The following is a 72,089-nucleotide window of genomic DNA, read 5'->3' as shown; positions in this document are numbered from 1 at the left end:
AAAAATGGCCCCACTCAGGGACTATTTCTACAATGGCCCAGAGCAGAATTGCAAGTATTGTCCCCGACTTTTTAGATGAGGAGTGAGTTGTGTGGTCATTGTTGAAGTTAGAGAGGTCTCTTATGAGCCACCAAGCTCCCTTCATCTGTCAAACACCATGAAATATGAAGGATAGAGTTCTTAAAGTCAGGAGATGAAGGAGATAGGCAAGTTAGTCCCACCTCTGTCAATCCTCAGCTCTAGGACCTTAGCAAAGTCAATTCTCCTCTTATGCCTGATTTTGCTCTTAATTAAAAAAAAAAAGGATCTTGGCCTACATGATCTGTAACATCTATTCTGTGGTATTGGTGTTATTTTATCTTCTACTTGTATATTCTATTCTGATGAAAATCCAGATTTTCTTTTTTATTGTTTTTATTTAATTTATGAAGTAAAACAAGCATTTTCGTAACATAGTAGAAAAAAGATTGCACATGAAACTGAGACCCAGATTTCCATTCAGCTAATAACAATGGTCGCTCACATACAATGGAAATAATGTAAGATGAGAGTTTTAGGGTTAGAAGACAATTTGTTGGACATAAAGAGTTTTCATGATTAGCCCTTTTGGCCATGAGAGATTTTTAGTAAATTTAAGATTCAAGTCTTCAATGGGAAGTATGTCCGATGGAGGCACTGGATAAATCAATCAATGAATCAGAAAGTAGTAAGTGCCTATTGTTTGCCAAGAACTGTATGAATACATTATTTAAGAACTCCTTGGTTTCAGAGAAGCTTAAACTCAAAGATCTTATACATAGGTGATAAATCAAAAACCCACTTTATCAAAGGTTGAACCTTAAAGTCATAGTATCGATTTTGCACAGGATGGAAAAAGGACTGATCAGATGGTAAGTAAGGCAAAGAAGAAGAGAGAAGAGGAGGGGATGGGAAGGAAAGAAAGGGAAGAAAGGGAAGAAGGGCAGGAAGAAGAGATGACTGGTAAGTGCAAAAAGAGGGAGGCATTTAGGGAGAAGAATAAAAACTTCCTTCAAGGAAGATTTCAATAAGCAAAGGCATGTGCAAATGCCAGTGTTTAATGGCAAGGTGTCAGAAGGGAAATGGAATCATGAGTGAAGTGGTTATGCCTACGAATGTTTGAAGTTTTGTCTAATATTATATGGCATTTTCAGTGGAACCCAAAAAGTTGACTTGAGCTCAGAACACTTATCAATCCACATCCTCATTGGGCCAGGCACTGAAGGGTCAAAAAGACTATGCTATATATTAATGCCTCCAGTATCCAAATTATTCTGTAGCCTATGGTGTTTGTTAAGTAATAGGGGCCACTGGATTGGAAGAGACTCCTCAAAATTCAGCTATGACCACAGGAGGGAGCAAGGGGCAACAAAAGAATGAATCAGAACTAAGAAAGCACTTGTCCAATGTTACTTGTCTAATAACTTGCAGAGAAAGGATTCAAAACTCAGGTTCCTTTACTCCAGTCTCATTAAATTTGCTTGTCAATATTTCTAGGTATCTCACAACAGCATGGAACAGAGTCAGAGGACCTGTATTTGAATTTTGTCTCTGCTACTTAATTACCTGTGTGACTTTAGGCAAATCACTGAATTCCTCTGGGCATGGATTTCCTCATATCTAAAATGAGGGAATTAGATTATATGGCCTATAAGTCACTTTCAGTTCTAAATCTATGACCTCAAAGACATCTACAACCTCCCTGGTTCAGGTTTTTTACCTTGGTCTTTGTCTCATATTCCAAGTCCACGTCTTGGGAATCAGTTCTCTACATTCTCCATCAGTATGTGTGCCCCAGCCCTAACTGTACATTCCACCAATATTTGCCTGCCCTTCTTCCTCTTCTGAATAGCCCAAGCCTCTCTTTGGCCTAGGAAGTTCTGTAATTAGGCAATAATGACTCTCACATAGCTTTCTGTACAGATCCAGGAGGCAGCATCCTGTATCATCTTAGCCTGTGTCTAAAAAGTAGAATAAGAAAGCTACAGAAAAGTAGAATTAGAAAGTTAGGGTTGGAATAGAAATCATTTACTCCAACTTCCTCATTTGACAGGAAATGGCAAATGAAACCTCGAATAGGGAAAGGACTTTGACAAAGGTCAGTAGATACTTTGTGGCCCAGTTAATACTACAATCTAAGTTTCTTGTCCATCATGCTGGTGTTCTTCCCAATCCATACCAGTATTATCATTACATTAGATACTTTGGCCTCTATGGAAGGGAATTCAAGAAATTGGTTCTCAAGTCTTAGACTCTTCCTGAGTCAGCATCTCCTCTTCATTTCTCTGAGGCTAAACCTTGATTGTCAAGAAGAGAACAGCTATGAAAACCAAGAAGGTTTTCATGATGGGTGTTCCTGGAGCTTCAGAATCACTATTGGAATAGTAGCAGCCTGATTCTCTCTGGAGAGCAAAGAAAGACTGATCTCTTATTTACTATACCAGAGTACCGGGTGCAGGATTAGATTTTGAAAACTACAATGAATGGAAAGCCCAAGAGTTCATAGGGATGGGTGGATCTGCTATTATCCCCCAACCCCCAATTCATTTTGATGTTCCTTTGTTCTGGCCAATTTTTGCATACAAATACACGTTTCCTATTATTTTAATTAATTTACCATGATGACACTTGATCTTGATAATTCTATTTTCCACCTGCTGGACTTTTTACCCATCATAGTGTACATTTGAGAATTCTACTCTTTCCTTCAGATTAGACAGAAAGACAAATGTCTCTTTTAAAAAAGCCTCATGTAACTCCCATTTATTTGCCTTCTAGGAGCCTTTTAGAAAAGAATCAGTAGCATCAGATGCTTAATTTTCAGACAAAGAAATCAAAGCTATCTATAATCATATAAAATGCTCTAGATCACTATTGTTCAGAGAAATAAAAATTAAAATAACTCTGAAGTATCACCTCACAACTATCAGAGTGGCAAATGTAACAAAAAAGGAAAATATTAGATGTTGGAGGGGATATAGGAAAGCTGGAATGTTAATCCACTGTTGGTGGAGTTGTAAAAAGATCCAACCAGTATGGAGAACAATTTGGAACTATACCCAAAGGGCTTTATAACTGTGCATGACCTTTGACCCAGCAATACCATTGCTAGTTTTATATCCCAAAGACATCCCCCAAAAGAGAAAAAGACCTATTTCTACAAAAATATTTATAGCAACTCTTTTTGTGGTGGCTAAGAGTTGGAAATCAAAGGAATGTCCATCAACTGGGGAATGGCTAAACAATCTGTGGTATATAATGGTGATGGAATATTATTGTGCTATAAGAAATGACAAGCAGGATGATTTCAGAAAGGCCTGGGAAGACTTGTATGAATTGATGTGTAGTGAAGTGAGCAGAACCAAGAGAACATTGTGCACAAAGACAACAATATTGTTTGATGAAGAACTGTGAATGACTTAACTATTCTTAACAATACAATGATCTGAGAAACTCCCAAGGGACTATTGATGAAATATACTATCCACCTCCAAACAAAGAACTGATATTTTTTGTTTTTCTTGTTTTGTTTTGTTTTTGGTGGGGCAATGAGGGTTAAGTGACTTGCCCAGGGTCACAGAGCTAGTACGTGTCAAGTGTCTGACACCGGATTTGAACTCAGGTCCTCCTGAATCCAGGGCCAGTGCCTTATCCACTGCGCCACCTAGCTGCCCAAGAACTGATATTGATGCAGCCTATACTGAAGCATGCTATTTTTCACTTTCTTTTATTTTTTCCTTTATTCATGTTTTTGCATACAAAATGACTAATATGGTAATGTTTTACACTCATACATGTATAACCTATATTTGATTGCTTACCCCCTCAGGGAGGGGAAATGGGAGGGAAGGAAGGATAAAAATTGGAACCCCAAACTATAAATAAAAATTTTTATTACTTAAAAATAAAATAAATAGAACCTCATCTTCATATAGCTTAAATATTGACCTCATCTGGAATATTAGATTTAATTCAAGGTGCCACATTTCATAATGGACATTGACAAATTTCAGTGTACACAGAAGAGAGTGCTCAGGAGGGTGTGGGAACTTGAGAAAATGCTATATGGGAACAGTTCGAGGAACTAGGGTTTTTCAGTCTGGAGAAGGTATAAGAAGGCACATGAATATCATCATGTATAGGTTGTTTCATGAGGAAGTACTGCTCCTTGTCCCCACAAGGGAGGATAACCTTCAGGGAGGCAGATTGCTTTCATGGAAGGAAAAGTCTTCCAAGTTGCTGTCCAGAAGTGCCATTTCCCACTCATTGGAGGTTCAAGTCACTAGAAGGCTTTTCTAGGGAGGCATTAAAGTAGGTTCTCCATCAGATACAGGATGTACCATTTGGCCTCCATGATCCCTTCTGACCCTGAGAGGTCATGTCCTAAGATTTCGTGTTTACCATAATAGAATCATAGAATGTAAGACCTGAAAGGGACTTTAGAGATCAATTATTCCAACTCTCTCAATTTTATAAATAAGGTAATTGAGGTCCAGAGGAAAACAAATCAGTGGCAGAGCAGGAACTAAATAGAATCCAAGTCTCCTAATTCCAAGTCCAATGCTCTGTTATGTCCAGAGAGATGTACTACCAGCCCATTTATCTGTACATACAAGTGAAGATTTGATGAACATTGTGGGACTTAGTGCCAGTCTTCTAGGTTCATTACCTCAGAGTTATCCTTAACTACTCATTTTCTCTTACCCCACATATCCAATTAGTTGTTAAATCTTATTTTTTCTATCTCCACAACATCTTCTGCCCTCTGACCCCCTCCTCTCCATTCATATAATTACCACATTAGTTTAGGCTCTCATAACCTCTCATCTCATTATTACAAAAGCTTCCTAATGATTCTCTCTGCCTGAAGTCTCGCCATCTAGTTTATCTGACACACTAATGCCAAAGTAATCTTCCTTAAGAGCAGATATGACTATATGATTCTGCTACTCAATCACTATTTCTACTGCCTCTGAGATAATACATAAACATCTCTGTTTATTCTTTAATGCCCTAAAAATGGACCCAATCTATCTTTCTACTTTCATTGAATATTATCCCCTTTCCACACTCTATAATCCAGGAAAACTGGCCTTCTTTTGTTTCCTTGAACTCAATACTCCAAATCTCTATGCCTTTGTAGTAGCTGTCCCATGTGACAAGTAAAACATTAGGCATTTATTAAAGAGCAAAGAGAGAACACATGGAGTTCAGAAATATAGGAAAGCCTATCTACCCTAGAGGAGAGATAAGAGTTCAGCCTGGCCCCCTTCTTCTCCCAAGTCTTCTGTCACCACAAGCTTGTTCGAGCAACAAACTGTAAGAGAGAGAACACTTCCTTACACACTGCTTCAAGCCAATTGGCCAGGTCACCCAAATTCATTGGTCCACTGGACTTGAAGGTGGTCTCATGTTGATGTCATAGTCTACAGTCTCTGAGAACACTTCCTCTTGGGAATCAGGCAGATGTGGTTATAATCAAGTCAAATTTAAGTGAGTTAATTAGTAGAGTCAGTGAGTCTCACTTAATTCAATCAATCCAAATCAATTTCCTCTGGTTGGGGCCTTTGGGTGTTAGCAAAAAACCCATTATTTCTTACATCCACATGCTTGGAATGCATTCCCTTCTTACTTGCACCTCATATAGTTCCTATCTTCCTTTAAAATGCTGCTCCAAATATCATCTTCTGCTTGAAGTCTTTATTGATGCCCTAAGTTAATGCCTTCCCTCCCAAATTACATCACATTTAATAATTCTCTTATTTTTGCCTTTATTCACTTAATATTGATTCCATACACATATGGTATGCTTGTACATACATACTTATTGCCTCCCTTATTAGAATTTAAGTTCGGTGAGTAAGGAGTGTTTTATTCTTTGTACTTATACCCTTAGGACCTAGCACAGTGTTCTGCACATAGTAAGTGCTCAATCAATATTTATGGGTTGGTTGATAACAGACACCCAGCAAAATGGAGATGAGGTTTAGGTGTAGAATGTTAAATCAGATGAAGAGGAATTTAAACAAAGACCAAACCAGGCAAGTTTTTTGTTTGTTTTTTTGTTTTTTGCGGGGCAATGAGGGTTAAGTGACTTGCACAGGGTCACACAGCTAGTAAGTGTCAAGTCAGACAAGTTGCTTTTAAAAGTACTTTATAAGGGGAAGCTAGGTGGTGCAGTGGATAGAGCACCGGCCCTGGAGTCAGGAGTACCTGAGTTCAAATCCGGCCTCAGACACTTAATACTTACTAGCTGTGTGACCCTGGACAAGTCACTTAACCCCATTTGCAAGTACTTTATAATTTGAGGCCTTCATACACTGCTTTCCTTCCTCAGTTCCTTCCAACTTCTAAGGATGAAACAGCTCAGGCTTGACAGGATTAATTCAGTAAAAGAATATAAGGTCTATAGTCAAACAATTCCTTTCAGACTACAGAGGAATGGGGATTCACTTGCAGCAGGTAATGAGTGTGGTACTTGATAAGACTCCATTTTTCCCACTAATCAGGAAATTAGGAGACATTAAAGGATAGGAGAAGGTGTCTGGATATTTCAGAACTGATGCTATTAACAGACAGCACCTTCACTGAGGAGAAAGGATGATTCAATTCAATTCAATTCAACAAACATTTATTATGTGTGTGCTATTGGTAAGGCACTAGGGATATAAAAAACAAAACATGAAGCTTCCTTTGCCCTCAAGAACCTTACATTCTCCAAGGGGATATAACATGCACAGAAATGATGAAATAAAAAAGATTGCTTGAGAGGGCAACTAGGTGGCGCAGTGGATAAAGCACCAGCCCTGGATTCAGGAGGACCTGAGTTAAAATCTGGCCTCAGACCCTTGACACTTACTAGCTGTGTAAGTCACTTAACCCTCATTGCCTGGCCAAAAAAAAAAAAAAAAAAAGATTGCTTGAGGAGGGGGAGAATATTAACAAGTGAATAAATCAGGGAAAGCTTCATAGAAGAAATAGCACCTTATGTTGTCTTGAAGGAAGGCAAGGTTCTGAAAAGGAGGACTGCTCCAATCATGGTCAATAGACTGTGGACGTGCATAGAGGTGGGAGATGGAATATGGAGTTTGGAGAATAGTTAGAATTTTAGTTTTGTTGAAACATAGAGATAATTAAAGAAAATATCGTATAATAACGAAAGACAGTTTGAATTGGAGCCAGGTTGTGAAGGATTTTAATCCCAGGCTGAGAAGACTGTAGTTCATCCTCGTGATAACAGGAAGCCATTGAAGGGATTTGCATCCGGGTATTAACTTGCTCAGAAACTTGTCAAAGGAAGATTATTTTTCTAGTGGTATTGAAAATATATCGGAGATGGGGAGTGACTAAAAGCAGGGGAACAGAGGAGGTATGGGTTGCATTCTTCCTGGTGAGAAGCCATGAGAGTCAGAACTAGGATCTGAACTCACCATGTGAGTGAAAAAGGAAATAAATTCTAGGGATATTGTGTAAGTAGAATCAACAACACTTGGCAAATAATTGGATATAAGTTGAAAGACAGAGGGAGCAGTCAAGCGTGACTCTGAAGTTCCCAACCTGGATGACTAAGTAGAAGGGACTTCAGTAGAATGAATGAAGTTTGGAGAAGTCAAATTTAGGGGACAACTTGATGGGTTGCAAACAGGACATGCTGAGTTTGACAGGCTAATTAGAAATACAAATGAATATATCTATTAGAGAGTTGGTGAAGCAGTCATATGGCTCTGGAATTGGGGATTGAGATTAGGGCTGGAACTACGATTTGGTAATTATCTACATAGAGATGATAGAACCTACGGAAGATGGTGGCATCACCAGGAGACAGGTTTGGAGCTTTCCTTCTCTCTGATCTAGTGCTTCCCCCAAAAACCTTGTACAAACTCAAATAGACTGCTACTAGAAAAGTATGGCAGTGAATGAACAAACACTTAGAAAGTGTTTATTGTACCAGATGAGTTTCCCACTGGAAAGTTATAAACTAGACATTCTAGCATACCAACTGAAAGAGATTTTATAGGTAACCCTAGTAGATCCCCTTATTTTACATAACAATACTTAGCATAACCCATAGGACATTGTTGTTGTTTGGTTGTGTCTGATTCTGTGACCCCATTTGGGGTTTTCTTGGCAGAGATACTGGAGTTGTTTGCCATTTCTTTCTCCTGCTCATTTTATAGTTGAGGAAACTGAGGAAAACAGTGACTTGTCCAGGAGTCACACAGCTAGATGGGTCTTCCTGACTCCATCCCCAGTACTCTATCTACTGAACCACTTAGCTGCCCCTTCTCCCACCCCACTCCACCCCATACATAGTAGGTGCTTACTAAATACTTGTTGACTTACAGTTAGATGACTCACATATAGGAAACTAAGGAACAGAGAGGGGAAGTGACTTCTTTATTTATTTTTATTCACTTTTGCAGAATCATCATCCATCTTGGACACCCTCCCTTCTATCTATGGGTGTTCCTCGTGCATGTACTTCTATTCTTTTTTCATAGTCTCTTTTTTAGTGATCTCGTCAACTTTCCAAGGGTTCAATGATCATCTCTGCAGCTGATTCTAGTTACCCAGTCACATACTCTCTCCTGAACTTTACAGCCACCTTACTAACTGCCTTCTGGAAACATAAACCCAGGGTTCCATAGGAATCTCAAATTCAAAATGTTTAAAATAGGTCTCATTGTATTTTCCCTTAAATCTATTTTTATTCCAAACTTGCTTACTTCTTTTGAGAGTCTAATCATCCTTGTAGGCACTCAAGGTCACAATCTGGAAAATATTCTTAATATTCGTCCCTGTCCCTAATCCTCTCCCCTCCTCCCAATTCAAACATAACTGTCATGCTTCCTCATCTGTTCATTCCCACTGGCCCATACTAAACTTATCACTTTTTCTTTGAATGATCACAATAGCCTCCTAATTGGTGTCCCTGTTTATAGTCTCTTCTTTCTCTAATCTATCTTCTATATATCTGCCAAATAATCTTTCTAAAGCATAAATGACCATGTCACTCCTCTGTTTGAGTAGCTTCAGTACCTGTAGCATAAAATGCAAATGTTTCACTTTGGTATTTAAACCCTTTCCTTTTCTGTCTCTGACAACTTTTAAATCTTTAGTTAATTGTCTTATCTTTGCTGTAATAAGTTTTGCAGAAGCTTTTGTTCTTACATGCCACAGCCATTTCCAAAATATACTCATCACCACCAAGTCGGCCCTCCATTGAAATAAAGAAAAGCAGTTAATCAAAATCAAACAACCCAGTGACCATGTCTTCCCATGTATCCAAGAATTTGCCCCCTCTGCCAAAAGGAGAGAGCTATTTCATTGTCTGTTCTCTGAGCCCAATATTGGTCATTAAAATGACAGATCATTTGACTTCTTATATTACATTAATTAATGTTACTGTAATCATTGTGCCTATTATTCCCCTAATCCTGCTCACTTTATTCTGCATCAGTTCATACTTGTGATTCTCTAGGTTTCTCATATTCATTGATTCCTATGGAACAATGATATTCTAATTTAATTTTTGGGGGGTGGGGCAATGAGGGTTAAGTGACTTGCCCAAGGTCACACAGCTAGTAAGTATCAAGTATCTGAGGCCAGATTTGAACTCAGATCCTTCTGAATCGAGGGTTAGTGCTTTATCCACTGCACCATCTAGCTGTACACACAGTGATATTCTATTCAATTCAAATGCCACAATTTATTCACTCATTCCCCAGTTAATGACTACATAATCTCCAGTCTTTTACTTCCCAAAAAGCACTGCTGTGATGATTTTGGTATCTGTGAGGCCATTCTGTCTTTGACATAGATGGTCTATGTGCACAGGAGTAGGACCTTAGGGTCAAATGTTATGAACAATTTAATGATTTTTGCAAGGTAGGATGTTGGAATGGAATTTAGTTTCATGGGCTCAGATCTCCAATGATGAGATATTTGTTATTATATACTCAGCAATAAAATCCTTACTATGGTTAATTTTGAAGTTTTAATTAAAGTGTGAATGCTATTTCAATGCTTTAAGAAACTAACCAATACGTGACAGAGGCAAGTGGGGAAGTAAATATTTAATTAGGTTTGTGCTCACATGATCAAAACAAACTCAGAGACAGAGTTTTTTCATCCTTTAAACTCAAATTATACAAAGTATACATTTTTTAAAAGTTATACATTTATCTCTAATTCCATTTCATTTTTTATAATTTGCCATTTTGTGGTTGTTCAACAAACTTCTCTGAATAAGAGTTGAAGACTGCAATATGAAATTTTCTTGAGTTTATTTTCCTGCTCTTAGCAATTTCATGATTTGTACCATGTGGATTTGAATTTTATCCTTCATAATAGGATAATACCAATTCTTCTTTCACATCACTAATCTTAAAGCACTCTATATTCCATCCAAACTGGCTAACTGCTTTTCCCCAAATTTGTTATTCCATCTACCAATTCCATGTCTTCACCTTTTCCTACGTGTGGTAATAAGAAATTAGTAAAACTGTTAGGAGAGGGTACATTTTTTTCACCCATTGGACTTAGAATGCAATTCAATACTTTGCATTTTATCTGGAATACCCTCCCTTATCATTGCCTCTGGGAATGCTTAGCATCCTTCCAGGTACAGCTAAGGTGACGCTTCCTACTTATAGCCTTTCTTGCTGTAAGGGCCAAATTTAGTATGGGGAGAATTAATCGGGTGGCTCGCTGTAATATTGGGGTAAGAAAGAAGATTAACAGCCTCTTTTAAAAAAAACACAACAAAACAGGTTTTATTAATAGGAACAAATTTAAAGCACAAGTAAGGTTAATAGAAGTAGGGACAATGAGAAAGGGAATAGGGGAAGGAAAAAATATGACCAGCTTCCCAGATTATTAGAATCTGAATCTCTGAGGTAAAAATGCCCCAGGCACCCCAAACCTTCCTCCAGCTCAGCTAGCTCCTCAGCTCAACAACACAAATTCACCACCACCTAAAATCTGGAGTTCTAAAGAGAACCAGCTGCGCAGCATCCCTCTCCCTCTCTCTTGAGCACCAAAGTGAGTTCTCTCCTCCCTGGCCTTCTCCCAAAAAACCTCTGTGCAACTGGAAAACCAGCCATCCACACACCCAGCCCCAAGCTAATTGACTGCCAATTTTGATTGACAGAACTAACAGGCTGCTTTACAACTGCAAGCCAGCCAGCTTCTGGATGCTGAAGACCACCAGACTTGTCCTCACTAGGATGCTCATCATGGTGGGGCTTCCCTACAGTATCTCTCTAGCAGGGGTAGTATTCCAATTCTCACATTGCTTACTCTAGTTATTATTTCCATCTCCTTCAACAGATCATTCCCTCTATCATCCCCACTCTGTTACTTATCTTCAATCTTTCCCCATCTTCCCTAATGCCTAAAAACATGCTTATATCTTTTCTATCATCAAAAAAATCTTCACTTGATCCTTTCATTCTTACTAATCATCCCATATCTCTTCTCCTCCTTGTGGCTTAACTCCTTGAGATGGCCCTCTACAACAGGTTCCTGCATTTCCTCTCCTCTCACTCTCTTCTTAATTTTATGATCTAGCTTTAGCCTTATCACTCAATCAAACCTGCTCTCTCCCAATTATCCATTATCTCTTTTTTAAAAAAATTTAATTAAAATTTTTTATTATAAATGTATTTTACCATTTTCCAGTTACATGTAAAGATAGTTTTCAACATTTTCATAAGATTTTTAGTTCCAAATTTTTCTCCCTCTGTCCCCACCAAGACAGAAAGCAATCTGATATAGGCTATATATGTACAATCACATTAAACATATTTATGCATTAGGCATATTGTGAAAGAAGAATCAGAACACAAGGAAAAAAACTTAAAAAAAAAACCCAACAACCAAAAAGTAGAAACAGTATGGTTCAATCTGCATTTAGAATCCACAGTTCTTTTTTCTGGATGTGGAGAACATTTTCTATCATGAGTTCTTTGGAATTGTCTTGGATCATTGCACTGCTGAGAAGAGCCAAGTCTATCACAGTTGATCATCACACAATGTTGCTGTTACTGGGTACAATGTTCCCCTCCATTATCTCTTAATTGCCAAATCCAAAGACCTTTTCTTTAACCTCATCCTTCTTGACTTCTCCACAGCCTTTGAAGCTGTTGATCCATCTTTTCTCCTCAATATTTTCTTCTCCCTAGATTTTTGGGACATCACTTTTTCCTGATTCTCTTACTACCTGTCTTACAGCTCGTTATCAATCTACTTCACTGGCTCTTCATCCAGACCCACTACATATGTGTGTCCTACAAGGTTCTATTTTTGTCTCTCTTCTCTTCTCCCTCTATACTATATTAGTTTGTAATCTCATCAGCTCCCATGGATTTAGTTGTAGTCTCTGTATTGATGATTGTAAAATCTACTTAATTTAAATCTACCTACCTACCTGTCCTTTTTTGTATCCCCAGGGTTTAACACAGTATAATAGATGCTTAATAAATTCTTATTGACTGACTGACTAACTGTTTCCTCCTCAAATTATTTCTGTACATAATTATCCACTTACCTATCACATTCCATAGTAGAATATGTTCTTTTAGAATATGGACTGTTTTTCATTTGTTTTTTGGCTATGACCCCCCTCCCCATCGCTTGTATTGTACCCCAATATTATGGTGAGCCACTCAATTAACTCTTTCTATATTAAATTTGGCCCTCACACATATAAATAAATTTATCGAGGACCCACAGCTTCCCTAGTATAGATGCCCCTCCATAAATGTAGATCACAAACTATCTCTAATTTAAAATCTTTAAAATTTGTTAGGGACCCAGAGATGTCAAGTCACTACTATAGTCACATAGCTTGTAAATGTCAAAGATACAACTTGAATCTAGGTTGTCTTCATTCCAAATATAAGACTATTTTAATTACATTACAGTTCCTCTCTCTAGGCACTTAATAGGGAATAAAAATTGCTTGTGGTTATAGAGTATAATTAAGTTCACCAGAGCTTAATAATTCCCAGGTCAACCAATAAAATCAAATTTCTGAGCCAACAAGCTAAAGATTGGGTTCTACTGCTGAATCTTAGAATGTTAGTACTAGCAGGGATCTTAGAAATCACCTATTCTAATCTCCTCCTTTTGCAGAGATAGAAAGGACCTCATCAGCTCAGTAGTCTGAAACACAGTAGGATTTGAAACAGATTGATAGAGATGGTTCCAAATTCAATCTGCATAATAATTTACACTTGTCAAAAGTTTTTACAACCATTATCTTATTTGATCCCCACAACGCATTTTCTACTACCTCCTTATATCAGGCCGACTGACAGGTAAAACTATATTCACTTTATAGTTTAGGAATTTGACATAGGAGAGATTCAATGACTTAAGGAAGATCACTAGACTCTTACAGAGGCCTAGATATCTGGTTCCTACATAGTGTGGGATTCAGGTTCAGGAAGACCTGAGTTCAAATTCTGACACAGAAATTTAGTAACTATGTGACTTTAGGCAATTCATTTAAACTTTTCTCAGCTTCTTTCTCATCTATAATTTGGGAATAATGACAGCTATGCCACAGGGTTGTTGTTGTAATCAAATGAAATATATGCAAAGAACTCTGAAACCTTGAATTGCTAAATAAATGCTAGCTAGCTAGCATTTTCTTTCTCCTTCCCCAATGATCCCGTCCAGGACATGCTACAAGCCTTCTCACTAGTAAACATGGCATTAGACCAAAAGTTTGACCTAATGCACTATAAATTTCATGAAAAGAGGATGCACCTGTGTCTAACTTAGAAAGAACAAAGAGCCCACAGATGTGCCTCCATATTGAGATAAGGAATCAGAATTAGACAAATGGGAAGTGAGAGGTATGATCACAAATACATCCTGAATGAAGCCCAGATAGACCAGGAAGGGCAGTGGGAACAGATCAAAGGAACTTCAAAGGGCCAGGACTCCCTCCTCTTTGAGAACATGAGCTTGAGGATCCTCTATAAATATAGCCAAAGACCCTGTCCATCTGCAGTGTTCAGAGAATTTCAGTACCTGCTGAACTTCAGTGACAACAAAGTCCCAGGCAAGCTGCAACCATGAGGTTCCTCTGTCTCCTCTTTGCCCTTTTCTTCTTGGCTGCCCAGGCCACAGCTGAGAAGCCAGTGGAAGATACAGAACTCAATTCTCAGGCTGAAGATGCAAAAAAGACTCAAGTGAAAGTGAATTCTGAAGGCCCAGAAAAATTCTTCCTGCCAAGTCACACTTTTGGTAAGAGGACATCGAATTTAGGGCAAGATGGGGGATTTTAGGTATAGGGATTATCAGGTCTCAGAAAGTGAAGAAAGAATAGATCTGTAAGGTATTCATACACAGGATCATTGATTTAGAGCTAGAAAGTATTTTGGATCAAATATAACCCCCTCCTTTTATAGACTTGGTAATTTAGGCCCCACCCAGGGATTGTGACTTCCCCAGAGATAGTAAGGTTCAGAGGTGGTGTTTAAACCCAGGACCTCAGACTCCAGAATCAGGATTCTTTCCACTGTATCATGCTGCCTATCTTTCATCTAGGCCAAGGGGCAGAGCACTACCGTGGAATGATGATTTACAACTCTACCTCTTTTGCTCTGCTTTGTTCACAACTACAGTTTTCTTTGCTGGAATACCTCCTGCCTGTTCCTTTGTGGTTTTTAAGGAAAAGCAAGGAAAAGGAGAAGTGAGATGCTATTTAAGAGCTGGGGAAAGGAGAAATCTCCTTATGGACCTTTCTGAGCTCCCTATCAGGAAGTAAGCTAATGATCCTACTTCTTCAGGGTCAGACAGTAGGCAATAAGTCCTAAGCTTAGTACTATAGATACCAGACCCTACCAGCTTCCAACAACCTCTACATTCAATAGTAAAGAGAGCCTGGTACTTTGGGAGCAGAGTTTGTAAGAGGTTCTCAAGTGGAATAATGGTGCTGGGTAATTAGTTTTCATCTCCACTCACCCAGATGATGCCCACTTACGAGGGGATCATGTCTACATGGTCATCTGCTTTGTGGCAAAGTCTGGGTGTGTGCTGAGTAAGGTCTCCCTCTCCCAGCTATTCTTTAACCCAAATCCAGAGTACTTCAAAGTTTCTTGACCACCTGAGCCCCAACCCTTCACTTGTACCCCAGGGAGTCTTGAGCTGCTTGTCCAATAGCTTCCTTTCTTTAGGATAATAGCTCCAGCTATTCTCAGATCCAAAACTTTCTGGGAAGAGTAATGGCATGTACTGCTGCATCCCAGGGCTCCTAGCCTTTTCCTCCAATAGCTGAGTGCAGTGTTCCTTCCCTGGTTCTCTGTTAGTCATTTCCAGTGGTATCAAACATAAGGCAACCCTTCATTAGGAGTGGCAAAGTATAGTGGAGGAAGATCTGAACTAAGTCAGGAAACCCATGTTCTGGTGCAGTTGATGTTAGACTTGGTCATTCAGTTTCCAAAGTCTTCTGCACTACACACAGAGGAGTCCTTCCTGAAAACCAGGCAATTTGCCAGGTCTGTTGTAGTCTAACCATAACCTTGGTCTTCGGGAGCACTAGGATTATCCCATTTTTCCTGAGAGAGGACTAAGAAAGGGAGAAAGTCAAGAGAGGCAGTTTCTCCCTAGGTTCCTCTAGGGGCATTGGAAGTACAGTGTATATCCCGTAGGGCCCTATAGGGATGTGAATGTCAGTCCTTGTCTTCATCAGCATCATCCTCATTCCCATTGCCATCGTCTGGATCCATCCCATTCAGTCTGGTGACTGTGCTGTTGAGATGACATGCCTTTGGCAATGGGGGGGGGGGAGAACAACTGTGTGAATCAGATTTTAGTATCCCATGATAATGGAAAGTAACATGAAAATCTCTCCCCATAGGTCGGACCAGGGGACTAACTGCCTGCAGTTGTTTCTGCCAAAATCGTTGTGGTTATGCTGAAAGTCGATGGGGCTCCTGTGGCAACAAACTCCTTTGCTGCAGATGTAGATGATCACCCACCAGCTGCCACCAGGTGTCTGCGCATTAACAGCCAAGTCTTTCCTACAGCTTTCTATCATTAAACACTGTCCTTGTTAGCATTAAGATCAGTGTCTGTGATGTAATTGTGCAGGCGGGTTCTTAAGTTAAACATAGTCTGATGAAGGAGAGGAAAGGGAAGGGGAAGGGAGGGGAGGGAAAGGAAGGCTGGCCTGCTTCATGTTTGACCCTCTTGGAGGCATTGTTTTGTTGTTTGGGGTACGTGTGTGTGTGTGTGTGTGTGTGTGTGTGTGTGTGTGTGTGTGTGTGTGTGTGTGTGTGTCTTTTCTGAGTACATATCAATCCCTTCTCTATGCTTTAAAAAAAGAAAAGAAAATATCTGACATTTTATGTTTCCCTTCATATACTCATACAGGGTCATATTTCTTTGGTGCCTGAAGGTTTACAGAGCACTTCACAACATATCTGTGAGAGGGGCAAATGTAGAGAGGGCTGGGAGCTGGGAGGGAATTCAGAGGTCGTTTGATGCAAACTTCAATATGATTCAAACAGAAACCGAGGCTCAAAGAAATAGTCACAGAACTAACATTTAGGAAATACCCAATATGTGTCAGGCACTGTACTAGGTGCTGGAGATAGAAAGACAAAAGTGAGACAGTCTCTGCCTGCTTCCATTCCATCATGGCACCATAGTGTATCCACAAATGAACTCAGGCGATATACAAAACAAATATGTAGCGATGAGAATGGCAAAGGGCACTAACAATGAAGGGGATCAAGAAAGGGGTTTTGAAGGAAGATATTCTTGAGCTGAACCTTGAAGGGAGCTCTGTGTTCCAGGAGATAGAAGAAAAGGGACAATGGTCCAGAGATGGGGGGGTGACCAACCAGTTCAAAGACATGGGGGCTGGAGTTGGAAATAACAAATAGGCCACCCAACCTGCCTGGAGGGTAGAAAACATGAGGATGAGTTTGGGGTGAGGGTCGGGGAGCAGTCTAGAAACAGGCTGGGCTGTGAAGGGCTTTCAGGGCCAAACAGAAGAGTTGGTACTTTGTCTAAAAGGTAATGGGTAGCAGCCACTGAAACTTCTTGAGCAGAGAAGTCATATACCCAGGCTTCCATTGTAGATATCAGAGGAAGGCTTCAATAAACAAGAGACTGGATGCCTGGAGACCACTTTGAAGGCTATTGCCATAGTGCAGGTAAAAGATCATTAGGAGGGGAGGCTAGGTGGCACAGTGGATAGAGCACCGGCCCTGGATTCAGGAGGACCTGGGTTCAAATCCGGCCTCAGACACTTGACACTTAACCCTAATTGCCTCACTAAAAAAAAAAAAAAAGATCAAAAGATAATTAGGGTCTAGCTAAGGGTTGAGGTGGTTAGACTAGAGAGGAGGGAGGGGCTGCAGACAAGGGATATTGAAAAGATAGAACTGAAAGATTTAGAAAATATTTAGTTATGGTGGGCTAGGGAATGGGAAGATGAGATTATTCCTAGTTTGGAAACCATGGTAACTAAAAAGATTGTGGTGACTTTGACAAAAACGAAATGAATACAGGGGGTAAGATAATGAATTCTGTGTTGGACATATTAAACTTAAATATACCTTGAGGAGTATGTCCAAGAAAACAGTAAAAAACAAAAAAAGGTAGCTAGAGTACCAGAGAGAGATGAGGGCTGGAGAGATAGATTTGGGAGTCACCTGAATAGACATGGCAGTGGAATCCATAGGAACTACCATCATCAAGAGATAGAGTATGAACAGAAAAGAGGACGGGACCCTGGGACAGAGGCCCAGAGTACCTCTAGGTATAGGAGAGGGACTGGTAAAGGAGACCATCTATTCTCTTTGGTAGATAGGAAGAGAAACAGTCCAGAGTGGTGTTATGAAAAAGGAGAGAGTATCCAGAAGGAGGAGGCTCATCAACAATATTAACAAGCAAAGGAAAGTCAAGATTAATGAAAACTAAAAAAAACCAAACCCAAATAGGTCAATGGACTGAACAATAAAAAGATCACTGGTAATCTTAGAGAGAGTAATTTCAGTCTGCAAGGTTCTTTCTCTATAAACAGAATGAAGAAGGCTTCCAAAACATAGGTGGCAGAGTAGATAAAGTACTGGGCCTGGAGTCAGACACAAACTGAAATCCGGCCTACGGCACTTACTACTACTAATTTGCTACTAGGCAAGTCATTAACTTCTATTTGCCTCAGTTTACTCATTAGAAAATAGGTATAGTAATAGCTCGGGGTGGTTGTGAAGAACTAATGGGTTAAGGTCCTCTCCAGGTCTAAATCTATAATCCTATGATTCTATGATCCTATGAGAGGCAGCTGGTGGCAAAGTGGATCAAGCTCTGGGCCTAGAATCAGGAAGACCTTAGTTCAAATCCAGCTTCAGACATCAGCTGTGTGAATTTAATCTCTGTTGGCCTTAGTTTCCTAAACCATAAAATAGAGACAATAATATCACCTCATTCTCAGGGTTGTTGTGATGATTAAATGAGCTAATACTTGTGAAACCTCTCAGCACAGTGCCTGGCACATGGTATGCACTATAAAAATGCACATGCCCATCCAAGAATTCTCCTATCATCTGCCCATGACACAATTACATGAACTAATAGGTACATGTACTTTTATGAAATGGAGGCCATGGAATGTATCCAAATTATTGATGGTTTGGAGGGCAGGGCATTCTGGAAAATTTAGTCCATGCTCTTTAGACAGGACTTTGTTGTATGGGTCTTGTACGGTTCTTATTATAACATACTGCTCCAGTGTTTTGCCTTTGCTCATACTTTTTTCCTCTGCCCATAATGTCCTTTCCTACAGTCCTAAGTGTCCATTTCCTTCTCGTTCTTTAAGAACCAGTTCACATGTCATCTTCTTCATGAAGCTTCCTTCCATGATCCCACATCCAGAAATGATCTCTCCTCCCCTTGGACCAACATAGCCCTTAGTCTCTGGTCCCTCTTCCTGTTCTTTCATAGTTTATCTTTTCTAATAGTTCTTTGAGGGGCAGCATCAGAAACCCAAACCAGGATAAGGTGGTTAGAGTTTTGCCTTGGGGGAATATCTAGTGAGGGGCAAAAAATTAGCCAGAGGAGGGAAAATTTAATAGATGACAAGATATCAAGTACAACAGTTAGATATCTCTAAGGAAGAAGGTGGAGTACAGCTGTGTTGGGATATGGATAGAGTGACAGGATGTTGAAAATAGGGTTGGAAGTTTACGACTCTAACAGAGAAAGGAGGCGGCATAGGTGTTAGGCAACTGAGAAGAAAAGGATCTCCCTGTGGGGAAATCTGTGGGATAGTCTCTGTCACTCCAATCCTCTAGTCCCTTCCCTACTTCACAATGGGGGTGGAGGATGGGAGAATTGGCCTTTCAGAAGAAGTGAAAAATAGTGAGTGGTTGATGGGCAGGTGACCCTGGGGTGATGATTTGAGGAGTAGGAGTGGGGGGAGTGGTCCATAGGAAGACTAGTTTGTTAAGAGGGTAGCTACACTATGAGGCAAGGAGGGGGTCTTCAGGGCTTCTGGGACAGGGACTAAGCTGCTCTAGGACCAGGGAAAATGCTTCTCCAGGACTCTTGTCAACATGATCCAGCTTGGAAGAGGGATAGTAGAGGTACCACTTTAGGGAAGAGGGGGAAGCAGGCCTTTAGTCATGGGACGTTTACTGTCCCTCTAAATTGTACATTACTTGTATTTCAAATGTCCATGCCTAAAGGAGAGGAGGCAAAGCTAGCTTGGAGCCAGTGTATGTTTGGAATATCTCAGCACTGCCTGCCTAACATCTCCCTCCACCAGATCCTTGCCCCCTGCTCTGCTCTGCTATTTATCCTGACTCATAAGATCAGAGACTGCTGCTCTAGATACATATCCCCATGGGAAGTGAAATTCTAACATACTGCCTATAAGATCACTGACTTGGGAATGAGGCAGCCACATCTCTAGTTCCCACTCTGATACTTACTATATAAAATTTTCAAAGGGTGGTGTGGTTTCTATATGGCAGTCTCTAAGGGCCTTCAATCTCAAACAGTCTCAGTGTAAGAAGTTTGGGACCTGCTGGGCACCATGTCAGCTAAGAGATGAATGAGTCTTCCTCTATAGCTTTGAATATGTTGCTTCCAGCCTTCCTGGGTCCTTACCAAAGTTACCAATTATCTCTGAATTTCCAAATCTAATGACTTTTTTCTTGTTCTTCTTCCTTGTTCTTTCTCAGCCTTTGACACTGTTGACCATCTTCCCTTCCTGTATATTCTCTCTACTTGGGATATTCATGATATTAGCCTTTCCTGCTTCTCCTGCTACCTGTCTGACCATTCTTTAGAGTGATTCCCCTTTCTGTGCACTCACACAGAGATCACTTTAGTTCAGACCCTTGTCTTCTTAACTAGACTATGCAATAGCCTCTTAATTGGCCTCTCTGCCTCAGATTTCTACCCACTTTCACCCATCCTCTATTCAGTGACCAAAATGACTTCCCTAAATTATAGATATGTGTGCATGATTCTCCAGTTTCAACTCCAGAGTGTCCCAGTTACCAGCAGGATCCAATTGAAAGTCCATTGTTTGACATTTATTGCCTTTCACAACCTGGTCACTTGCTATGTTTCCAATCCTTTAACTCACCTCCATACTTTACAATCTAGCAACCCCTGACTTCTTATTGTTCCTTACATACAGCATTGATCTCTCTGGGCCTTTCTAGTAGTCATTTCCTATACTTATATTGCTCTTCCTTCTAACCTCCAACTCTTTGAATCCATGGCTTCTTGAAGACTCAGCTCACCTCCAGTAGGCTTTTTCTGATCCCCAGTCCCAACTCACAGGTACTAGGGCCATCAACTTTGTCTCTATTCACCTTTTATATTCTGATTTACATATGTTGTCTCCCCCATTGGAGAGTAAGTTCTTGGAGAGCAGGCATTGTTTTTTTTTCTTTTTCTTTGAATCTCCAATGCTTAGCATACTGTCTAGCTTATAGTAGGTGCTTAAATGTTGTTGATGAATTGTTTGCTGTATTAATCCAACCTCATTGTAAACTCCATGAGAACAAAAGTTCATTTCTTACTTAAATTTATAATCAAACTAATATCTTCCAAATAGGGGCTGCTAGATGTCACAGTGTAGAGTCTGTTGGACCAAAAATCAGGAAGAATTGAGTTCAAATCTAGCCTCAGACATGAATTAGCTTTGTAAAGCTGGCCAGGTAACTCAATCTGTTCATATCTTTGTAATAATGTGGATAATAAAGGATCTGTTCTCCCCCCTGCCTCAATGTGGTTGTGAGAATCAAGAGATATTTGTAAAGCAACATATTCATACTAGTTACCACTAGCATTCCATGTGATTAATAAATATTTTTTGTTTCATTTTATTTTTTAATGAATAAAAGAACATCAAAGAATTTCCAGTGGAGAATCTAACCAGTGTTTTGTGTGGTTGGGCATGGGCCTTGGAGACATGGTCATTGGTTGAAATGACCAGTAAGAAGCATGGACCAGCATGGTCCATGCTAGTGTCCTTTCAGAATGTTGCTTATCTAGCTGTGGTCAGTGCTCCCTTTATTAAGCATATGTGTGGTAACCAGAGGTGGTGCATGCATGGCCTAGTCATATTCTTCCTTTTTCTATTCCATTCTCAGTATGCTTTATGTGGGGAGCATAGGAATGAGCAGGAATCCAGTGAATGAATAGTAAAGTAAAAAGACATGCCATCTGTAGGGTGAAAGCATAGAGTGACCTAAATTGGAGTAGGAGAGATTGGGGAGATGTTCATACCTTCCTTGCAAATTCCAGGGCCCTACTTGAAATGGAAAGCAGGTAAGCTTGGGTACAACAGGTGCCTTATGTCATGGACTACTTGACTCTTCTCCACTGTTCTTCATGAAGAAAAGTGGGTGTGGGTGCAGTAATACAGTGACTAAATAGTAAACTAGGAGGATAGGCAATATGTAGGCTAGGATAACTTAGGAACAGGTGTGTATGTACGGGGAGGGGAGCATCCTTTATTTAAAAATTCAAGCACCCTACATGAAATAAGAAACAACTCTAGAGTATCATTCACTATACCAGCTACTGTTCACCCTCTTAATCAGCACAACTTCATAGATAATTATGGAGAGATAAACAAATGTAGGACATACACACATAGAGATGCAACAGCCAGGCTCATACCATGAACTTGATGCTAGAGTTGTATTTGGGATATAGAAAGGGGATTACAAGGATTAATAGTGATGACACTCAAAGTGGTTCATGAAGTTCTTTGAATTATTGACAGCACAGTAGGTAAGTTATTCCACTGATCCGGCAGGACCCAGAAAGCCTTTGGAAGAGACCACATCTTGATTTACAATAGCAGGTCACGACCTTTCTTTGCTGAGGATCTGAAGAAAAGGAAGAGAATGAGAATGTCACTGGGAAGGTAAAGGAGGAACCTCTTGAAAACTAACACACCCTTTGCTTGACATACAATTGTGTGTGCGCGCGCGCGTGTGTGTGTGTGGGGGGTGACAATCAAGAGGCTAAGGTTCTTTTTCCAGCCCTGACAGTGCTTAATTGTTTGACCTGGAGCAAAAAGTTTCCTGTCTTTGGGCACCAATTTACTCATGATAAGAATTCAGGAGTTGGACTAAATGGAAGAATTAAAGACTTTACTCATAACAACATTCCAAATTCTCTTAAACAGAAACCCAAAGTCTTATCAACTCATTTAGGTTCAGGTAACATTTCTATGGAAATGACTCCCAAATGGTTTTGTTCAGGTCTAAGCTCTTTCCTGAGCTCTGGTCTTGCATCACAACCTGCCTATATTAAGCTGGATGTCCTATAGACTTGACATGTCAAAAGCAGAACTTACCTTTTCTCCCAAATCCAACTCTCTTCTGATCCTCCCTATTTTGTTCTGAGGGCCTTACCATTTTCCTAGTCACTCAATTCAAATCTGTATCATCCTTTACACTTTGCTCTATCTTTCCTTATGTATCCAGTTAATTCCCAAATTTTGTCATTTCTATCTCCATAATATACCCATGTCTCCTCTCCATTGTCATAACCACTATACCCAGGCCAGGCTCTCATTAGTTGGGCTATTACAATAGCCTTTTAATTGGACTCCCTGGCTCAATTCTTCCCCTACTTCAATTTACCCTCTACTCAGAAGTTGCTGGTTTTTTAACTTCAGATTTGACCATGCTACCCTTTAGATCCCACTTCATAACTCCAGGAATTCCTGATCATGGCACTCCTATGTCTAGGATGGAATATAAACTCTGTCTGGCACTTAAAACCTCTCAATAACGTTCTAGCCCCTTCCTCTATATGACTCTTCAACTTTTTCATGCAGATGTACTCTTCAGTGTGCTAGGCCCCCAAATTTAAGCACAGATGAACTTTACAATATGATTTATCCACATTATTCTGTGATGTTTCATCCATTTTAACTGTACCTTCAGGCCTGACAACAGGAGGGAAAAAGAACTAACAAAGCATATGCCCAAGGTCACTTGGCCTATAAGTATCAGAGAAGAGTGTGAACCTAGGTCTCCTCACTCTAGACCAATGACTTTGCTTACAGTATTGCTATTGTATTACACCATTGCCATTGCCCTTTATGGCCATTGACTGTGATATCTGACTTTTCGTCCTTACAACCATCCCGCATTCTTGATGATTTCAGTCAGAACCCAACTGCCCTAGCCTTGCCTACACCTCCCACCCATAATCACTTGCGTTTCATCTTCTCTTGAATATCCCAACTCTAACTCTAGAGCCTAAGAGTTTCCTTAATGATGTGGGGGTGTTTCTCTTTTCCTTTGGCTTTTGGCATGGCCTAGGAAGAAGCCTTCCATAGACATCAGGCTGACCTTAGTGTAGATCTGGCAAGTTTCACAACACAAAACATAGAGAATGGCCAAGCTGGAAAAAGGACCTTAGAAATAATTCACTCCATCCCCTCATTTGATGGGAAAAAGAAGACAAAGCCCAGAAAGAGGAGAGCAAATGGACAGAGTCGATTAGACACTTGTTGGATCAATTAGGACTAGAACCTAGGTTTTCCTGTCCAGCAGGCTGATGCTTTCCCCATTCTATGCCAGTCTCCTTTTCTTACCTGAGGCCATTGTATCTGAGTTCTCAGCTTCCATGGAAGGGAGTTCAGGAAACTGGTTCTCAGTCATAGCCTCTTCCTGAGTCAGCATCTCTTCTTCATTAAACTGAGCCTGGACTTGGATGGTCAAGAAGACAACAGCTATGAGAATAAAGAAGTTCTTCATGGCCTGAGGGTTCCTGTTGCTTCTCAGTCACTAATGAAATAGTATCAGCCTGCTTGTCTCTAGTGGAGAGAGAAAAACTGATCCCTTATTTATACCAGAGTTCTGGGAGCAAGATCTGAGCCTGTTGCCCATAAAGAAGGAAAAGCCTAAGAGTTCATGGGCGCAGGTGTGTCTGATGTCATGTATTTTCTCCTAAAACTTCTTTGATGTTCTTCTGATCTTGTAGATCCATCCATATATGTGCCAAAGTCTCATTTCCTTATCTTGTTCCTGTTTCCCATCTGCTTGCCTATTTGTCTCCTACATAGTCGGAGCAGATCTGAGGAATCCTTCAGCTTAAACAAAACAAAACAAAACACAACACACAAAATTCCAGGTAACTTCCTTTAGGTTATTTAGAGGCCAAGCCATCCATGGAAGACTTGACATGGCTAGATTGATCCAAACCTAGGTGAATCTCATTTTCATGCAAGTGAAATATTGCTCACACATGTAATGTTTTGTTCATCTCTGGTTGCTACCTTATAGGAAGGACATAGACAAAATTACGGTTGTACAAGGCAGGCCCATCAAGTCCTTGATAATACCCTATATGAGGATTATTTGAAGGAATCATAGTATTTGGGTCAGAAATGTGGAGAATTATTTGGTACATGAAAGCTGACTTTAAGTAGTTGAGGCATTATGTTCAAACCACCACTTTTTCTGCAACCCCAGTTATTGAAGACCTAGGGAGAAAAGTTCTCTTTATCAAAGGGCTTGGGGATGTCAAATGGTTGAGAAACAACTGATTTTATTAGTTTGAAAATTCAATGGACTCTGCATTACCATCCATTTTGCTATTTTAGCCTGAGTACCACTGGCCCTTTCTATATGTTTTGTAGCTATAGGTATTGTTCTCATTAGAATGTGAACTCCTTGAGAGCAGAAACCACATTTGCTTTTCCATTTGTAGCCCCAGCACTTAGCACAATGTGATTAATAAATGCCTTTTCATTAATTCCTGGAAGAAAAATAGCTCTTTATTTCTGGTTTGTCCGAGAGGAAAGAACTAAGAGAATTGTTTCCAAAGCTAACCCCTTTACTTGTGCTCTTGATCACATCTCCTCCTGCCCCTCCTTAAAACCTGTATATTCAATTAGTCCCATTTAGTCTTTCACATTTAATATTTCTCATTTTTTAAAATCATAAAAGAATTTTCATTTTCCAATTACATGTAAAGAGAGTTTTCAACAGTCTTATAAGATTTTGAGTTCCAAATTTTTCTCCTTTCCTTCCCTTCCTTTCCTTCCCCCATCCACAAGAAAGAAAGCAATCTGATACAGATTATATGTGTACAATCACATTAAGCATATTTCTGCATTAGTCATGTTGTAAAAGAAGGATCCAAACAAAAGTGAAAAACCTCAAAAAACAAAAAAGCAAAAAAAGTAGAAACAGGATGGTTCAATCTTCATTTAATCTGTCTTTATTCACTGTCTCTTTTCCTGTAATCTAAAAACACTCCTGTTTTCCCTGTCCAAAAAGGGGAGGTTTTTAAAAGTTTTTACCACCATTTATACCCTTCTGATTCTTCTCTCAGTCTTTCACAATCTGGCTTTCTACCACATCACTGAACTTAAACCATGCTGTACAATATTAACAATAACTGTTTAATGTCTAAATGAAGTGCCCTTTCTGAAGTGCTCATTCTAAATTAGTTGATGTTATTGGGCATTCTCTCCTCTTTACTTTTCTTTCACTTCTCCCTTGGTGTCTCTGAATCATAGTTTACCTCCTACATGTTTAGTCATCCAGGACTCCTCAGATTCTCCTTTTTATATCATACTTTTCTCATACTGAAATATGAGCATCTCTCAATGCTGTCATAGCCTCTCTTCTGATCATTTCTCTAAAGAAATGATAATGCATTACCCCCAAATCTATGTATGTAGTGCCTGAATCCCTCTCCTGAACTTTATCTGTATATTGCCAGTAGCATCCTACAAACTTTTCTCTGTATGTGCCACAGACATTTCAAACCAAATATGTCTAAAATGGAACTGATAATATTTCCTGCCAAACCCATACTTTCTCCAGATGTAACTATTTTGGTTGATGGCAATACAATCCTTTCATATACTTGGGTTCACCACCCTGAAATCACCCTTTTCCTCAGTTACTTAGCCAATCGCTGAGTCTTATCATTTTCCTTCCACAAAATGTTTCATAACTATCCCATTTTCTGATCTTAATAGCCTTAATCCTCATTCAGGATTTCATCGTCTCTCACCTGGACTATTGTATTAGCTTCCTTGTGAGTTTCTTAGATTCCCCTCTCTCCTCTCTTCAATCCATCCTCTTTTGGGTAGAAATTCCTAAATCTTCAGTGGCTCAGATATTGTTATCCTTCCCCTAAGCCTTCTCTTCTTCAGGCTAAATAGCCTCAATTTCTTAATTGTTCTGATCCCTTTTTTCCTTCAAAATGTGGAAACCAAAGCCAGGAGAGATAAAATGTGAAGAAACTCACCTAAGTGGTAAAAAGATTGAGTTGGAGCTCAAACCCAGGGCTCCTGATTCCTAAGTCTAATGATGCTTCCACTATAACTCAATGGGGTATAAATTGAGATTGCCCACTACTGATTAGAAAAATGCAAATTAAAGCTACTCTGTGCTACCACCTCACACCTATCCAATTGACTAATATGACAAAAAAAGGAAAATGATAAATGTTGGAGAAGACATGGGAAAATGGGAACACTAGTGCATTGTTGATAAACCTATGAACTGATCCAGTGATTCTGGAGAGCAATTTGGAACTATATCCAAAAGGCTTTAAAACTATACATACCATCTGGTACCAGCAATACCACTACTAGGTTTATATCCCAAAGATATCATAAGAAAGGGAAAAGGACCCACATGTACAAAAATATTTATAGCTGATCTTTTTGTGGTAGCAAAGAATTAGAAATTGAGGGGGTGCCCATTAATTGGGGAATGGCTAAACAAGTTGTGGTATATGAATGTAATGGAATACCATTGCACTGTAAGAAATGGTAAGCAGGTGGATTTAAAAAAAAAACCCTGGAAAGACTTACATTAATTGATGCTCAGTGAAATGAGTATCACAACATTTTGTGATAATAAATTGTGATAGATTTAACTGTTCTCAGCAATACAATGATCCAAGACAATGACAAAAGACTTATGGAGTAAATGCTCTCCGCATTCAGAAAAAGAACTATAGAGTCTGAATGCAGATTGAAAGATACTATTTTTACTTTTTTTGTTGCTTTTTTGTTATTGTTCTTGTTTATTTTTTTCTTGTATTTTATCCTTTTGTTCTGATTAATGTGGAAATATGTTTAACATGATTGTAATGTATAACCTATATCAAATTGCTTGCTAGCCTATGGAAGGGTGAGAGAAGGGAGGGTGAGAGAAAAATTTGGAACACAGAAAGTAACTTTATATGTAACTGAGAAAAATTAAAATAAAAAAAATTGAGATTACCCTCCCAGGAATCTTCTATAAAAACCTTTTGTCAAATGCGGGCAGCTAGGTGGCACAGTGGATAAAGCACCAGCCCTGGATTCAGGAGGACCTGAGTTCAAATCTGGCCTCAGACATTTGCCACTTGCTAGCTGTGTGACCCTGGGCAAGTCACTTAACCCTCATTGGTCCTCCCCCTCTCCCCCACCAAAAAAAAAAAAAGAAACCTTTTGGCAAATGGTGACTTAGAGGTAGACAATATATTTTTGTGGTATAGGTAACCTGTTTAAATTCAACAGGAAAAGACTTGAGAGACCATCTATAACTCCTAACTTCTATATTGTGGGCTAAGATCCCATAGGGGTTAGTCCCAGACAAAGATACTGTGGAATTAAATGTTGTCAAAGGCACCCAGAATTTTCTGAACACTCCAAACCAAGACAGGAAGGTAGGTCCTAGAACATTCTGTCTTAACTATGTCTCAGCAGTATAATCCCTGAAAGATAAACACCTCATCAAGCAACAGAACATCTTTCTATGCCCCTGCTCCACACTAGGTATGTTGAGAGGCATGGTTTCTGTCCTCAAGGATCCCTTAATCTATTTGGGAAATGTGACCAACACACAAAACCAAGCGAATTGATAAAAAACACCCCATAAAGTTCATGTTTGGTGTGTGTGGAGTCCAGACTGTCAGTCTTACAAAAGATCAGAGAAAGTTGAGACCAAGTAGAGTTCAAGTTCCCCTGGAAGACCAAGGAGGTAAGAAATGATCTGAATGGTGAAGGGACAATAAAATTTGATAAGGTGGGAGGGAGAAGTAGAAGGTATTGCAGGTGGTATAAGAGAACAACTTGAAAAAGGTGGGGATAATAATGGCTAACACTTATAGAGAATTGTATAATTTGCAGAGGACTATATATCTATTATTTCATTTGCTCTTCAAAACTACCCTGGGAAGTAGATAGTATTATCTCCATTGTACACATAAGAAAAGTAAGGATTAGAGAAGATGTGATTTTCTCAGAGTCACAAAGGTGGTAAGTATCTGAAGATTTTGAATTCAGGTTTTTCTCACTCTACTATACTTCTCATCTAAAGTATATGGAACATCAATTAGGGAATGGCTGAACAAATTGTGGGATGAGATTATGATGGAACACTATTGTGCTATATGAAATGATGAGCACGATGCTATCAGAAAAACCTGGAAAGAATTACATGAGCTGATGCAAAGTGAAATGTACTGTATACAAAATAAGAGCAATATTGTAAGATGATCTGCTGTGAATGACAGTTATTTTTAGCAATAAATTGATCCAAGACAGCTCTAAAGGACTTATGAAAAATGCAATCCATCTATAGAGAAATATCTGATGGTATCTGAATACAGATTAAAGCATACTTTTTTTTTTTACTTTTTTGATTCAGGGCATTTATTTTAACAAACATTTGACTCCTCAAGATGAACTAGATGCTGCAACAGCTGCTCTCTTGGGTTTAGGCGTTGTTGCTTCACGGAATCCGTTCCTGAATCGGTGGTAGACAATTTTTAGGTGCCTCATTGGACCAGTACCAGTAGTGTTGCGTCACTTAGCCTTTGCACTCCAATTATACTTTCTCTTGCATTTGGCAGGATACCCGCATTTGCTGCAGGTTGACTTCTGAAGATGGTACGCCTTAGAGCCACAGCAATGGCACAAAGTGTGCATCTTATTCCTGTACTTACCAAACGAAGATATACCCTTCGTCATCTTCCTCCTGCCGCTGGGACCAAAGAGAACAATAAAGCATACTTTTTGTTATTTCCTTTTTCTAAAGTGTTTTTTGTCTCTTTTCTTTAATAACCTGACTAATGTGGAAATGTTTTGTATGACTACATATGTATAACTTATATTGAATTGCTTGAATTCTTAAGGGGGGGAGCAGGAAGGGTGGGAAGAAGAGAATGTGGAACATAAAAATTTTAAAAATTGTTGTTGAAAAAAGTTCCATAGAAAGGTAGAACTAAAAATTGATGGTAAATTTTGTTTGTTACATGTAATTTGGGGAAAAAAAATAAAATTCTAAAGAAAGTATATGGAGGAGAGTCAGGGTGAAATCTAGAGGCAGACTTGGTCATGTTAGAGCCCCAGGCAAAGTCTCAGGGGACACCCCATCAGGCCATGAAGAAGCCTCAACCTCTTGTGTACTCCCCATGTGGATCAGGCTCCCAAGCCTATGGAACAGGGGTCTGACCTGCACCTCCACCAAACACAGGCATCCAGCCCACATGGCTCCAGGAGGACTAGGCTGGTACAGCTTAAGTTCCGTCCACACAATGCTTTGTAATTGTCAAAAATAATTTATGGTCACCTAACTAACTTAGCCCTCACAACACTCTTCAAGGCAGGCCAACAAGTGCAATAATCTTCCATTTTCATCTAAGAAAACCAAAGCCCAGCACAAGTGGAAGGACTTCTTCAAGGTCTCCAGCCCCTAAAGTGAAAGAACCTTCTCTTTTCCAGTTCAGCTTCTGGTACACTCTGAACCTGAAGTTTCTGACACCTTATTCAGTCCTTTTTCCCCTGTCTCTAGGCTCTCTGGGAAAGACAATAGTGATGAAATCTAGCACACTAGGCTCCAGATGAAAAGCAGGGTAGGGAGCTTGGTTACAATAGGTACCATCTAGGATTCTGGGAGAAAGGTCAGGGAGGCAACATCTCTGTCTCAGGAAGAAGCAGAAAGGGCCCACAGACATGGCTCTACTCAGAGATAAGGAGTCAGGCAGATGGGGAGTGAGTGATTTTTACAAATTCATTCAGAATAGAGTGCAGATGGCCCCAGAAGATCAAAAGGAACAGATCAAAAGAACATCAAAGGGACAGGCCTCAGTCATCACCCCATGTCAACATCTGAGCTGCTCCCCTGCACCTAAAGGACCTGTATAAATACAGTCATGGTCCCTCTCACCAGCAGTGCTTTTAGAATTTCTGTACCTGGTGTCTTCTCAGTGATAAAAAAGTCCTAGGTTTCCTTCAACCATGAGGTCTCTCTGCCTCCTCTTTGGCCTTCTCTTCTTGGCTGCCCAGGCCACAGCTGAGAAACCAACAGGAGAAGATACAGGACTCAGTCCTCAGGGAAAAGAAATGGAACCTGGAAGAGAGATGAAGGAAGAAGAGGCTGGGGAGGCTGACCAACTGATTCTGAATGAGGACGCCCCTCAGGAGTTCTTTCTGGCCAGCTCCACTCCAGGTAAGAGGATAACATGACAGGGTAATATAGGAGAATTTGGGCATGGGAATGATCAGACTTTCCTTATAGAAGGAAGGTCAAGTAGGTATGTTGTGGATTCACACCGGGAAACAAGAGCCAGAAGTGAAGGCCTTCAGGTTTATGTCATCTTGATGGCTTTGCATAGGGTCCAGATTGTTCTCATTGAAGAGCAAACCATATAGTCTTGTGAGTAGCCTATTGGTATAGGTAATTAATCAACAAGCATTTAGTAATTGTAGTTGACTGAGAGCTAGAAGGGACCTTATAGGTCATCTAGGCCAATGCCTTCATTTTCAGGATGAGGAACTAGAGACTCACAAAGAATAAGTGATTTCAGCAAGGTCACAAAGCTATTCACTATCTTTCATGGAATATGAACCCTTGTGGGTTTCATCTACAATACAACAACCCCACCCTGTCCACAATGAATTATGATGAGGCACCTTTGGTAGCAAGCAGAGGTACATGGGTCTAAATTTGGGGCAGCTAAACTGTATTCCAAGGTGACAGACAAACTCTTTCAATCTTCTTCATGCACAGGGAAGAATAGGAAGCTGCCCTACAAACGCTGTTTCTGCAAAAGAACCTGTCCCAAGGAAATGCGGAGAGGTACTTGCCAGGCGTACATTCTGACATATGTTTGCTGCTCTCCCTGAGGCTCTGAGAGCAACGAGTACCACAGAGCTTTGTCCTTGGGAATCTACTGATTGACCATCCCCTCTTCTGTACCCTATTCATGCAATTAAAACAACCATCCTTTGAGACTTGTGCCTGTGTTGTCACTGTGCAGACTCCTTTTCAGAAGGCCTTTCACTTCTGAAGCTCACTAAATCTCCCAGTGGGACACTGACTCATTTTACTTCCTTAGAGACCTTGGCTTCTCCGGTCAGAGGCCCTTTCCCTAACCCTTTGGACAAAGATGGCTGGCATTTGTCTAGCCTTTCATAAAATCATTGAAGTTCCCATTTCCATGGTATTGAAAGTCTTTTTCTCATAAGAAGCTGGTGAGGATGGCCATGTAAGTAGGATTATAGAATTTAGATATCATCTATTGTGATTCCTAATTTGATAGAGAAGGAAAACAAGGTCCAAGGGCATATAGTGTAAGGTCAAAATTACATGAATGGGGCAGCTAGGTGGCGCAGTGGATAGAGCACTGGCTCTGGAGTCAGGAGGACCTGAGTTCAAATCTGGCCTCAGACACTTGACACTAGCTGTGTGACCCTGGGCAAGTCACTTAATCCCAATTGCCTTGCCAAAAAAAAATTACATGGATAATGCTTGGCACAATGGGGATTCCAACCCTGACCTCTGGACTTCAAATATATTACTATTCTCATTAGATCATATCACCTCCATATTTTAGATATTGGAAATGAGGCCCAGAATGGTTAAATAATGTACCTCTGGCCACATAATGGGTACTTCAGAGCTAGGATTCAAACCCAATTATTTCTCATTCCTCCCTTTCAGTGACCATTAAACAACATTTGAGATCTTGACATTCCTCCACAAACTCCATATTTTCTCTATTTCAGGAAGCCACAAAAATTTTTTCATTTCTTCTGCAGTATAGCCTTTGTCAGACACCATTTTTGGTTGACAAGGCACTTCTGCATCTGCCTTGAGTTGATCTGCAAATACAACCCCAATAAGGTGGAGATTTTCTAACCACAGCACCTGGAAATACTTTTTTTGAATATTTTCTGGGAATTCAAAATGTATTCTGAGACAGCTCTGGATAATGCTAAGCCCTTTGTGGTTTCTTAACTCATGAAAGTCTGTTCCTTGTTCTGTAAGCCAATGGCCCTTCAGCTTCTTGCCAGCTCTGATCAGTGGGCTATCAACAAAGATTCAAATAAAGGCAGCATTAAGCCTGTTTTTGAAGAGCTAGTGTCATGAGTCATTCTTCTGAAATCTGATGCAGCCCAGTGGTCTTTAAAATTTAGTTTCTACTCAGCTTTCTCTTTGGATCACTTTGATTTGGCTTTTACTTGCCTGCTTATGTGCTGACTTCTTACTGCATTCATAATACCCTATATAAAAAGCTAGAAGAGACCTTTTAGACTGCCTAATTCAGCTCCCTCATTTGATAGATCAGGAAACTGAGACCCAGAAAAGTTAAATGATTTGCCAACAGTCACACAGGTAATAAATATCAAACCTAGGGTTTCAACCCCAGTCTTCTTTTTAAAGTCTAAGATGTTTTTCACTGTTATCACATCCAGTATGGTCCCCCTATACTTCCCTTTTTCACTTCATCCCTCCCTTGGGATAGAAGACTTATCACATGATTGAAACCAACATCTTTCTTTTAAAATTCCTTCTCTGAGTTCCTATTCCTGGACTCCCTCAGGCTATGATAGCTAATATCTATTTGGTTCCTTAAGATTAGCAAACCACTTTATGTGTGTTATCTCATTTGATCTTCACAACAATCCTACTAGGTAAGGGATGTTGTTATTACCATTTAAAAGATGAGCAAACAGAATCTGAGAGATACTTGAGTGATTTGCTCTGTAAAAGAGGATGCTGGGCCAGATGGCCTCTAAGATCTAAGGTCTAAATCTATAATCCCAAATTATTTTGAGAGACTGCTCTTGGAACAAAATTTAGAGCCTGGGTATAGAGTCAGGAAGACCTGCATTCAAATCCAGCCATAGACACTAGCTATATGACCCTGGGTAAATCATTTAATTTCTGCTTGCATTAGATTATTAAACTGTATAATGGGGAAAAATATTACCTTCATCTCAGGGCTTTTGGAAGGTCAAATGAGATAGTATTTGTTAAACCTCTCAGCACAGTGTCTGGCACATAGTAGGTTCTATACAAATGCTTTTTCCAATCCTAAAATCCTTCTATTATCTTCTCATGGCACAACCACTTAAGACAATGGATTAATGTTCTTAAAGGAAACACACATGATGGAATGTGTTCAAATTATTAATGTCTTTGTAGGACAGAGCAGTCTGGAAAATATACTCTATCCCATTTTGGACATGACTATGTTATACAAGACCTATACTTTTTATTATACTATATGGCTCCAATGCTTTCCTATCTCTGTGCCTTTGCTCATACTGTTTCTTCTGCTCATGATGCCCTTTCCTACTGTTCCAAGTGTCCATTTTCTTCTCATTCTATAAGAGCCAGTTCAGTGAGGTAGAGCCAAGATGGACAGAAAAGGAAAAGCATCACCTGAGTTCTCCCCCCAATTTTTCCAAACACCTTTAAATAATGCTGCAAAACAAATTTTAGAGCAGCAGAAACCACAAAAGTTTGGATCACAACAATTTTCCATCCAAGACAGCTTGGAAGGTCAGCAAAAAAGGGTGAGAGTGGAGTGCAGTCCTGTGCAGGCCACACCCTAGGAAACCAACAGTAGGTGTTGGGTTTGCCCAAATCAGTGGTGGCAGTGAGGGTTTCCAGACCTCTCAGCATACAGACAGTAAGGGAGTCAGATAACTGGTCAGAAAGAGATTACAGGGATCCCTTTACTGGCACCAGGATCAGGATTCTGTTGAGTTACCCATTCTCAGATCTGAGTCACAGTCCTGGGTCTCAGTCCCAGGAGAAAGAGGAGTATTAGCACCCCAGAACTTGTAGCCACAGGGGAGTAGGTCCCATGTTCACAATTCCATGGTAGACAGAACAGTACTTGTGGTCACTCACAGACTAGAGCAGAAGAGTAATAAACATACCTCTCCAGACCAATTTGGAAAACCTAAAAACTTACATGACTGCAGAACAACCTCTGAAAATAGTTGCATAAAAAAGCTGAAGCTTGGGACTGTCCCCTCTCCACCCTGGAAGTAGAGCCCCACTTTAGCATGTTGTTAAAAGTAAAAAACAAAGGTAAACAAAAAGTAACAAAACAAAGGTAAAACAAAAGGAAAAAACAAAAGGAAAAATGAGTAAACAGCACAAAAAAGTCCTGAATACAGAAAGTCATTCTGTTGACAGTGAAAATCAAAACACAAATTCAGAAGAAGACAATAATCTATATCCAAAGCATTAAAGAAAAATAAGAAAAAAAGAAGAAAAAAGAAAAATAAAAATTGGTTCCATGATATGGAAGAAATCAAAAAGCATTTTAAAAATCAAGTAAGAGGAGTTGAGGAAAAATTGAGAAGAGCAAAGAGAGTGATGTGAGAAAAATCATGAAAGAGTTTACAATTCAGTAAAGGAGGCACAAAAATTCATGGAAGAGAAAAACTCTTTAAAAAGCAAAATTAACCAAAAAGAAAAGGAGGTAAAAAATCCATTGAAGAAAAGAACTCCTTAAAAAGTAGAATTGATTAAATAGAAAAGGAATTACAAAGCTCATTGAAGAAAATAATTCCTTAAAAATTAGAATTGAGCAAGTGGAAGCTAATAATTTCATGAGATATTAAGAAGCAATAAAACAAAATAATAAAATAAAATTAGAAGAAAATGTGAAATATCTCACTTAAAAGTGAATTTAGTTGGAAAAAATATTCAGGAAAGGTAATTTGAGAATTATTACACTACCTGAAAGTCATGATCAAATGAGAGCTTTCAAGACATTATCAAGGAAAACTGGAAAGAATCCAGCAGGTACCTCCTGAAAAACATCCCAAAATGAAAACTCCCAGGCATATTATAGCTCAATTCCAGAGCTCTCAAGTCAATAGGAAAATATTGTAAACAGCCAAAAAGAAACACATTAAATACCATGGAACCACAGTCAGGATAACATAAGATTCAGCAATTTCTACATTAAAGGATGGAGAGCTTGGAATATGATATTCCTTAGAGATGACAACCAAGAATCATCTTCCCAGAAAAACTGTGTATAATCCTTCAGGAGGAAAAATGGATATTCAGTAAAATAGAAGACTTTCAAGCATGTCTGATAAAAAACTAGAGCTGAATAGGAAATTTGACCTTTAAATAAAAAGATTGGGAGGGAAGCAAAAAAAAAAAAAAAAAAAAAGGAAAGAAGAAAGAGAAACCACAAAATTCGAATTTAAACTGTTTAGATTTCTACATGGGAAAATGATACTTGTAACTCCTAAAACTTTCTCTTTATTAGGGCAATTAGAAAGAATACTCAGAGCCCAAGGACATGGGTATGAGTTGAATATGCTAGGATGGTTATGTAAAAAAATAAAGTTAAGGGATGAGAACCAAGAATACCCTGAGAGAAGGGAAAGAAGAGAGGTATAATCAGGTAAATTATCTGATATAAAAGAGGCCCCAAATAGATTTTACAGTGGAGGGGAAGGTGGGGGAAGCTGGCAGGGATGGGGAGGTAGTACAAGAAACTTATTCTTATCAGAATTAGCTCATAGAGGGAATAACATACACTCCTTTGGGTGTAGAAACCTATTTTTACCATACAGCAAAATAGGAGGAGAGGGGATAAGAGAGACAAAAAGCTGATAGAAGGGAAGCAGAGTGGGGAGGGAAAAGTCAAAAGCAAAACACTTTTGAGAATGTACAGGGTTAAAGGAGAGAGTAGGATAACCTGGGGGAAATTAGAATGGATGTAAACTGAAATGTGCAGAACCAAGAGAAGATTGTACACAATGGCAGCAATATTTTATAAAGATCAGCTGTGAATAACTTAGCAAATTGAGACCTGTGAAAAGCCTTAGCTTAAAAGGCCTAGGTCTCTCACTGTGTACTGGACATTTACAGTTATCAAGATAAATGTCTTGCCACTGGACCCAGATTGCTCCAGAAGAGAAAATGAGGCAGGTGAGTTTGCACAGCCCTTCCTCACTTAAATCCAATTTATTGCAAGTCAAGTCATCACCTCCCTCATGTTATGGTCTTTGAGAATGAAGGACAAACCACTACCACCACCACCACTACCTTTCCTATAGTTCTAAGTGTCCATTTCCCTCTCATTCTTTAAAAAATGAGTTCACATGTTATCTTCTTCATGAAGTCTCCTTCCCTGATCACTCATTCAGAAATGATCTCTCCTTCTCTTGGATCAACATAGCCCTTAGTCTCTGGTTTCTCTTTGTGTTCTTTTATAGTTTCTCTTTTCTAATAGTTCTTTGAGAGACAGCATCAAAACCCTAAACCAGGACCTGATGGGTGTGAGGTGGAACCTCACAGATATTTAAATTTGTATTTCTCTGATCAATATTGATCTAAAGCATTTTTCCTATGACTATGGATTACTTTGATTTCTTTGTCTGAAAACTTCCTATTCATATCCTTTGACCATTTGTCAATTGGGGAATAACCTGTATTTTTATAAATTAGACTCAGTTCTATCATTGAGAAATGAGGCCTTTATCAGAGCTACTTGTTTCAAAAATTCTTTTCCAGTTTTCAACTTCTCTTATAATCTTGGTTACATTAGCTTTGCTTGTGATAAACCTTTTACATTTTATATAATCAAAATTATCTATTTTATATTCTTTATTGCTCTCTATATCTTCTTTGGTCCTAAATTCTTCCTCTGTTCATAAATCTGACAGAAAAACTATTCCATGCTCTTTTAATTTGGTAATGGTATTCTTTATGGTGTAAATCATGTATCCATTTAAAAGTAATAAACATTTTTATTTATAGTTTTGTGTTCCAATTTTTATCCATCCTTCCCCTCCCTCTTCCCAGAGGTAGCAAGCAATCAGATGTGGGTTATACATGTGCAACTATGTAAAATATCACCATATGAGTCATTTTGTACAAGAAAACTTGAATAAAAGAAAAAATGAAAGAAAATGAAAAATAGTGTGCTTCAGTATGTGTTCAGCCAATATCAGTTCTTTCTTTGGAGGGGGATAGTATGTTTCATTAGTAGTCATTTGGGAGTGTCTTGGATCATTGTATTATTGAGAAGAGTTAAGTCATTCACACTTCTTTTTTTCCATTTATTTATTTATTTAGAATTTTATTTTCCCCAATTACATGTAAAAACAAATTTTAACATCAATTTGACATTCTCTTCCTCCCTCCCCACCCTCCCTTTAAGAATTCAAGCAATTTAATGTAAGTTATACATGTGTAGTCATGCAAAACATTTCCACATTAGTCAGGTTGTAAAGGAAAACAGATAAAAAACTTAGAAAAAGAAACAAAACAATTATGCTTCAATCTGTATTCAGATATCATCAGTTCTTTCTCTGTAGATGAATTGCATTTTTCACAAGTTCTTCAGAGTTGTCATGGATCATTGCATTGATGAAAATAACTGTCATTCACAGCACATCATCTTACAATCTTGCTCTTATTTTGTATACATTATATTGCACTTTGCATCAGCTCATGTAAGTCTTTTCAGGTTTTTCTGATAGCATCATGCTCATCATTTCGTATAGCACAATAGTGTTCCGTCATAATCTCATCCCACAATTTGTTCAGCCATTTCCCAATTGATGGGCATCTCTCTGATTTTAAATTCAACTTTTTAAAAAATATTTTTTAGGATATAATCCTAGTAGTGGTATTACTAGGTCGAAGAGTATGATGGTTTCATAGCCCTTTAGCCATAGTTCCAAATTACTCAACAGAATGTTTGAAATCAGTTTACAACTTTATGAAGAGTGTATTAATGTCATTTTCCTCCTATCCCCTACAATGTTTGTCATTTTCCTCTGCTGCCTATTATCCAATTCAGTGGATATAAGATAGTACCAGAATTGTTTTGACCTAAATATTTCCAGTCAATAGTGAGCTACAGTATTTTTTTCATATGGCTATAGGGGGCTTTGATTATTTTATCTGAAAACTTCATGTCTTTTGATCGTCTATAAATTGGGGAATTGCTCTTATTTTAAGAAATTTGGCTCAGTTCTCTATGTGTTTGAGATATGAGGCCTATCAGATAAACTTGCTTCAATTTTTTTTCACAGTTACCATGGCTAAATTTCCCTCCATCATATTTCCTCCCCTTAATATTTACTCTATTTTCTATCTTCTTTCATCCCAATCCTCCTCAAAAGTGATTTGCTAAATGAGACTTCTGTTTCTGAGTCAGAGAGAAAGCGGCTGTGATTACTCACCAGCCAGGCAGGCTGAGAAGAAGCACAATCACTCCCTGGGCCATGCTGTAGCACAAACAGTGTGTCCTGGAAGCAGCACTACACTTTAAGAAGGAGTAAAAAGCCAAGAAATAGTAAGCCAGGATGAGTAGGCAGAGACCATCGAAAACTTCTTTGGGGGTAAGGTAGACCACAATACAACCTCAGAAGAAGAAGATAATAACAGGGTCAAAGCTCCAACATCCAAAGCTTCCAAGAAAAATATGACCTGGTCTCAGGCCATGGAAACTCTCAAAAGGGACTTTGAAGAGAAAGTAGGAGAGATAGAATGAAGATGTAGAGAAAGAGAGGAAGGAATGGAAAGAGAAATGAGAGAAATGCAGGAGAATCATGAGAAAAAAGTCAACAGTTTGAAAAACCAAATGGAAAAGGAGATTAAAAAACTGCTGAAAATAATTGCCTAAGAATAAGGATTGAACAAATGGAAGCTAGTGACCTTATGATAAACCAAGACACAGTAAAGCAAATCCAATTGAATGAAAAAATAGAGGGCAATGTGAAATATCTCCTTGGAAAAACAGCTGACCTGGAAAATAAATCTAGGAGAGATAATTTGAAAATCATTGGACTACCTGAAAACCATGATCAAAACAAGAGTTTAGACACCATCCTCCAAAAGATTATGAGGGAAAATTGCCCGGATATTCTAGAAGCATAAGCTAAAATAGAAATTGAAAGAATCCACCGATCACCTCCTGAAAGAGATCCCAAAAGGTAAACCTCCAGGAATATTGTAGCCAAATTCCAGAACTCACAGGTCAAGGAGAAAATATTGCAAGCTGTCAAAAAGAAAGAATTCAAGTTCTGTGGAGACCCAGTCAGGATAGCACAATATCTAGCAGCTTCTACATTAAAGGACCGTAGGGCATGGAATATGATATTCCAGAGGGCAAAGGAACTGGGACTACAGCCAAAAATTACATACCCAGCAAAACTAAGCATCATCTTTCAGAGGAAAACATGGAATTTCAATGAGAAAGAAGACTTTCAGGCCTTTGTTATGAAAAGACCTAAACTGAATAGAAAATTTGACTTTCAAATACAAGATCCTGGAGAAGCATAAAAAGATAAACAGGAAAAAGACTTCATAAGGGATATTAAAAGATCAAACTGTTTATATTCCTACATGGGAAGTTAATACTTCAAACTCATAAAATCTATCTTAGTAAGGAATTAACAGAGGACACAGGTATGAACTGAATACGAAGGGATGATATCTGTAAAACATTTATGTTTTGTTCTTTGTGGGGTGTCTTATGTCTGGGCCCGGATTTGGGTTTGGGGCCTCCTGGGTCCAGGGCTGGTGCATTGTCCACTGTGCCACCTAACTAACCCATAATGACATTTTTAATATAGGGTTGAGGTGTAGGAGAAATAGATTGGGGGAGGGGGAAGGGGAGAGATGGTCTGGGGAGAGGTTGTTCACATGAAGGAAACAAGAAAAAAGCTTATGGAGGGGAGGGGAAGAGGGGGAAGGAATTGGGGAGTGAGTGAACCTTAATATCATCAGAATTGACTCAAAAAAGGACTAACATACGTACTCAAGTGGGTATAGTAATATAATTTTGCCCTGAGGGAGGGGAGGGAGAAAAGGGTAGGGGGGAGAGGGGAAGGAGGGAAGGGCAGACTAGGGGAGAAAGCAGTAAAAAGCAAAATACTTTTTTTTTTTTAGTGAGGCAATTGGGGTTAAGTGACTTGCCCAGGGTCACACAGCTAGTAAGTGTTAAGCGTCTGAGGCCGGATTTGAACTCAGGTACTCCTGACTCCAAGGGGCGGTGCTCTATTCACTGTTCCACCTAGGTGCCCCAAGCAAAATAATTTCAAGGAAGGTAAAGATGTTCTGCATAACGGCACAAGTGTGACATATTGAATTGCTTGATTTCATAGGGATGGTTGAGGAGAGAGGGAGGAAGAAAATTTGGAACATATGTTGTCTCCCCCATTAGAGAGTAAGTTCTTGGAGAGCAGGCATTGTTTTATTTTTCTTTTTCTTTGAATCTCCAATGCTTAGCACACTGTCTAGCTTATAGTAGGTACTTAAATGTTGTTGATGAATTGTTTGCTGTATTAATCCAACCTCATTGTAAGCTCCATGAGAACAAAAGTTCATTTCTTACTTAAATTTATAATCAAACTAATATCTTCCAAATAGAGGCTGCTAGATGTCACAGTGTAGAGTCTGTTGGACCAAAAATCAGGAAAAATTGAGTTCAAATCTAGCCTCAGACATGAATTAGCTTTGTAAAGCTGGCCAGGTAACTCAATCTGTTCATATCTTTGTAATAATGTGGATAATAAAGGATCTGTTCTCCCCCCTGCCTCAATGTGGTTGTGAGAATCAAGAGATATTTGTAAAGCAACATATTCATACTAGTTACCACTAGCATTCCATGTGATTAATAAATATTTTTTGTTTCATTTTATTTTTTAATGAATAAAAGAACATCAAAGAATTTCCAGTGGAGAATCTAACCAGTGTTTTGTGTGGTTGGGCATGGGCCTTGGAGACATGGTCATTGGTTGAAATGACCAGTAAGAAGCATGGACCAGCATGGTCCATGCTAGTGTCCTTTCAGAATGTTGCTTATCTAGCTGTGGTCAGTGCTCCCTTTATTAAGCATATATGTGGTTACCAGAGGTGGTGCATGCATGGCCTAGTCATATTCTTCCTTTTTCTATTCCATTCTCAGTATACTTTATGTGGGGAGCATAGGAATGAGCAGGAATCCAGTGAATGAATAGTAAACTAAAAAGACATGCCAACTGTAGGTTGTATAAAAAAATTAATTATTAACTATAATCTAACCTGGAAAAATTTATATATAATTGGATTTATGAAAAATTATTATATTAAAAATTATAAGTTTAGAAAAATTATAATTGGGCCATAAGTCCTGTCGAGGTTGCCATTCAAACGTGAAATATTTTTACTGACTACCCTAATTTTGGGCTAAAGATGATTAAGGTACTTAATCTGGGACTTTTGACTAACTGGCTATCTGACTGCTGTTAATTTAATGTGGGCCATTTATAAAGTTCCACCACACTGCTCCACTCCCAAATTGATAAGCAAAATATTAAGAAGCCTCTTAACTAAATAATCAAAGCAGAGTTTATTTATGAGATACTATTTAAAATTAAGAATACAGGGAAATAAAATGTACAACCTGACTGCATTGTGGTGCTCCACTGCATCTCTTTCCCACCTACTGTGCCTCAAACTTTTTTAATACAATAAGGGCCTTAGCCACCTCCCGCCTCAGGGTATTTTCACTTGCTCAGCTACTTTCACTAACTCTGTCTGTACCCTTTCATTTTGTAAATCCCCTGCTTCTATCTTTCCTCTCCTCACTGCCACTGCTGAACCCCTGTGTTTCTCTCTCACCGACCTTCTGTCTGTCTGCTCTGTCAGCCTGCCCTTCAGCTTCTCTTTTCTCTGCTCCTAGTCCTTCTCATCTTCTCCTGTGTCCTTGTAGCCCCCTGTCTGTCTTCTCCAACCTTTGCTGTCTCCTCAGCAGCCTCTTGACCTCTTCTTGTCTCATCTCGTCTGTCCGAACTCTTGTCCAAACCTCTTCTCAGCCTCTCTCGTCGGTACTTGTCCGACCCCCTGAGTCTAACCCCCAGGTCTATATATACCTTTTCTTCTCTCCACTCAAATCTCAGGGCTTCCTGCGCCCCCACAGACCAAGCTAATCCTTCAGCCAGGGCTGCGGCTGGTGTGTGTGTGGGGGGAGTGAGCTCCAGCCTCACGGGCCTCCGCACAGGCTATCTGGGATCTTTTGGATAGATCCACTCAGGTCGAAGGGAGCTGGGGGCTTTTTTTCCCCCAGCTGTCTAACCTGGCGTCTTGTACAGCCCAAGGGGCTTTTTTGCTCAGCTGAAGCAGAGGGGGAGGGACACTAGCACCTCCCACATAGAAGAGACACTGAGGGCCTAAGGCTTTCTAATCTCAGCCTAAAGGTAGGGTCCCCAAATCAAAATAAATTTCCATAGTTGAGAGCACAGAGTGACCTAAATGGGGGTAGGAGAGATTGGGGAGATGTTTATACCTTCCTTGCAAATACCAGGGCCCTACTCAAAATGGAAAGCAGGTAAGCTTGGGTACAACAGGTGCCTTATGTCATGGACTACTTGACTCTTCTCCACTGTTCTTCATGAAGAAAAGTGGGTTTGGGTGCAGTAATACAGTGACTAAATAGTAAACTAGGAGGATAGGTAATATGTAGGCTAGGATAACTTAGGGGCAGGTGTGTAAGTATGGGGAGGGGAGCATCCTTTATTTAAAAATTCAAGCACCCTACATGAAATAAGAAACAACTCTAGAGTATCATTCACTATACCAGCTACTGTTCACCCTCTTAATCAGCACAACTTCATAGATAATTATGGAGAAATAAACAAATGTAGGACACACACACACACACACACACATAGAGATGCAACAGCCAGGCTTATATCATGAACTTGATGCTAGGGTTGTATTTGGGATATAGAAAGGGGGTTACAAGGTTTAATAGTGATGACACTCAAATTGGTTCATGAAGTTCTTTGAGTTATCGACAGCACAGTCGGTAAGTTATACCATTGATCCGGCAGGACCCAGAAAGCCTTTGGAAGAGACCACATCTTGATTTACAATAGCAGGTCACGACCTTTCTTTGCTGAGGATCTGAAGAAAAGGAAGAGAATGAGAATATCATTGGGAAGGTAAAGGAGGAACCTCTTCAAAACTAATGCACCCTTTCCCTGACCTACAATTTGGGGGTGGGGGGTGCAAAGATTCCAGATTTGAAATGACAATCAAGAGGCTAAGGTTCTTTTTCCAGCTCTGACAGTGCTTAATGCTTAATTGTGACCTGGAGCAAAGAGTTTCCTGTCTTTGAGCATCAGTTTCCTCATGCTAAGAATTCAGGGGTTGGCCTAAAAGAAAGGATGAAAGACTTTTCTAATAACACTGTTACAAATTCTCTTAAACAGAAACCCAAAGTCTTATCAACTCCTTCATCTTCAGGTAACGTTTCTATGGAAATGACTCCCAAATGGTTCTGTTCAGGTCTAAGTTCTTTCCTGAACTCTGGTCTTGCATCACAACCTGCCTATATTGAGCTGGATGCCCCATAGGCTTGTTATGTCAAAAGCAGAGCTCATTATCTTTTCTCCAAAATCCAATTCTCTTCTGATCCTCCCTATTTCTGTTGTGAGGGCCCTACCATTTTCCTAGCCAATTAGTTCAAATCTGTATCATCCTTTACACTTTGCTCTAACTTTCCTTATGTATCCAATTAATTCCTAAATCTTATCATTTCTATCTCCATAATATATCTGTATCTCCTCTTCATTGTCATAACCACCATTCCCAGGTCAGGCTCTTATTAGTTGGACTATTACAATAGCCTCTCTCTTTTTTTGTAGGGCAATGAGGTTCAAGTGACTTACCCAGAGTCACACAGCTAGTAAGTGTCAAGTGTCTGCAGCCAGATTTGAACTCAGGTCTTCCTGAATTCAGGGCCAGTTCTATCTCCACTGAGTCACCTAACTGCCCCCACAATAAATAGCCTCTTAATTGGACTCCCTGGCTCACTTCCTCCCCTACTACAATTTATCTTCTACTCAGATGTTGGTGGTTTTCCTAACATGCAGGTCTGACCATGCTACCTTCTCGATCCCACTTTTTATCATAAAAGTATTTTATTATTTTCTAGTTACATGTAGAGATAGTTTTCAACATTTGGTTTTATAAGATTTCCAGTCCCAAATTTTTCTCCCTTTGTCCCCGCCTTCCTCCTCAAGAAAGCAAGCAATCTGATATAGATTATATATGTACAATCACATTAAACATATTTCTGCTTTGGTCATGTTGTGAAAGAAGAATCAAAACAAAAGGTAAAACATGAAAAAAGAAAATAAAGGAGAAACAGTATGGTTTAATCTGAATCCAGATTCCACAGTTCTTTTTTCTGGATGTGGAGAGCATTTTCCATCATGTGTCCTTTGGAATTATCTTGGATCATTGTATTCTTGAGAAGAGTTAAATCTATTACAGTTGATCATCGCACAATGTTGTTGATACTGTGTACAATGTTCTCCTGGTTCTAGATAGCACTTAATATATGCCCCAGGGATTCCTGATCATGGCATCTCTATGTCTAGGGTGAAATATATGCTCTGCCTGGCACTTAAAAACCCTCAACAACTGGCTTCCTTTTAGCCCCTTACTTTCTTCTTCCATATGACTCTCCAATTTTTTGGTCCAGATGTACTCTTCAGTGTGCTAGGCCCCCAAATTTAAGCACAGATGAACTTTACAATATGATTTATCCACATTATTCTGTGATGTTTCATCCATTTCAACTGTACCTTCAGGCCTGACAACAGGAGGGAAAAAGAACTAACAAAGCATATGCCCAAGGTCACTTGGCCTATAAGTATCAGAGAAGAGTGTGAACCTAGGTCTCCTCACTCTAGACCAATGACTTTGCTTACAGTATTGCTATTGTATTCCACCATTGCCATTGCACTTTATGGCCTTTCATATCTGACTTTTCCTTCTTACAACCATCCCGCATTCTTGATGATTCCAGTCAGAACCCAACTGCCCCAGCCTTGCCTACACCTCCCACCCATAATCACTTGCGTTTCATCTTCTCTTGAATATCCCAACTCTAACTCTAGAGCCTAAGAGTTTCCTTAATGATGTGGGGGTGTTTCTCTTTTCCTTTGGCTTTTGGCATGGCCTAGGAAGAAGCCTTCCATAGACATCAGGCTGACCTTAGTGTAGATCTGGCAAGTTTCACAACACAAAACATAGAGAATGGCCAAGCTGGAAAAGGACCTTAGAAATAATTTACTCCATCCCCTCAATTGATGGGAAAAAGAAGACAAAGCCCAGAAAGAGGAGAGCAAATGGACAGAGTCGATTAGACACTTGTTGGATCAATTAGGACTAGAACCTAGGTTTTCCTGTCCAGCAGGCTGATGCTTTCCCCATCCTATGCCAGTCTCCTTTTCTTACCTGAGGCCATTGTATCTGAGTTCTCAGCTTCCATGGAAGGGAGTTCAGGAAACTGGTTCTCAGTCATAGCCTCTTCCTGAGTCAGCATCTCTTCTTTATTAAACTGAGCCTGGACCTGGATGGTCAAGAAGACAACAGCTGTGAGAAGAAAGAACGTCTTCATGGCTTGAGGGTTCCTGTTGCTTCTCAGTCACTAATGAAATAGTATCAGCCTGCTTGTCTCTAGTGGAGAGAGAAAAACTGATCCCTTATTTATACCAGAGTTCTAGGAGCAGGATCAGAGCCCACAAGGAAGGAAATGCCTTCATGGGCTTCATGGGCACAGGTTTCTCTGATGTCATGTATTTTCTCCTAAAACTTCTTTGATGTTCTTCTGATCTTGTAGTTCCATTCACATATGTGCCAAAGTCTCATTTACTTATCTCCTGCCTGTTTCCCATCTGCCTGCCTAGCTGTCTCCTGCACAGTTAGGGAAGATCTGAGGAATACTTCTGATTAAACAGAAAAATTCTATTTAAGTTCCTTTAGGTCATTTAGAGGCTAACCCATCTATGGAAGACTTGATGTGTAGATTTTTTCCATATTTTATTAAATCTCAATTTCATGTAAGTGAAGGATTTATTGTTCACACCTATAATATTGTGTTCATTTCTGGTTGTTACCTTCTAGGAAGCACATAGACTAAATAGTTGTTATATAGGGCAGGATCATTGAGCCTCTGGTTATAAGATATATGAGGATTATTTGAAGGAATTGTGGTATTTAGATCAGAAAAGATGAGGTTTATTTGGTACATGATAGCTGACTTTAAGAATTTAAAACATCGTGTTGAAGGCCACATATCTGCAGAAAGCCCAGGTATTGAAGACCTGGGGGAAAAACAGTTCTCTGTATAAAAGTGCTCAGCTCTGTCAAATGGTTGAGAAACATCTGATTTTATTTATGGAAATTCAGTTAACTCTGCATTACCATCCATTTTGCTATTTTAACCTGAGGACCACTGTACCTTTCTGTATGTTTTGTATCTATAGGTATTATTACTCTCATTAAAATGTAAGCTCCTTCAGAGAAGAAACCATATTTGTTTTTCCATTTGGTGCTCCACCATTTAGCACAATGTGATTAATAAGTGCCTTTTCATTCATTCATGAAAATAATAGCTCTTTCTATTTGGTTTGTCCCAGAGGGCAGAACTAAGAGAATGGTTTCCAAATCTAATGCCTTTACTTGTGCTCTTGATCACATTTCTTCCTGCCCCTTCTAAAAACCTGCATATTCAATCAGTCTCATTTCATTTTTCATCTTCATCTTTCATCTGTCTTTATATACTCTCTTTTCCTGTAATCTAAAAACACTCCCGTCTTCCTTGTACAAAAAAGAGGTATATAAAAGTTTTTACCTCCATTTCTACCACTCTCATTTTTCTTTCAGTCTTCACAATCTGACTTCCTACCACACCACTGAACTCAAACGATGCTGTCCAATATTAGAAATAATCTTTTAATGTCTAAATAAAATTCCCTTTCCTCAGTTCTCATTATGAACCATTTGATGTTGTTGGGCATCCTTTCTCCTCTTTACTTTGCCCTCACTTCTCCGTCAGTGTCTTGGATTCTTAGTTTACCTCATACATGTGTAACCACCCAGGATTTCTCAGAGTCCCCTTCTTTATATCATACTTTTCCCATCCTGAAATGTGAGTTTCTCTCAACATTGTCATAGCCTCTTTTCTGATCATCTCTCTAAAGAAATGATAATTGATTACTTTCAAATCTATGCAACTAATGCCTGAATTTTTCTCCTATATTTCATCTGTATGTTGTCAGTAGCATCCTGGGAACTTCTCCATGTATATGCCACAGGCATTTCTAACCAAATATGTAAAAAATGGAACTGGTATCATTTCTTGCCAAATCCATACCTCAGGATTCTAACTATTTTGGTTGATGGCAATGCAATCCTTCCATATAGTTGGGTTCACCACCTTGAAATCACCCTTTTCCTCATTCACATAGCCAGTCAATCATTGTGTCTTATTTTCCCTCCATGAAATCTTTCATAACTATCCCATTCTCCGATATTAGTAGCCTCAACTCTCATTTAGGACTTCCTCATCTCTCACCTGGACTATTGTATTAGTTTCCCTATGAGTTTCCTAGATTCTACTCTCTCCCTAATTCAATTCTTTCTCTTCAGGGTTGTCAACATGAATTTCCTAAGAAAAAAGCCAATTATGTCACCATTCTGGGTAGAAATTCCTAAATCTTCAGTAGGTCAGATATTGTGATCCTTTCCCTAAGTCTTCTTTTCTTCAGGCTAGACATCCTCAGTTTCTTCATTATTCTGACCCCTTTTTTCCTTTAAAATGAGAAAACCAAAAACCAGGTGTGATAAAACATGAAGAAGCTCACATGAGTGATAAAAGTGATAAGTTGGGGCTCAAACCCAGGACTCCTAAAGTAGGTAGTATTTTTATCTCCATTTTACACATAAGAAAAGTAAGGCTTAGAGAAGATGTGATTTGCTTAGGGTCAGAGAAGTAGTAATTAACTGAAGCAGATTTTGAACTTGTTTTTCTGACTCTAAGTGTATACCTTTATCCACTATACCTCTCACCTAAAGTATATGGAGGAGAGTCAGAATGAAATCCAGAGGCACACTTGGTCATGTTAGAGCTCCAGGCAAAGCCTTAGGGGACACCCCATGAGGCCATGAAGAAGCCTCAACCTCTTGTGTACTCCCCATGTGGATCAGACTCCCAAGCCTATGGCACAGGGGTCTGACCTGCACCTCCACCAAACACAGGCAGCCAGCCCACATGGCTCCAGGAGGACTAGGCTGGTACAGCCTAAGTTCCTTCCACACAATGCTTTGTAGTTGTCGAAAATAATTTATGGTCACTTAACTAACTTAGTCCTCATAACACTCTTCAAAAGAGACCAGCAAGTGCAATAGTCTTCCATTTTCATCTAAGGAAACCAAAGCCCAGCACAAGTGGAAGGACTTCTTCAAGGTCTCCAGCCCCTAAAGTGAAAGAACCTTCTCTTTTCTAGTTCAGCTTCTGGTACACTCTGAACCTGAAGTTTCTGACAACTTATTCAGTCCTCTTTCCCCTGTCTCTAGGCTCTCTGGGAAAGACAATAGTGATGAAATCTAGCACACTAGGCTCCAGATGAAAAGCAGGGTAGGGAGCTTGGTTACAATAGGTACCATCTAGGATTCTGGGAGAAAGGTCAGGGAGGCAACATCTCTGTCTCAGGAAGAAGCAGAAAGGGCCCACAGACATGGCTCTACTCAGAGATAAGGAGTCAGGCAGATGGGGAGTGAGTGATTTTTACAAATTCATTCAGAACAGAGTCCAGATGGCCCCAGAAGATCAAAAGGAACAGATCAAAAGAACATCAAAGGGACAGACCTCAGTCATCACCCCATGTCAACATCTGAGCCACTCCCCTGCACCTAAAGGACCTGTATAAATACAGTCATGGTCCCTCTCACCAGCAGTGCTTTTAGAATTTCTGTACCTGGTGTCTTCTCAGTGGTAAAAAAAGTCCTAGGCTTCCTTCAACCATGAGGTCTCTGTGCCTCCTCTTTGGCCTTCTCTTCTTGGCTGCCCAGGCCACAGCTGAGAAACCAACAGGAGAAGATACAGGACTCAGTCCTCAGGGAAAAGTAATGGAACCTGGAAGAGAGATGAAGGAAGAAGAGGCTGGGGAGGCTGACCAACTGATTCTGAATGGGGACGCCCCTCAGGAGTTCCTTCTGGCCAGCTCCACTCCAGGTAAGAGGATAACATGACAGGGTAATATAGGAGAATTTGGGCATGGGAATGACCAGACTTTCCTCATAGAAGGAAGGTCAAGTAGGTATGTTGTGGATTCACACCGGGAAACAAGAGACAGAAGTGAAGGCCTTCAGGTTTATCTCATCTTGATGGCTTTGCATAAGGTCCAGATTTTTCCCATCAAAGAGCAAACATTGTACTTAATGAGAAAAGTCAAAATCTTTTGAAAAAGGTCACCATTGTTCATTCCCATGCTTTATTTAGAGGAATAATTAGAAAGGAAAAAGAGGAAGGGAGGATGGGAGTGAAAGAGAGAGAGGTGGAAAGATACAGACAGATAAAGTAAAAAAAAAAAGATGAGAGAGATACAGAGAGATAGAGACAGACACATGCAGAGACAGAGAGAGATAGATGAAAGACAGAGAATGTTGTGGGCTAACGTAGACTCAGTGCATAAGATAAAGAGATGAAATGGAAGAATGACCCTGCATTCTCAGAATGTAAGACAGAAAGAACCAAGAAATAATTCTCCTGAAGCCCTACCACCATTCCCTCAGACTCTGCATTTACATGTGATTTTTCTTGTTCTCAGTGTATTTGATCATAGGATTGTAGCTCTGGAGCTGGCAGGTACTTTGAAGGCCATTTGGATAAGGAAACTGAGGCCAATGGAGGTTCAGGAGCTCATGACTTTACTAGAGTCAAAAAGGTACTAAGCATCAGGACTAGGCTTTGGACCCAGGTTTTCTGACTTCAGAGATAATGACGTAAACAGGGCTTTCAGCAGGTGCTGAAATAGGGAGAATTCCCTGATCCACTTGGGCAGCTGGTCTCCACCTCTACCACCACTGCCCAGGGCAGGCTCTACACAGATAGCCCGATTTGTGCCACACTCTAGTCGTGGATCTCTCTCTCTAATATTCTCATTCCCAGCCCCGAAGTCTCTCCACTATTTATTGACCACTATGTCCTACCATTTAAGACCTGGGCCAATCACTAAATCTCTATTTTATTTTATTTTTTGTTGAGGCAATTGGGGTTAAGTGACTTGCCCAGGGTCACACAGCTAGTGTTAAGTGTCTGAGGCCAGATTTGAACTCAGGTCCTCCTGACTCCAGGGCCGGTGCTCTCTTCACTGTGCCACCTAGCTGCCCCACTAAATCTCTCTCAACCCCAGTTTCCTCATCTATAGAATGAGGGAATTAGACTACATGGCCTTAGAGGTCCCTTCCAGGCCCAGGTCTAGAGTCCTGTGGTCTCTTACCAGCACACCTAGCAGGAGCAAGCTCTTTCTCTAGTAAGTTCCTCACTTCAGAATAATAAGCCAAAAGCTACAACTGTTCTCACCCTGGTCCTTGTTGAAGAAGTTCTGGCATGTACTACTGCATGGAGGAACTTTCAAGCTTGCTTCCAAAAGTCTCAGGTTTTAGTCCTTGGTTTTGCCACTAAGTTGCTGTGTCATTTCACAAATCTTAGTCTTGGTTTCTTCATATGCAAAGGGAGGAGGTTGAACTAGGTGGACTTTAAGGTCCCTTCTAACCCTCATAGTCTTTTTTTTTCAGCAACAAACATTTATTTTATTTTCCAGTTACATGTAAGGGGAGTTTTCAACATTCATTTTCATAAGATTTAAAGTTCCAAATTTTTCTCCCTCCCTCCCTTTCCTCCCCCCTCCACAAGATCACAACCAGTTTGTATATGGGCAATCCACAAGTGTTCTTTTTATCAGTTCTTTCTAGGGGTGCATAGTAAGCTTCCTCATTAGTTCCTTGGGATTGTCTTGGATCATTGCACTGCTGAGAGTAGTTAAGTCATTCACAATTGCTCATTGAACAATACTGTTGTCACTATGCACAATGTCCTCCCAGCTCTGCTCACTTCACTATACATCGATGTTCATTAGTCTTTCCAGGTTTTTTTGGGATCATCCGGTTTGTCATTTCCTGTAGCACAAGTCCATTCCACTACAATCATATAACACAGCTTTTTCCATCATTCCTTAACTGATGGAAATTCCCTTGATTCTCAATTCTTAGCCTCCACCAAGAGTTGCTATAAATATTTTTTGTACAATTTTTTCCCTCTTTTCTCTTTTTCATGATTACTATTGTTAACTGTTTCCCTTCCATCCTATTCCCTTCCCCATGATATTTATTCTATTACCCATCTTCTTTCATCCTATCACTCTTCAAAAGGGAATTGCTTCTGTCTGTCCCCTACCCCACTCTGCCCTTCCTTCTTTTGCCCCTCTCTCTTTATCCCTTTCCCCTCCTATTTTCCTGCAGGGTTAGAGAGATTACCCCACCCAATTGAGTGTGTACATTATTCCCTGCTTGAGCCAATTCTAAAGAGATTGAGGTCTTTGAGCCAATTATGATGAGTGTTAGGTTCATTTACTGCCTAGATTAAACAGATTACTCCACCCAGTTGGGTGTGTCTGTTAGTCCCTCCTTGAGGTAGCTCTGATGAGTTTAAGGATAGTTGAGCCTTTTCTGATGAGTGTAAATTCATTCACTGCCCTGCTTGTCTCCCATCTCTTCCCCCACTCCATAAGCCTTTTCCTGTTCCTTTCATGTAGGATTTCACTTCTGCCCTTTCCCCATCCCCAGTAAATTTCCTTCACCCCTCAATTTAACCCTAAAGATGTCATCACTTAGCTGACACAGTGGACAAAGCATCCCCCCTGGACTCAGGCAAAACCCGGCCTCAGACACAAGACAGTTGGCCACTGTATGACCCCAGGTATGTACTCCAGCTCCAATTTTTTTATGGTTCTATAGGGTCTTGTATTTGAAAGTCAAATTTGCCATTCAGTTCAGGTCTTTTCATCACAAATATCTGAAAGTCTTCTTTTTCATTAAAGTCCCATTTTTTCCTCTGAAAGATTATGATGAGTTTTGCTGGGTAGGTGATTCTTCATTGTAATCTCATTTCCTTTGCCCTTTGGAATATCATATTCCATTATCTCCGGTCCTTTAATGTAGAAGCTGCTAGATCTCATGCTATCCTTACTGGGGCTCCACAGTACTTCAATTCTTTCTTTTTGGCAGCTTGCAATATTTTCTCCTTCACCTGAGAGCTCTGGAATTTGGCTATAATATTCCTAGGAGTTTTCCTTTTTGCATCTCTTTCTGGAGGCGATCAGTAGATTCTTTCAATTTATATTTTAGCTTCGTCTTCTAATATTTCAGAGCAATTTTCCCTGAGAATATCTTGGAAGATGGTGTCTAAGCTCTTTCCTTGATCATGGTTTTCAGGTAGACCAATAATTTTCAAATGATCTCTCCTGGACCTATTTTCCAAGGCAGCAGTTTTTCTCAGAAGATATTTCACATTGCCCTCTATTTTTTTATTCATTTGCGTTTGCTTTATTGTGTCTTGGTTTCTCATAAAATCACTGGCTTCCATTTGTTCAGTCCTAGTTCTTAGGCACTTATTTTCATCAGAGAGCTTTTGTACCTCCTTTTCCATTTGGCCAATTTGACTTTTCAAGCTGTCGACTTTTTTCTCATGTCTTTCCTGCATCACCCTCATTTCTCTTTCCATTTTTTCCTCTACCTCTCTTATTTTATCTTCAAAGTCCTTTTTGAATGCCTCTATGGCCTGAGACCAATACATATTTTTCATGTTTTTTGTTTTTTTTTGGCAGGGCCATGGGGGTTAAGTGACTTGCCTAGGGTCACACAGCCAGTAAGTGTCAAATGTCTGCGGCCGGATTTGAACTCAGGAACTCCTGAATCCAGGGCGGTGCTTAATCCACTGTGCTACCTAGCTGCCCCCTAATTAAATCACATTTTTTTTTGGCAGGGCAATGGGGGTTAAGTGACTTGCCCAGGGTCACACAGCTAGTAAGTGTCAAGTGTCTGAGGCCGGATTTGAACTCAGGTACTCCTGAATCCAGGGCTGGTGCTTTATCCACTGCGCCACCTAGCTGCCCCCTCTTGGAAGCTTTAGATATAGGGGCCCTGATGTTGCTTACTGCTACTCAAGCCTACCTCCTGGTTCTCAGCAGGGGTGTAAAATCCAAGTTCTGCCTGAGCACCAGAAAGAACCATGAGTTCGGGAGCCCACTGCCTTTCCTCCACCATCTTGGCTCTGCCTGCACATATACTCCCCCCCCCCACACCATAGTCTTAATATTGTGGTTCTACAACCTTCCCAGAATCCTAGACATCAAGGGCTGGAGTTACTCTCCAGAGGACAGACCTACAGGGTCTAAGCTCTGGTTAGGATAGTACTGGATAGAGGTGGGCATCTTTACAGAGGACCCCAACTTCCTTGTGAGTGGTTTCCTTCTATTATTCCATAGATGAGACAAACCATCTCCTATAGTGTCAAAATTCCATTTAAGGAGAAAGGATTCTGTTGTCAGGAGTCCTGGGTTCAGGGTTTTCTTTGCCAAGACCCATCCCATTGAGCTGTGAAAGCCTGGTAAGTTCTATTCTTAGGAGTATCTAACAAAGGCATCCTATTCCTACAGGGTATTCCTATTCCATCAATGCTCTGATAACCAAGGATCTGACAGGTCTTTGGTATTCTAACCCTAATCTTTTTTTTTTTTGTTTTGTTTTTTAGTGAGGCAATTGGGGTTAAGTGACTTGCCTGGGGTCACACAGCTAGTAAGTGTTAAGTGTCTGAGGCCAGATTTGAACTCAGGTACTCCTGACTCCAGGGCTGGTGCTCTATGCACTGTGCCACCTAGCTGCCCCCTAACCCTAATCTTGACCTTCAGAGAAGCATGTCAGACATCATCTTATATATCCCAGAGGAGATTAGAATAGGAGAAAAGGGAATAGGGGTCAGGCCATTGAGGCAACTTCTGTCTGGGTCCATGAAGGGATATTGGGATATAAGGGCTTTTGAAAATAACTACTGGTACATGTGTTGTCAGTGTTATTTTCTGGGCCTTTCTCTAGTCATCTGAGTAGGCTTTTGGTATAGGTAATCAATCAACAAGTATTTATTAATATAGCAGTATTCCAAGGTGACAGACAAACTCTCCCAATCTTCTTCCTTCACAGGGCAAAATAGAAAACTAGCCTACCAAAAATGTTCCTGCAGAAGAAACTGTCCCAATGAAAAGCGGAGAGGTCGTTGCCTGATTTTTTTCCCAGCATACATTTGCTGCTCTTCCTGAGTCTCTGAGAGCAATGAGTACCACAGAGCTTTCTGGCTGCCCTTGGGAATCTATTCACTGACCATCCATTCTTCTGTAACATTTTCATGTAATTAAAACACCATCGTTTGAGACTTGTATTTCTGTGTTCACTATGCAGACTGTTTTCCAGAAGGCCTGTTACTTCTGAAGCTCAGGAGTGCTCTCAGTGGGCCACTGACTCATTTTTTTTTTCCTTAGAGCCATTGTCCTCTCTGGTCAGAGGTCCTTTCCTTAATGCTTTGGACAGAGATAATAGTTGGCCTTTGTGTAACCTTTAATAAAATTATAAAAGTTCCTCTTCCTATGTTATTGAATGTCCTTTCCTCACAAGAAGCTGATGAAGATGGCCATGTAAGTAGGATTTCAGAACTTAAGCATCATCTATTTTATTTCCCAATTTGATAGAGGTAGAAAATGAGGTTGAAGGGTATTAAGTGTTTGCTCAAAATCGCATGGTTAATTCTTGACACAATGGGGATTCCAAACCTGACCTCCTATCTTCAAATACATTGCTCTTCCCGTTACAGAATATCTCATCCATTTTTCAAATAGAGCAAATGAAGCCTAGAAAATTTAAATAATATATCACTTGCCACATTGCTCATATGTTCAGAGGTAGAATTCAAAAGCAACATGATTTCTCATTCTTCCCTTTCTATGACCATCTGGCAACATTAGAAAGCTAGCTACTCTCCCACAAACTCCATATTCCCTCTACTTCTGGAAGCCAAACAAATCCAATGTTTCATTTCTTCTGCAGTATAGCCTTTATCAGAAACCATTTTTGGTTGACAAGGAGCTTCCACCTCTTCCTTTAATTGATCTGCAAATACAACCCCAACAAGTTAGAGTATTTCCAAACACAGATGACATGTCAAAACACTGTATTTTATTTTATTTTTGCAAGGCGATGAGGGTTAAGTGACTTACCCAGTGTCGCACAGATAGTAAGTGTCAGGTGTTTGAAGCCAGATTTGAACTCAAGTATTCCTGAATCCAGGGCCGGTGCTTTAACCACTATTCCATCTAGCTGCCCCCTCGAAACACTTAAAATATTTTTTGTGGATTCAAATAATTATTCCCTATGCAGCCCTGGATAATGCTAAGGCCTACTTGGTTTCTTAACTCATGTAAAACCCTTCCTGGTTTTTCAAGCTAATGCTCCTTCAGCTCCCTACCAGTTCTGATCAGTGGAGCACCACATGACATTCAAATAAAGGTAGTAATAAGCCTAGTTGTGAAGAGCCAGAGTCACCACCCATTTTTCTCAACTCTGACATAGCCTAGTGGTATTTAAAGTTGGGTTTCTACTGCAGTGTACTCTCTTGCTTACTTTGATTTGGGCTTTTCCTTGCCTGTTTATATGTTTATTTCTTATTGCATTCATAAGACCATAAAGAAAAAGCTAGAAGAGGTCTTGTAGGCTTCCTAATTCAGCTCCCTTACTTGACATATCAGGATACTGAGGTCCAGAAAAGTTAAGGGATTTGCCAAGGACAAAAATATAATAAATATCAAATATAAGGTTTGAATCCTGGTCTTCTTTTTAAAATACACGAAGTTTTAAACTCTACCACACAATTCTGGCTGGTCCTCTCTACACCTTTCTGACCCACCTCATGTCTCCTTTAAGACAGACTTCTTATGCTATCCCAGAGTTGAGGTGAAGATTATCCTTTTAAAATTCCACCCCTGTGTTCTTATTCCCAGATTCCCCCAGGCTGTTATAGCTAGTATCTATATCATACTTTAAGATTTATAAAACGCTTTATGTGTGTTTTCTCATTCGATCCTCACAACAACCCTATTAGGGAAGGGCTATTATTAGTTCCATTTAACAGATGAGCAAACTGGATCTGAGATATGGTTGAGTTACTCACCAAGGCTAACAAAGCCAGTCCAAAGCAGGATTCAAATTCAGGTGTTTCTGATTCCCAGACTAATACTTTGTCCACTGTACCACTCAACTGCCTCTAGGTACATATCCACCTGATTCTCCCCTTCCTTGTTATTCTCAGGTAACATTATTGCTTCCTTAAACAATAAATGAATAACCAGGTACATAACACCTAATATATATCATATTCTTTGCCAAGTGCTTTACAAATATCTCATTTGATTCTCACAATAACCTTGTCAGGTAGTAACGCTGCTGTTATTTTCCCCATTTTACAGTTGAGGACCCCCTGAAGCTTGGGACAATGCATTCTAGAAGCAGTGGTCCACTTTAAGAAGGAGTGAAAAGCCAAGAAATAGACTAGGAAAATAAGCAAACAGAGGAGAATGCTTCTATGGTGACAAAGAAGATCAAAATACACCCTCAGAGGAGGATGGCAAGGTCAAAGCTTCTACATCCAAATCTAAGGAAAATTGAATTGATCTTGGGACACAGAAGTGCTCAAAAAGGAATTTAAATGTAAAGTAAGAGAGGTGGAGAAAAATGGAAAGAGAAATGAGAGAGATGAAGGAAAGTCATGAAAAAAATTCAGCAGCATGAAAAGCCAAATTGGTCAAATGGAAAAGGAGGTACAGAAGTTCTCTGAAGAAAATAATTGCTTAAAAATTAGAATTGAGCAAATGAATGCTAATGACTTTATAAGAAATCAAGACAAAATATACCAAAACCAAAAGAGTGAAAAAATAGAAGGCAATGTGAAATATCTCCTTGTAAAAACAACTGACCTAGGAAATAGATCCAGGAGAGTTAATTTGAAAATTATTGGACTACATGAGAGCCATGATCAAGTATTGTTGAGACACAGTCAGGCTAACACAAGATATAGCAGCTTCTACATTAAAGGATCAGAAAACTTGGTATGTTATTCCCTCCTGGGGCCAACTCTGATGAGATTAAGGTATTTGAGCCAATTCTGATGAGTATAAGGCTCATTTACTGCCGTGCTCCTCCCCCATCTCTCCCCGCCACTCCATAACCCCTTTCCTACTTCTTTCATGTAGGATTTGACCCCATTTTACCTCTACACTTTCACCTTCCCCAGTGCTATCCTCTCACACCTCAATTTTACCCTTAAGTTGTCATCATGGGGCAGCTAGGTGACACAGTGGAGAAACTACCCTCCAGGTACCTAGGAGGACCTGAGCCCAAATCTGGCCTCAGACATAAGACAACTCACCCACTGCTTGATCCCAGGCATGACACCAAACCCTAACTGCCCCACCAAAAAAAAATAAAATGATAAAAAAATAAATGCTTTACAGATACCATCCCTTCATAATCAATTCTCACATGTGTTCTCTGTCTAAATTTAGTCCTATCATCTGCCCTAATACTGAGAAAGTTCTTATGAGTTACAAGTATCATATTCCCATGTAGGAATGTAAACAGTTTAAACTTTTAACATCCCTCATGTTTTCTTTTTCCTGTTTACCTTTTTATGCTTTTCTAGGGTCTTGTATTTGAAAGTCAAATTTTTTATTCAGTTCAGGTAGCTTCATCACAAATGCCTGAAAGTTCTCTTTATCAATGAAGTCCCATTTTTCTCCCTGAAAGATTATACTCAGTATTACTGGGTAGGTGATTCTGGGTTATATTCCCAATTCTTCTCCCCTCTGGAATATTTTATTCCATGCTCTCTGATCCTTTAATGTAGAAGTGACTAGATCTTGTGCTATCCTTACTGTAGCTACACAGTCTTTGAATTGTTTCTTTCTGGCTGCTTGCAATATTTTCTCCCTGACCTGGGAGTTCTGGAATTTGGCTATAATATTCCCAGAAGTTTTCCTTTTGGGATCTCTTTCAGTATGTGATCAGTAGATTCTTTCAATTTCTATTTTACCTTCTGGTTCTAGAATATTAGGGCATTTTTCCCTGACAATTTCTTGGAAGATGGTGTCTAAGCTCTTTCCTTGAACATGGTTTTCAGGTAGTCCAATACTTTTCAAATGATCTCTCCTGGATCTATTTTCCAGGTCAGCTGTTCTTCCAAGGAAAAATTTCACATTGCCCTCTATTTTAAAAATTCATTTGGATTTGCTTTATTGTGTCTTGGTTTCTCATAAAGTCATTAGCTTCCATTTGTTCAATGCTAATTATTAGGCAATTATTTTCTTCAGAGAGTTTCTCCATTTGGGTTTTCAAGCTGTTGACTTTTTTTTATGACTTTCCTGCATCACTCATTTCTCTTTCCATTTTTTCCTCTACCACTCTGACTTTATCTTCAAAGTCCTTTTTGAGTGCTTCTATGGACTGAGACCAATTCATATTTTTCTTGGAAGCTTTAGATATAGGAATCCTGATGTTGCTATCACCTTCTGAGGGTACACCTTGATCTTCCTCATGGCAAAAGAAACTTTCTATGGTCCACATCTTTCTCTGTTTGCTCGTCTTACTTGTCTTTTACTTGACTCTTAACTCCTTCTTAAAGTGAGGCATTGCAATGTCCCAAGGTTCAGGGGGTCCCAGGTTGTACAGTTTAAGTAGAGGCAGTGGGTGAGTGTCTTATGTCTGAGGCCGGGTTTGGGCTTTGGTCCTCCTGGGTCCAGGGAGGGTGCTTTGTCACTGTGTCATCTAGCTACCCCATGATGACATCTTCAGGGTAAAATTGAGTAGGGAGAAGATTGCACTGTGAGAGGGGAAAGGGGAGTGTTAGAATGGGGTGAAATCTTACATGAAAGAAGCAGGAAAGGGCTTATGGAGTAGGGAGGAGAGATGGTCAGAGGAGTAGGGCAGTGAATGTGCCCTATATTCATCAGAATTGGCTCAAAGACCTTAATCTCATCAGAGTTGGCTCAAGATGTGAAAAACATACACATTCAATTGGGTGGAATGATCTATCTAACCCTCCAGGAAAATAGGAGAGGAAGGGGATAAACAGGGAGGGACAAAAGAAGGGAGTGCAGAATTGGTGAGGGGGTAGTCAGAAGCCAAACACTTTTGAGGAGGGATAGGGTGAAAGAAAATAGAGTAAATATCGTGGGGAGGGAATAGAATGTAGAGAAAATGTTAACAGTAGTAACTGTGAAAAAAAATTTGAAGCAAAGGCAAGAGTAAAGTAAGATGATGATGATGGATGGGTGGATGGATTGATGATGATTGGGTGAAGATTAGTTTTGATTGATGATAATGACTGATTAATGATGATGAGCATTGATTGATGAAGAGGAGGATTGATTATGGATGCCAGTCGAGGTTGATGGATGATGATTTATTGATGATGATGACAAAATGTAAGGTACTCTGATGTCTATTGTGAAGAAAATTCTTTGTTAGGTATAAGGTACTATATAAATGTTATCTTTTACTGTTGTTGCAATAATCAACCTCATGGCTTTATTGTAGGGAAATCGTTCTTTAATGTACTATATAAATGTAATTTACTATTAAAAAATGATGAGCAGGATGCTATCAGAAATACCTGGAAAGACCTACATGAACTGATGCAAAGTGTTACTATATAAAAGTAATAGTGTAGGATGATCTGCTGTGAATGACTTGGTTATTTTCAGCAATGCAATGATCTAAGACAACTCTGAAGGACTTATGAAAAATGCAATCTACCTACAGAGAGAGAACTGATGGTATCTGAATACAGATTGAGGCATAATTTTTTTATTGGTTCTTTTATCTGAAGTTTTGTTTTTGTCTGCTTTATTTCACGACCTGGCTAATGTGGAAATATTTTGCATAACTGCTCATGTATAACTTATGTTGAATTGCTTGAGTTCTTGGGGGGTGAATGGAGAAGGAGAGAGGAAGAGAATTTGGAACACAAAGTTTTAAAAAGTTGATATCAATATTTGTATTTTACATGTATGTTGGGAAAATAAAATTCTAAATATTGAGAAGTGAAAAAAATTAAAATTGGGCAGGTGGAAGCTAATGACTCTATGAGACATCAAGAATCAGTTAAGCAAAATCAAAAGAATGAAAAAAGATCATTTAAGAATTTTTGAACTACCCCAAAACCCTGACAACAAAAAGAGCCTAGGCAGCATATTTCTGAAAATTATCAAGGAGAACTGCCCTGACATCCTAGAATCAGAGGGTATATAGTCATTGGAAAAAAAATCCACCAATCACATCCTCAAAGTGATCCCAAAAGGAAAATCCCAAAGAATATTGTAGCCAAATTTCAGAATTATCAGGTGAAAGAGAAAATACTATAAGCACCCAGAAAGAAACAATTTACCTAACAAGGAGCCACAGTCAGGATTACATTAAATCATGTTGAAAGTTTTCCCACTTTGACTAAGTGAGATTTATACCAGGAATACAGGACTGATTCAATATTAAAAAAACTATCAATATAATTGGCTATGCTAATAACAAAATCAACAGAAATAATTTGATAATCTCAATAGATACAGAGAAAGCTCTTGACAAAATACAGCACCCCTTCCTATTAAAAATACTAGAGAGCAGGGGGCAGCTAGGTGGTGCAGTGGATAAAGCACTTGCCATGGATTCAGGAAGACCTGAGTTCAAATCTGTCCTCAGACACTTGACACTTACTAGCTGTGTGACCCTCAGAAAATCACTTAACCCTTATTACCCTGCAAAAAAAAATTAGAGAGCATAGAAATAATGAAGTTTTTCTTAAAATGAGAAACAGTATTTATCTAAAACCATCAGCATAGATTATATGTAATGGGGATAAGTGAGAAGTGATCCCAATAAAATCAGGGGTGAAACAAGTATGCTCTTTATCACCACCATTATTCAATATTGTATTATAAGTGTTAACTTTAACAATAAGAGATTTAAAAAAAAATTGAAGGAATTAGAATAGGAAATGAGAAAATGAAATGTTCACTCATTGCAGATGACATGATGGTATACTTAGAAAATCCTAGAGAATCAACTAATAATTACTTGAAATAATCAACAATTTTAGCAAATTTGCAGGATATACAAATAAACCCACAAAAATATTCAAGTTTCTATATATTATCAACAAAGTCCACAAGAATCAGCTGTGGGAAGCTGGTCACATGACTTAATCTATTTGCATGTTTTGTAAATATGGGGATAATAAAGAACCTACCCTTTCCCTTATTCCAATGTTGTTGTGAGTATCAAATGAGATATTTGTAAATCCCCATATTCATAGTAGTGTGAAATTTAAAATTTAATGTGTGGTTGCCTTATCTCTGTCCCAAGTATAGGGAAAATTAGCTGGGGTTTATCATACATTTGTTACTTAGAAATTAGAGGCTACTTCACCAATTTGGGGCATTAAGCATTTATTAAAGTATATTAAATATTGGTAAAGAGAGAACACGTGGAGTTCAGAAAGTTCAGAAGCCCTACATACCTAGTACAAGGTGCTGCTACGACCTCTAAGTCTCAGGCCAAAAAAGAGAAAGTTCCTGTCCCTGTGTGAGCAGAAGCTTCCTGTGGTCTGGAAAAGAGGTGGTCCCTACACACTGCTCCAAGCTAATTGACTGGTAGCATGCAAGTCCATTGATTCACTGGATTTGAGGGCAGTCCATGAATAGAATGTGCTGAGGTCAGAGTTCAGACCCTCTGAGAACACACCCTCTTGAGGGCCAGGAAGGTGTGGTTTTAATTGAATTAACTTTAAGTGAGTTAATCAGTGAAGTCAGTCAATCCAATCAATCCCTCTAGCTGAGGCCTTTGGGCATTCCAAAACCCATTATTTTCTTTCAGAAGCTACTAGTATTATTCCATGTGCTTAATAATTTTTTTTTTGTTCTTTAATGAATCAAAGAACAGAAGTCCCAGCAAAGAACCTTCAGTGGAGATTCTGATCAATAGGATTAGGGGTTGGGCATGATGCCTAGAGACATGGTCATTGTCTGAAATGACTAGCAAGAAGCACTGACCAGCATGGTATATGCTGGTGTCAATTCAGAATGTTGCTCATCCAGTTGTGGTCAGTGCTCCCTTGCTTAAGCATATAAATGTGTTTACCAGAGGTGCTGCATGGCCTAGTCATATTCTTCCTTCTACTATTCCATTCTCACTATGCTTTCTGTGGGGGATGGGAAGGATGATAGGAATGATCAGGAATCCAGTGAATGAAAAGTAAACTAAGAAGACATGTGATCTGTAGGTTGAGAACATATAGTAACCTAAATGGGGGTGAGGTTGAGTGGAAATTGTTTATGCCTTCTTTGTAAATTCCAGGACCTTACTTGAAATGAAAAACAGGTAAGCTTGGATACAATAGCTATCCTATGTCATGGATTACTCCCCTCCACTGTTTTTCATCCAGAAAAGTGGGGGTAGGTGCAGTAATACAGTGACTAAATGCTAGTAAACTGGGATGGGTAATTTGTAGGCTAGGATAATGTAGGGGCAGGTGTATCTGTAGGGGTAGGGGACATCCTTTATTTAAAAAGGAAAGCATCCTACATGAAATAAAAAGCAACTCTAGAGTATCATTCACCATACCAGCTACTGTTCACTCTCTTAATTAGCACACCTTCATAGATAATTATGGAGAAATAATAAAATATAGGACACACACACACAGAGATGCAACAGCCAGGCTTATATCATGAACTTGATGCTAGGGTTGTATTTGGGATATAGAAAGGGGATTACAAGAATTAATAGTGATGACACTCAAAGTGGTTGATGAAGTTCTTTGAGTTATTGACAGCACAGTGGGTAAGTTATTCCACTGATCCGGCAGGACCCAGAAAGCCTTTGGAAGAGATCACATCTTGATTTACAATAGCAGGTCACGACCTTTCTTTGCTGAGGATCTGAAGAAAAGGAAGAGAATGAGAATGTCACTGGGAAGGTAAAAGAGGAACCTCTTGAAAACTAACACACCCTTTGCCTGACATACAATTGTGTGCGCGCGCGCGCGCGTGTGTGTGTGTGTGGGGGGGGGCGTGCAAATACTCCAGATTTGAAATGACAATCAAGAGGCTAAGGTTCTTTTTCCAGCCCTGACAGTGCTTAATTGTTTGACCTGGAGCAAAAAGTTTCCTGTCTTTGGGCACCAATTTACTCATGCTAAGAATTCAGGAGTTGGACTAAATGGAAGAATTAAAGACTTTACTAATAACAACACTCCAAATTCTCTTAAACAGAAACCCAAAGTCTTATCAACTCATTTAGGTTCAGGTAACATTTCTATGGAAATGACTCCCAAATGGTTTTGTTCAGGTCTAAGCTCTTTCCTGAGCTCTGGTCTTGCATCACAACCTGCCTATATTAAGCTGGATGTCCTATAGACTTGACATGTCAAAAGCAGAACTTACCTTTTCTCCCAAATCCAACTCTCTTCTGATCCTCCCTATTTTGTTCTGAGGGCCTTCCCATTTTCCTAGTCACTCAATTCAAATCTGTATCGTCCTTTATACTTTGCTCTATCTTTCCTTATGTATCCAATTAATTCACAAATTTTGTCATTTCTATCTCCATAATATACCCATGTCTCCTCTCCATTGTCATAACCACTATACCCAGGCCAGGCTCTCATTAGTTGGGCTATTACAATAGCCTCTTAATCGGACTTCCTGGCTCAGTTTTTTTCCCTACTTTAATTTATCCTCTACTCAGAAGTTGCTGGTTTTCCTGACATGCAGAGTTGACCATGCTACCCTCTAGATCCCACTTCATAAGCTCCTGGCATTCCTATGTGTAGTCTAAAATATAAACTCTGTCTGGCACTTAAAACCCCTCAATCCTAGTGCCTTCCTTTCTTCTTCCATATGATTCTCCAACATTTTGGTGCAGATGTACTCTTCATCATGCTAGGCCCCAAGGTTTAAGCACAGATGTACTTTGCAATATGAAGTGTCCACATTATTCTGTATTATTTCACCCATTTCAGCTATACATTCAGGCCTGAAAACAGGAAGGAAAAAGAACTAACAAAGCATATGCCCAAGGTCACTTGACCAATAAGTATCAGAGAAGAGTGTGAACTTGGGTCTCCTCACTCTAGCGCAATGATTTTGCTTACAGTAATGCTATGGTATTCCATCATTCCTCAATGCCTTTATGCCCTTTGACTGTGACCTCTGACTTTTCCTCCATGCAAGCATCCCATGTTCTTGATGATTTCAGTCAGAACCCAACTGCCCCAACTTTGCCGACACCTCTCACCCATACTCACTTATGTTTCATCTTTTTTTGAGTATCCCAACTTTAACTCTAGAGCCTAAGAGTTTCCTTAATGATGTGGGAATGTTTCTTTTTTCCTTTGGCTTTTGGCATGGACTAGGAGGCAGCTTACCATAGACATCTGGCTGACCTTAGTTTTGATGTGGCAAGCTTCACAACACAGAGCATAGAGAGAATGGCCAGGCTAGAAAAGACCTTAGAAATCATTTTACTCCATATCCTCTGTTGATGGGAAAAAGAAGACAAAGCCCAGAAAGAGGAGAGGACGTGGATAAAGTCCATTAGATACTTGTTGGATAAGTTAGGACTAGAACCTAGGTTTTCCTGTCCAGCAGGTTGGTGCTTTTCCCATTCCATGCCAGTATCCTTTTCTTACCTGAAGCCATTTTATCAGCTTCCATGGAAGGAAGTTCAGGAAACTGGTTCTCAGCCATAGCCTCTTCCTGAGTCAGCATCTCTTCTTCATTTAACTGAGCCTGGACCTGGATGGTCAAGAAGACCACAGCTGTGAGAAGGAAGAAGGTCTTCATGGCTTGAGAGTTCCTGGTGCTTCTAAATTACTAATGAAGTAGTATTAGCCTGCTTGGCTCTAGAGAGAAGAGAAAAATGGGTCTCTTATTTATACCAGAGTTCTAGGAGAAGGATCAAAGCCTGTAGCCTGCAAAGAAGGAAAAGCCTAAGAGTTCATGGGCACAGGTGTGTCTGATGTCATTCATTTTCTCCTAAGCCTCCTTTGATGTTTCTCTGATCTTGTAGGTCCATCCACATATGTGCCAAAGTCTCATTTACTTATCTTGTTTCTGTTTCCCAATTGCCTGACTATTTGTCTCCTACAAAGTCAGGGAAGATCTGAGGAATTCTTCAGATTAAACAGAAAAACTCCAGGTAACTTCTTTTAGGTTATTCAGAGGTCGAGCCATCTGTGGAAGACTTTATATGGCTAGATTTTTTTCAAACTTGAACCTCAATTTCACGCAAGTAAAGTATAGCTCACATATGTAATATTTAGTTCTTTTCTGGTTACTAACTTATAGGAAAGACAGACAAAATAACAGTTGTATAAGGCAGGATCAAGTCCTTGATAATATTATTATATGAGGATTAGTTGAAGGAATCATGGTATTTAGATCAGAAAAGAGGAGATTTAGTTGGTACATGATAGCTGACATTAAGAATTTGAAGCATTATATTGAAACCCACACTTCCTCAGCAACCCCAGGTTTTGAAAACCTAGAGGAAAAAAGTTCTCTCTATCAAAGTGCTTGGGGCTGTCAAATGGTTGAGAAATATTTGATTTATCAATGGAAATTCAATTAACTCTGTATTAAATTAACCAGCAAAAGACTTGAGAGACCATGGATCACTCCTACCTCTATCCTATGGGCTAATATTCTATAGGAGATGCTCCTAGCTAAAGCTACTCCTCAGTCAAATATCATCACAGGCACACAGAATTTTCTGAGTACTCTAAATTGAGCCACACATGTAGGTCCCAGAATATTCTCTTTTAACTATGTCTTTGCAGCATAATCCCTGAAAGAGAACTACTTCATAAAGTATGACAATTGGAGTGATGCCACCTGCTGGAGAGTTACTGTAGGAAAGCTCCGCCATGAGTAGAAGGCATCTGAGGGCAAGACATGCGGCTTGAAAGGTCAGTTCCTTGGCATCAGGAAGTGACGTTTGCTCGTGAGTAGTGTCTATTAAAGCTACTAGCCAATTAACTTGGAACTGTGTATGTGTGGGGACGGGCTGTTTCAGTTTTCAAGGAGAGGCTTCTGGAAGGAAGAAGGAAGTATTGGGTCCTCTTTGTTCCTGACCTCGCCATGGCAGGTCAGATGATGGGGTCTCTTAGAAATAGTTAGATTTTTACTTTTCTCTCTGATCATTAGATCCTAATGCTCTTTAATAAATACTTAAAAGTCTAAACTCTTCTTAAAGCTTCTAATTTATTGGTGACCACTCATTAAATTTTTAGACAGACTAGCTAGAATTTTAGTCCCTTACACAAGTAACTGAACAGCTTTCTCTGCCCTGCTCCATGGTACATACACTGAAAAGCATGGTCTCTGTCCTCAAGGTTCCATGAATCTAGTTAGGAAAATGACCAACACACAAAACCAAATGAACTGAAAAAAAAACCAAAAAACAACCCAGACAGTTTGTGTGTGTTGAGTGGTGGAGTAGAGAATGTTAGTTTCACAAAAGATGAGAGAAAATTGAGAGCTGAAGTTGCCCTGGAAGAGCAAGGAGGTGAGACAGGCTCTCAATGGACAATGGTTGGTAGAATTTGGTAAGGTGGGAGGGAAGAGTAGAGGGCATTGCAGGTGGTAAAAAGAGAACTTGAAAAAGAGGGTAATAGGGGAAGCTAGATGGCTCAGTGGATAAAGAACCAGCCCTGAATTCAGGAGGACCTGAGTTCAAAGCCAGCCTCAGACACTTGACACCTACTAGCTGTGTGACCCTGGGCATGTCACTTAACCCCCATTGCCCCACAAAAAAAGAAAAAGAGGGTAATAACATTTATAGAGAATTTATATATATAATATAATAGCAAATTAACATTTGCAAAGGACTATACATCTATTATTTCATTTGTTTTTCATAACTACCCTTGGAAGCAGGTAATATTATCTCCATTTTACACATAAAAGAAGTGAGGTCCAAGGATATCAGGTGCCATTCACTAAAGTTCTAAACTCTGTTTTTTTATTCTTCTTGCCCACAGTTGGGCACCAGAACAATCCACCTGTGGGACCATTTATTCAAACTTTCTAGGTCTACACCCCAACTTTTTTTTTGCTCCCAATAATTTTGATTGATGTGAGGAAATGTGGAGGCCATGGGCAGGCAGCTCCCTAGATTGTACACTACCCTGGTCAGGATCACAGCTCAGGAATATCTGACACCTTATTCAGTACTCTTTCTCCTATCTCTAACCCCATTGGGAAATACAATAGTGATGAATTCTAATACAATAGGCTCCAGAATAAAAGCAGGGTAGAGAACTTGGTTAAAATAGATACCATCTGGGATTGAGGAAGAATGAAAAGGGAGGCAACATCTCTGTTTCAGAAAGGAAGGACAAAGAGCCCTTAGATACGGCTCTACCTGGAGATAAAAAGTCAGGCAGATGGGCAGGGAGTGAGTTTTACAAGTTCCTCCTGAAGGGAGTCCAGCTGGACAAAGAGGATGAAAGGAAACTGATCAAAAGAACATCAAGGGGACAGGCCCCAGTCATCACCCCATGTCAACATCTGAGATACTACCCTGCACCTACAGGACCTGTATAAATACAGTCATGAGCCCTCTCCATCAGCACTGCTGGGAGAACTGAGGTGCCAGGTGTCTTCTCAGTGACAAAAAAGACTTAGCCAACCTGCAACCATGAGGTCTCTCTGCCTCCTCTTTGGCCTTCTCTTCTTGGCTGCCCAGGTCACAGCTGAGAAACCAGCAGGAGAAGGTACAGGACTCAGTCCTCAAGGGGAAGAAGTGGAACTTGCAACAGAGATAAAGGAAGATGAGGCTGGGGAGGCTGACCAACTGATTCTGAATGAGGATGCCCCTCAAGACTTCTTTCTGGCCACCTCCACCACAGGTAAGAGGACATTATGGCAGAGTAAGATAACAAAATTTTGTCATGGGAATGACCAGAACTTTTTGATAGGGGAAAGGCCAAGTAGGTCTTCCATAGAGTCACACAGGGAGAAAAGATCCAGAAGTATTGGCTTTCAAGTTTACCTCATCTTGACTGCTTTGCCCAGGATGCAGTTTTTTTTCCATTGGATTGTAAACCCTGTACTTAATGAGACAAGTTTAAATCTTGGCGAAAGGCCAGCCTTGTTCATTCACATGCTTTCTCTAGAGGAAAAATTGGAAAGGAGAAAGAGAAAGGGAGGGTGGGAATGAAAGAGAGAGACAGAGAGTTGGAGAGAGACAGAAAGAACAGATAGAGGAAGAGAGGTAAGAGGGAGAGAGTGAGTCACACATACACACACAGAGGGAGAGACACACACACAGAGACAGAGAGAAGCAGAGAGAGAGAAAAGAGGAGAATGACAAAGAGACAGAGAGATACAGAGATACAGAGAAACAGAGACAAAAAGATACAGAGAGACAGAGAGTGTGGTTGGCTAAGGTGGATTCGGTGCATGAGACAAGGAGAGGTAAGTGAAAAAGTGACCCTACATTCCCAGGAGGTAAGATAGGAAGAACCAAAAAAGAGTCCCCCCAAAGCCTTTACCAGCATCTTGTTCTCAGTGTATTTCATCATAGGATTGTAGCTCTGGAGCTGGCATGTTCCTCGAAGGCCATTTGGATGAGGAAATTGAGGCCAATGGAAGTTCAGGAGCTCATGACTTTACTAGAGTCAGAAAGGTACTAAGCATCAGGACTAGGCCTTGGACCCAGGTTTTCTGACTTCAGAGATAATGATGTAAACAGGGCTTTCAGCAGGTGCTGAAATGGGGAGAATTCCCTGATCCACTTGGGCAGCTGGTCTCCACCTCTACCACCACTGCCCAGGGCAGGCTCTACACAGATAGCCCAATTTGTGCCACACTCTAGTTGTGGATCTCTCGCTAATATTCTCATTCCCAGCCCCAAAGTCTCTCCACTGTTTCTTGACCACTGTGTCCTACCATTTAAGACCTGGGAGAGCTTGGGCCAATCACTAAAGCTCTCTAAGCCCCAGTTTTCTCATCTGTAGAATGAGCGAATTGGACTAGTTAGCCTCAGAGGTCCCTTCCAGGCCCAGGTCTAGAGTCCTGTGGTATTCTAGCCCTAATCTTGACCTTCAGAGAAGCATGTCAGACATCATCCTGTATATCCCAGAGGAGATTAGAGAAGGGGAAAAGGGAATGGGGTCAGGCCAATGAGGCAACTTCTGTCTAGGTCCATGAAGGGAGGTTGGGAGATAAGGGCTTTTGAAAATATCCACTGGGACATGTGTTTTTAGTGTTATTATCTGGGCCTTTCTGTAGTCTTCTGAGTAGGCTATTGGGATAGGTAATCAATCAAGAAACATTTATTAATCATAGATGATTGAGAGCTTAAAGGAATCTTACAGGTCATCTAGGCCAATGCTCTCATTTTCAAGATGTGGAACTTGAGAGTCACAGAAGCCAAGTGATTTCATCAAGGTCACAAATCTGGTCAACATCTTAGGTGGAATCTGAACCCTCCTGTGCTCCATGTACTATACCACACTCCCTCTGTGCATTATGAATTATGATGAGGCAGCTTTGGCAGCAAGCACAGGTATATGGGGCTAAATCTGGAGGAGCTGAGCTGTATTGCAAGGTCACATCTTTCCCAATCTTCTTCACCAGGGCAGAATAGAAAGCTAAAGTTGCAACGCTGTTCCTGCAAAAGAAGATGTGCCAAGGAAAGGCGGAGAGGTCGTTGTCCCATATTTCTTCAGGTATACCTTTGCTGCACTCCCTGAGGCTCTGAGAACACTGATCAACGCACAGTTTTCTGGCTGTCCTTGGGAATGTACTGATTGACCATCTACTCTTCTGTACCCTATTCTTGCAATTAAAACAGTATCCTTTGAGACTTGTGTCTGCGTGGTTACTGTGCAGACTGTTTTCCAGAAGGTCTTTCACTTCTGAAGCTCATTAATTCTCTCAGTGGGATACCCACTCATTTTTTCTCTTTTAGAGACTTTGATGTTTCTGTTAAGAGTGTCTTTCCCTAATCCATTGGACAAAGATAATAGCTAGCATTTGTCTAGCTTTTAATTAAATCATACATTCAAAAAACATTTAAAATTGAATTTCTATCATATTGCATGTTCTTTCCTCACAAGAAGCTAGTGAGGATGGTTATGTAAATAGTATTATAGAACTTAGACATCATCTCTTCTGATTCCCAATGTAAAAAAAATTAATTATTAACTATAACTAATCTAACCTGGAAAAATTATATAATTGGATTTACATGAAAAATTATGATTATATGAAAAATTTATTTAAAAGTTTATAAAAATTATAATTGGGCTGTGGTCACCTTTCAAATGTGAAAATATTTTGATGACTAGGGCTAATTTGGACTAATCTGACTGGAGGACTAATCTGGGGACTTTTGACTATTTGGCTATCTGACTGTTGTTAACTTAGCATGGGCTGTTTATAAAGTTCCACCACACTGCTCCACTCCCAAAATTGATAAGCAAACTATTAAGAAGCCTCTTAACTAAATAATCAAAGCAGAGTTTATTTATGAGATACTATTTAAAATTAAGAATACAGGGAAAGAAAATGTACAACCTGACTGTGTTCCGTTCTGTGTTCCACCTGCTGCCCCTGGAACTTTTTTAATACAATAAGGGCCTTAGCTGCCTCTTGCCTTAGGGCACTCAGGTCCTTTATTCTAACTCTGAGCCCCTTTCACTTTGTAAATCCCCCTGCTTCTAACTTTCCTCTCCTTACTGCCACCGCTGAACCCCTGTGTTTCTCTCTCACCTACCTTCTGTCTGTCTGCTCCATCAGTCTGTCCTTCGGCCTCTCTTTTCTCTGCTCCTAGTTCTTTAGCCTTCTCCTGCGTCCTTGTAGCCCCCAGCTCTCATCTGCAGCCCTCTAATCTTGTCAGCCAGCCTCCAGTCCTCTTCTCAGCCCCCTTCTCTGTCTAACTCCCAGATCTATATATACTTCCTTCCCTCCACTCAAATCTCGGGGCTTCCTGCGCCCCCACAGACCAAGCTAATCCGCCAGCCAGAGCTCCGGCTGGGGCTGGTGGGGGACACTCGAGCATCCCGTGCCTCAGCACAGGCTACGCCAGAGCCCCAGCCTGGATGAGCCCAAGATCTCTGGGATAGCTCCACTCCAGGTGGAGGGAGCTAGTGCTCCCTCTCCCCAGCTGTCTGACCTGGTGTCTTGTACAGCCCACAGGGCTTTTTGGCTCAGCTGAAGCAGAGTGGGAGGGGCACCAGCCTGTCCCACACAGAAGAGACCCTGAGGGCCTAAGGCTTTCTAAGCTCAGCCTAAAGGTAGGGTCCCCAAATCAAAATAAATTTCCACACCA

The 72,089-nt window shown here is 39.9% G+C and overlaps 1 protein-coding gene, 1 non-coding gene and 1 pseudogene across 2 annotated transcripts; 1 reads left to right on the top strand and 2 right to left on the bottom strand.

Moving 5' to 3' along the window:
- Positions 1-29,163: 29,163 nt before the first annotated feature.
- LOC122740104 lies at positions 29,164-29,512 on the bottom strand (annotated as a pseudogene).
- A 13,762-nt stretch (positions 29,513-43,274) lies between these two features.
- On the bottom strand, positions 43,275-46,262 carry LOC122738356 (defensin-A2-like). The gene is made up of 2 exons (XM_043980407.1): positions 46,056-46,262; positions 43,275-43,712 (listed from the first exon to the last, which is right to left on the bottom strand). Exons 1-2 carry the CDS (start codon positions 46,216-46,218, stop codon positions 43,597-43,599), a joined length of 279 nt encoding a protein of 92 aa, XP_043836342.1. The 5' UTR covers positions 46,219-46,262; the 3' UTR covers positions 43,275-43,596.
- Positions 46,263-60,124: 13,862 nt separating this feature from the next.
- On the top strand, positions 60,125-60,205 carry LOC122745062. Its single transcript, XR_006355355.1, has one exon. It is a non-coding gene; the product is annotated as a small nucleolar RNA SNORD113/SNORD114 family (small nucleolar RNA).
- Positions 60,206-72,089: the final 11,884 nt, after the last annotated feature.

Source organism: Dromiciops gliroides, chromosome 2 (genome assembly GCF_019393635.1).
Source record: "Dromiciops gliroides isolate mDroGli1 chromosome 2, mDroGli1.pri, whole genome shotgun sequence".
In the NCBI taxonomy this organism is placed as follows: domain Eukaryota; kingdom Metazoa; phylum Chordata; class Mammalia; order Microbiotheria; family Microbiotheriidae; genus Dromiciops; species Dromiciops gliroides.
This window is presented reverse-complemented; position numbering and strand designations above follow the sequence as displayed.

Excerpts from the sequence above, each read along its gene's own strand:
- LOC122738356 (XM_043980407.1), bottom strand. The coding sequence starts at position 46,218 with ATGAAGACGTTCTTTCTTCTCACAGCTGTTGTCTTCTTGACCATCCAG. Across the intron at positions 43,713-46,055 it reads CTCAGATACAATGGCCTCAG|ATCCTCAGCAAAGAAAGGTC; the intron begins GTAAGAAAAGGA and ends CCTTTTCTTCAG.